Source organism: Gossypium arboreum, chromosome 5 (genome assembly GCF_025698485.1).
Source record: "Gossypium arboreum isolate Shixiya-1 chromosome 5, ASM2569848v2, whole genome shotgun sequence".
Classification (NCBI taxonomy): Eukaryota; Viridiplantae; Streptophyta; class Magnoliopsida; order Malvales; family Malvaceae; genus Gossypium; species Gossypium arboreum.
The window spans coordinates 21,936,158-21,987,238 of record NC_069074.1 but is presented as its reverse complement, the minus strand read 5'-3'; the positions used below and the strand labels follow the sequence as shown (position 1 = coordinate 21,987,238).

At 33.1% G+C, this 51,081-nt stretch overlaps 4 protein-coding genes and 1 non-coding gene across 6 annotated transcripts; 2 read left to right on the top strand and 3 right to left on the bottom strand.

Moving 5' to 3' along the window:
• The first annotated feature begins 671 nt into the window (after positions 1-671).
• LOC108489859 (histone acetyltransferase of the MYST family 1) lies at positions 672-5,334 on the top strand. Of its 2 annotated transcripts, none has more exons than XM_053028497.1 (9): positions 672-1,079; positions 1,233-1,321; positions 1,424-1,483; positions 1,609-1,818; positions 2,639-2,707; positions 3,103-3,264; positions 3,660-3,753; positions 3,979-4,121; positions 4,853-5,334. In XM_053028497.1, exons 1-9 carry the CDS (start codon positions 794-796, stop codon positions 5,054-5,056), a joined length of 1,317 nt encoding a protein of 438 aa, XP_052884457.1. In that variant the 5' UTR covers positions 672-793; the 3' UTR covers positions 5,057-5,334. The 2 variants fall into 2 exon arrangements, with proteins under 2 accessions (XP_052884457.1, XP_017650033.1); XM_017794544.2 differs by having other exon boundaries at positions 673-1,079; positions 1,424-1,486.
• Positions 5,335-6,298: 964 nt separating this feature from the next.
• On the bottom strand, positions 6,299-7,416 carry LOC108452069 (uncharacterized). The gene has a single exon (XM_017749805.2). It carries the CDS (start codon positions 7,094-7,096, stop codon positions 6,551-6,553), a length of 546 nt encoding a protein of 181 aa, XP_017605294.1. The 5' UTR covers positions 7,097-7,416; the 3' UTR covers positions 6,299-6,550.
• On the bottom strand, positions 7,103-13,284 carry LOC108451045 (beta-1,3-galactosyltransferase 7-like). Its single transcript, XM_053028745.1, has 15 exons — positions 12,931-13,284; positions 12,735-12,777; positions 12,576-12,634; positions 12,244-12,455; positions 12,101-12,164; positions 11,866-11,938; positions 11,651-11,771; positions 11,464-11,551; positions 11,223-11,348; positions 10,704-10,813; positions 10,242-10,536; positions 9,502-9,623; positions 7,696-9,072; positions 7,487-7,586; positions 7,103-7,134 (listed from the first exon to the last, which is right to left on the bottom strand). The coding sequence occupies exons 1-11, from the start codon at positions 13,020-13,022 to the stop codon at positions 10,388-10,390; spliced, it is 1,137 nt and encodes a 378-aa protein (XP_052884705.1). The 5' UTR covers positions 13,023-13,284; the 3' UTR covers positions 7,103-7,134; positions 7,487-7,586; positions 7,696-9,072; positions 9,502-9,623; positions 10,242-10,387.
• Positions 13,285-26,871: 13,587 nt separating this feature from the next.
• LOC128293526 (small nucleolar RNA R71) lies at positions 26,872-26,978 on the bottom strand. Its single transcript, XR_008283707.1, has one exon. It is a non-coding gene; the product is annotated as a small nucleolar RNA R71 (small nucleolar RNA).
• Positions 26,979-45,503: 18,525 nt separating this feature from the next.
• LOC108453551 (eukaryotic translation initiation factor 5) lies at positions 45,504-48,468 on the top strand. Its single transcript, XM_017751709.2, has 2 exons — positions 45,504-45,686; positions 46,547-48,468. The coding sequence occupies exon 2, from the start codon at positions 46,883-46,885 to the stop codon at positions 48,209-48,211; it is 1,329 nt and encodes a 442-aa protein (XP_017607198.1). The 5' UTR covers positions 45,504-45,686; positions 46,547-46,882; the 3' UTR covers positions 48,212-48,468.
• The last annotated feature ends 2,613 nt before the right edge of the window (positions 48,469-51,081 follow it).

The following is a 51,081-nucleotide window of genomic DNA, read 5'->3' as shown; positions in this document are numbered from 1 at the left end:
TAAACTCTACAAGTTATGTATGGTATGTAACTAACACAATTGTTATCATGAAAGTTAAGATTGAAATTTCAAGAATTGAAAAGGATAAATATAAAAAATGCGGATGAACTTTAATCCAATGTGCAATATCATACATAAACTCTGATTTTGTACGATTTTATGCATAAAAGTTTAATTTGATTCAAATTTCACAAATCACTAATAATATTATTGAATTAGAACCATTTCATGTTGGCATGTTGCATACTCAAACAATTATATTAATTTGATATGAAAATAATTGAATTTTTATTTCTTTAAATGTGTACAATTGAATCAAAATAAAAGTTTTATGTATACGTATAACCATAATTCAAGTTTCATGTATATAATTATATCAAATTAAAATTTATGTATCAAATTACATATTGAACCCAAAGTTCTTTGATATTTATTCCAATTTGAAAGTATAAAAATTAAAATGGATCAAATTAAACTACATGAACTTTTTTTATTTATTGAAAAATTAAAATGCTCAATGATATTATTATTATTTTTATAATTTAAAAAATTATTATTTCTTAAAATATAAAATTTATATAAAATATTATCAATATAAAATTTTATATATTAAATACTTTATAAAATATTTTTGTGGATGTGACTAAAGTTTGTAGGACCCAAAGACGTAGATATTAATTTACCCGAGAAGGAACTCGATGGGCTGAAGCCCCAAAAATATTTTCTTCTACCCCCTCTTTTGTATTGTTGAGCCCACTCGAAGTCTGAAACCCTCTCAGACCGACACCACCCCATGGGTTCCATAGACACGCCGACGATTACGGAGAATGGTTCAACACAATCCTACGCCGCCGCTGCTCCGGCCGACGACAACCAGAGGCCTTTGGCCTCCTCAAACGGAGCGCAGGAGTCTGAGGCTACGAAAAAGAGGAGGTCGGGTATACTCCCCCTAGAGGTGGGTACTCGCGTCATGTGCCGCTGGAGAGACGGCAAGTATCATCCTGTCAAAGTCATCGAACGCCGAAAGCTGCAGTCCGCTGAGCCCAGTGATTATGAATATTACGTTCATTACACCGAGTGTAAGATTTGTGTTCTTCCTAGGGTTTTTTACTTTAATTTAATTATTTCAGGTTCTTTTTTTGTGATTCAATTGATAATTTTAGAATTATTATGTTAGAAAATTTTGGAAATTGATGTATATTTTTTTTATAATAATGATATTGAAATGATAGTTAATAGGAGGCTTGATGAATGGGTGAAGCTTGAACAACTTGATCTTGATTCTGTCGAAACGGTTGTTGATGAAAAGGTCGAAGATAAGGTAAACATTCTTTTACAATGTAGAACCTTGCACTTATGTTTTCTCTTTGTTTATCATTTGAGGGTGTTCTGATTTGAACAAATTTGCTCATGGGGTTCTCAGGTAGCAAGCTTAAAAATGACACGCCACCAGAAACGTAAGATTGATGAGACACACGTTGAGGTTGTAAGTAAACGTAGACCTTTTGCTCGGTGATGTGTAAATATCAGAGGATCATTTGAAATTTCTGCATGTTGCTTTTGTGAGATTATATTATTTGTAATCGTCTATCATTTTATTTTCTTCAGGGTCATGAGGAGCTGGATGCTGCCAGCTTGCGTGAACATGAGGAATTCACGAAGGTGAAAAATATTGCGACTATAGAACTTGGAAGATATGAAATTGAGACATGGTACTTCTCCCCCTTTCCACCAGAATATAATGATTCGTTGAAGTTGTACTTTTGTGAGTTTTGCCTCAACTTCATGAAAAGGAAAGAGCAACTTCAAAGGCATATGGTGAGCTTTGCCTCAGTGTAGCAATAGTCTTTTCCCCTCTGCAATGCTTGGGGTTGCATTACTTTATAGTATTTTAAATGTTCTCTATGTACTAGTTTTTTTTTTTTCTAGCATTGTAAGAACCTTGTGTGAACCATAGCAACCTTGAACATTGTAATGCAAGTTTGCTTCATTTGTCATGAATATAAGTTTTGCTTGCCACATGTTTTCCTTCTGCATGCTTTGGTTGAAAGTAACTTAAGTGACCTTTGGTTTGTTAAGTGACACTTGACATTTTTTTTTTCCTTTGTGTAACCTTGGTTTGTTAAGAGTTATCTTTCTATTCATCATCTAGTACTATGCAGATTATGTAGATGTAGACCTGTAAGTTGAGGTTTAGGTTTTCCTCTTATCATTTTTTTCCCTTCATTCTTGACCTAATTGATTAAGATAAAACAATTATGAGATATGTAATTTGCTTGCCAAGCTGCAAGTATCTGTTATTATGCATGATTGATTATCAATGGTTTTATGGCCATTGTGTTTTAAGATCAAGGTATTGCAGCAGTAATATTTTCCCTTGATGTTAACTCATCTTAAATTGCATTCCCTAGTGTAATTTCCTATCTTATGCCTTCATTTATTTTGTTATGTACTTTCTTTATCATGCCAGGGATAGGATGGAATGTGGTACAGATGTAGGATATTGCTGCCTTAAAAAATTGCTTTTGGATTTTTGTAGTGAAAAATTGTCTTTGAGTTTTGCCTCTTAATCCGATTGCCTCAAGTTACAAATGGAGCAGAATCAATACTAACTTTCTGTTTTCATGCTACTCTGTAGAGGAAGTGTGATTTGAAGCATCCCCCTGGGGACGAAATATATCGAAGTGGTACCCTGTCAATGTTTGAGGTATATTCTTGAATAGCTTTTACTGCTACTACTTTCTGTGCCAAAGTTCACAAAAAGAAAAAAAGGAAATAGCCTTTCCTTGATCTAGTTAAGTAAAATCTATATTGTTGTGGCTTTCTTCGACCCTACCCTATTGTTTTTGCTTTTGTAAATTCAATTTTCACACATCTTTCTTTGTATGTAAAATCCAATAATCTTGAAATCTTTTTAAATGATACTTTGAAAAATGTTGTGTTGAGACAATTAATTTTCAACTTTGGCTTACTAGTGTAGAAATAATTTTCACCATTTTTCTTTTTTTCTAGCTCCTGCTACAAAATGTCATGTTGTAGAATGCTGCAGATCTTTAGCCTTTGTTGACATTCATCTTCCTATGTTCAAATATTTTGAGACAGGTTGATGGCAAAAAGAACAAAGTTTATGGGCAGAATCTTTGTTATTTGGCGAAGTTGTTCCTTGACCACAAGACCCTTTATTACGATGTTGACCTGTTTCTATTCTATGTTTTGTGTGAATGTGATGATCGTGGTTGCCACATGGTTGGATACTTTTCCAAGGTAATTAATTTCTACTGCATTTTTGTTGCTTATAATTTGACACTGTGTGGAGGTTATAACAGATCTTTTTATATCTAAGGCTGTTCTAATATTTTGTAGTTGTAATGTTCCAACTCTGGTGGCATGGAGTGCATACAACATTTTTTGACCTTATTGTCATCATATTAGAAGTTTTCAAGCAGTAAAATTTATTCTCTGTGTATTTTGGGACTTTAAGTTTCTTATTCAACCCCATAGCATGTTCGGTAAAAATTTCTGTAGTCGTTACACCTGGAATGCTTAGAATGTTGCCAATCCTTATTATTATTTCATTGTTATCTGCACCGTGTCTTAGTCTTTTAGACTGTCTTATCCGTCACAACAAATATCTTAGCATTTTGCATCTGATCATGCAGGAAAAGCATTCAGAGGAATCCTATAATTTGGCATGTATCCTCACCCTTCCTCCATATCAAAGGAAAGGCTATGGGAAGTTTTTAATTGCCTTTTGTAAGCTCTGTGCCTGCTACTTTATTTTATAATTTTTTTGCCTTACTTTATCAATGGTTCAGAAAAAAAGACTTCCCTTCTTATGTCTTAAAATAAATAGCTAGATGCTAGAGCCTTCTAGATATTGAATATAAATGCCTCTCTTTATATTGTCTTTTGCATTTCATCCTAGTTGTTATTTATTAATTGAGCTTTATTGCTTATTTTGTCATCGTTATGGACCAGCATATGAACTCTCAAAGAAAGAAGGTAAAGTTGGCACACCTGAAAGACCACTTTCCGACCTAGGGCTGTTGAGCTACAGAGGGTACTGGACAAGGGTTCTTTTAGACATCCTGAAAAAGCATAAAGGAAATATTTCCATCAAGGTATCATTACCTGAATATCTTAAGTCCTAGGGGGGGTTGTGATTTATGCAATTGCATCTGCTTGTGTGACCTGGTAAACCCGATATTGGACTTTAGAAACTTGGTTAGCAGTTGGAAAGGTAACCTTTCCATGAGAATTTGTGCCTGCATTTGAGGGTAATTTACTGGAGTCAAGCCTACATTGTGACAACGCTCAAGTTCAACTAAACTGGACCCATCTATCATAAAGTTATATTCAAATTTGATTAGCCAGACTTAATTACCTATTAAATAACAAATACAAAGAAAAGCTTTGAATGGGTTCTTGGGATATTGGAGTTGAAAATTAAAATTTTCTGAGATTACTTGAACCTCTTCAGCTTGTCCTGTGGGCAACAGATCTAATCTGGGTATCTTTGCAGTCAAGCTTGAGTAGCTTGCTAGTAGTCATGGTGGCTTTTATTTTAGAATGGTGAGCAAGAGTATCCTCGCCTAGGAAATATAAATGAGCATCCCAGAATAGTAAAATAACACTCGAGGTTCAGTTCATCTTCCCATTTTGAAAAAATGAAAACATGTTAAAAACATTCCTGAATTGATAGATTTTATGTAGCTTGTGTGATAAATTATTATTATTGTTTTTTAGTTAAGTAGGTATTGCTGAATAGCTGTATTTACCATTCTCTGAGAAATTTGGTTCAATGGTCACTGAATTGTTATTACTGTTTGGTACGTGAACCTATTCTGTCCAGGAGCTCAGTGACATGACAGCTATAAAGGCGGAGGATATATTGACCACTCTGCAGAGTCTAGAACTGATTCAATACAGGAAGGGGCAGCATGTTATATGTGCGGATCCCAAGGTGTTGGATCGTCATCTAAAAGCCGCTGGGCGTGGTGGGCTTGAGGTTGATGTTAGCAAGTTAATCTGGACACCATATAAAGAACAGAGTTAATGCTACATAGCTTCTTGTATAAAGAAGAGGTTTAACACTAACCAGTTTGTTTAGTTAGTAGCTGTTTTACTAGGAAATTGTAACTTGTGTTTGTATAAAAAATAGGAGAGAATAAGAAACTTAAAAAGATTGAATTAGATTCTCCTATCATCATTTCACAAGCTAACCTGTAAATTCCCTTATTTAACCATGAGATACAACGTAATGACACTCTTGGGCGACATCATACGCTTATTTAGGTTTTATAGAGAGGATATCTACCATGTTTCCATGTTTAAGTATGTTTCATATCCCGCGGATAGATATTATTTTGTAGATAATAAAATAACACGAATTAGTCTTTATGACCGCTTCTAGCTACAGGCAAATACTATGCTGAAACTGAATGACATCTCGAAGTGTGTGGTTTAGACGTTAAAAAAGAAGCAAAGTTTACCATTTTAAAAATCAGGTATTAAACTTATTGAAGAAATGGCATTGATTGAAATATTCACTGCGAGACTTTCACTTTCTTGTACCCACCCTTTAGATTTGGTTTGACATTCGAAACTCAAGTCTTTAAATTATATAAATCGTTGATGTCTTGTCCCTTAATTTTTTATGTTTGTCTGCCCCTTAATTTGACAATGGATGTGAAAGAAAGCAGTATATGTTTTTGGTGAATTATCAAATCTTATACAAAAGGCAACATTATTTGTCTAGAAAAAAAAATCATTTAGGGTTTAAGCAAACTTCAATATCCACCATCAATTATCGAAGTTAGGCATCCTAAACCTATCAAACTACCTAGATTCTGAATTGAAGACTAAACACTCCTTGCACTCGTAGGAGTTGAATGCTGAAATTATTTGACTTATTTAAACTTTAAAGTGGATCCTGTTTGCTGTGCTGCCGACCATAAATTTATTCATATCTTTTGGCATTTGGTCAATGTTTATTATTGTTTGTCCAGTTATAAGACTGGTGTAAATTAATTCATTCATCAAAAAACAAGAATAAAATTTTGAGTTCAAATATTGCAGACAAAAAAAAAAATTGGGCTTAAAGAAAGCTTGTCGTGAAAGGCAAAATTAAATTTCTTATCCCATCCTTTTTTATCTTATGACATGATCTGGTTAGTAGATATATAATATAATACAAGAAAAAATTACGTTTGTCATAAGTTTTAAACCCTTTATTTAGTTTAAAGTTCAACTGGAGCTTATCACAGATGTGAAATTTATTTGAAATAGACACTTGATCTAACACCACAATGCATACTCACTTGATTTCCACATTGACATAACAATCATCAAGAAAATATAATGATGGTGTTTCCATCAATAATTTTGAGAGATAAAAATTCCTAAATCTTTGATGAATAATTCATATACATCTCTTAACTAGCATCACCATAATTCGATGCCTCTCTTCAACACCACAATCATAAAAACATGGAAATTTTAAGAACAAATCATATACACGTATCTAACCTTGTAGTGTTCCCCCTAGTTATTAAACAGTGGTCGGTTCTCGACGTCTGTTAAGTTGAATCTGTTGAAGCTGTAAGCTTTCCAATGAAACCCCACGAGATCTCCTCTGCCAAAGAGTGCCTCCTTCTCCTTTATCACCTTGTTTCGGCACTCTCTTGATCACAGGCAAAGGGGGATCCATGTTTTCGATGTTGATTGAACGCGAACCACTGTTCTCTTTCCCACCATGTTCTACCAACCCTTGTTTTCTTTTGCCGGAAAACAACTTCTTGAGCTTGAAATACTTGATGCCATTATCATTGGTATTATTATTAGCATTGCAGCTGTTGTTGATCTTGGTGGTGATATCGAGTGCAGGGAAGCCAACAATCCTGTTGTTCCTCTTCACTTGTCCCATGCAACCGATCTTTGGAGACAAAGGGTCGTCATCCGATAACTTGTCTTTCCATTTGGGAAGCTTCATCACATCTTTATTAATGGATACCTTCGAACACAACATCGGCAAAAAGATGCTTCTCTTTGTATGATTCAAACGTAGATTCTGATGGCAATTATATCTATTTCCCATGCTGCGTTGGCCCCTCCTTTGCTTTTCTTTTAACAAATCTGAAAAGAAAACAAAGGAATAAAGGAAAGAAAGAGATTAGGAGTAAAGGAGGCAGATGAAGGCTTTTTCAAGGGGTACTATAAGTATAAAATATGCTTTTTATGTAAACAACGAGATCTGTCCAAAAATCGGATTATTCATATAATCAAATTGATTTGATTTCTTCAATCCAAGTCATGTCAAAGCATTAAATATAAGTATAAAACATATAAAATTAATACAAAATAATGTTATGTTTTAAATAATAAATTGAGTCGTTGGCCGGTCCAAGCACATGGAGAAGTCTAATTTAAAGAGTAGGATGGAGAAAGGATTAAATATAAGCAACTGTGTTAATTTTTATGTTAGTACCTGATCAGTGTCATCAATATTGCATTGCCAGAGATTGCCTAGAAAATCAAAGACATGCTTATCTGTCACTGTTGCCTCTTCTCTCTCCTTACCCTCCAACCTGTATACAATTATAAATAAAATACGGTCAAAATACCGAGAAAATTTTTGTCTAAATTTTAAATAAACTATTACTTGTTTTGTCATATCTATTTGGTTGTATCACTCACTTACTGGGAAAATCAGTTGCCTTCGTATTCTCCATCAAGTGATTGGAGCATGCCTTTCAGAGAAGATCTATGCATCTATTATTGAATCAAATTCCGGGTGCATTTAGCCTAAGATCTAAAAAGAAATATCAAGCAAATTCCAAGTTGTGGCCTCTTGATCGGATATTCACTTCCCCAAGGAAAAAAAGAAGAAATATCAGGCATAATACGATATTTTATTTGGACAAAATATCTATGGCATGACATAATGCACCATCTCTCAATCTTGGGGTTGGGATGATGATGCGTATGAAGGAACAAGAAAGCTACTCAATCCAAACAAAAACGTTTGAAAATAAATAAATCAATCCAATAATTCAATAATGATCAAGGTATCTACATGTTTAACCTGGCATGTCAATGTTGGTTTATGATCCAAAAGGTTGCCACATCTTACTTCAAAACAGAAGTTCCAAGTTTACAGCTTTCCTACCATTCGTAACGAACCACGATACTGTGTACGAGGATGAAGCAAAGAATTGTACCTATATGTGCTGAAATAAGGGCTTTGCCGAGTTGAACCCACAGTGTTACAGCAAAACTTGCATCTACAGGGCATTATGAATTTCCAAACCAAATCATTTCAAAGTTCAAATTAAGAACTTGGTCTTACATTGTCTTTTCATTTGCAGCTGCAGCAGTAGTCATTTGCTGCATAAAAGAGGGAAGAAAAAAGTCCTAGTGGCAAGGTTACCAGAACAATGAAAGGCCATGATATTCCAAAAAAATTAACATCAACCCAGTCAGCTATTGTTCAGAGGTGTCATCATGGTTGTCTCCTGGGGGTGCAACTGCCTCATCCTTGGGAAATTGGATACTGTATTTTCTTGTTTAGAGACTGAACTTGGGATATCATCCACCCTGTCAGTATCTTTTTGCAGTCCAATATTTAGTTCCATCACTCTATTATCTTCAGATTCCTTCACTGTTCCAACATGTTCTGGAGCTAGAGCTGGTGAACTGGAAGAAGGAATAGTTGCAGAAACGCTACCCAGTCCTTTCAAAAGCAAACATACTTGAAGACAAGTTGTTTATAGTTATTCAGGTCCTCAACATCATTGATTTTCAGGTCACTAAAATGAACAAACATATATGGGCACTCTCGAAACACTTTTCTTGTCTGATCCTCCTGCAGAAGCATGGTTGCCCCTTGATTCTCCAGCTTTGAGATTGATGGAACTTTAGTAATTGATGACAGATCTTCTCTACTTAAAGGTTTTATTTCAGAAGATTTGGTTCAGATCGCAAAGTTCTCTTTGTCTGGGTTCAATAACTTCTCAGTACAACAAAATATTAGCCATAACAACCTGCCGGAGCTGCGTACTGTCTCAAAGTAAGCTACATGATCAAATAGGTTTACTGTCATTAAGACTATCCTTCATCAGATATAGAGCTTATAGAACTGAAAATTAATAAGGCATCAAGCCCGCCAAAAGGGAATATATTATATAGCATGAAGCAAAATGGCTACATATATGCATCAATGGTCATGCTATTGTTTCTGTAAAATATCTAAAATCTAAATCAGAGTATGTTCAATAGAGCATAAAACAGATCAGTGGCCTTATGCGAAAAGATTGATGCAGCAATGTCTTTAATTTTACTGCATATAGCAAAAAGGAAATCACCAGAAACACAAATCCGACCACTTACCAGCCATGATGTCTCATTTTGAAAGGTCGGCTTAGTATCCAAATTGCTTAAAAATAATAAAAGCAAGTAATTTAGACCCAAATCCCATGATATATGCAAGTATCGATGGCTTACTTCACCAGCACTGTGGAGGTCCTCCTCTGAGCATCCTCCCCAAAGCGGATGAGCTCGAACAGCAGCTTCCATGTTGGTGAAGAACTCCTGCGCGGGATGAGGAGCATTGTTGGAGAACAAAACTACGAAGATGCAATATAGCGACGGTTAAAAACCCAGAAATGATTTTCTAGAATTAAACATCCCGATCCTTCTCATAGTGAAATTAAGTTCTGTTTGGCAACGGATTTACAAACAGAAGAGCTTGCGTGTCGAGAATTTTACTTGAATTCGAAGCAATAAACAATTAAAATCTAGTTCCTCCAAAATTTTGAATTTTAGCAGCCTCATTACCAAAAAGAAATTGTTGATTATTACCAAATAAACAATCATTAATCAATTCTGGTTAAGCACAAATCACGTTCTATCTTAAGCTCTTATATACACTTAAACATGAGAACTATAATGAAAAGAAAAAAGTAAATAATTGAAGATAGAGGGAAGATTTAACGAAATCAGTAGAGGAAGGCTGGCGCATTACGCTCTAGAAAATCTTGCAATCTTAAGAAAACGTCGGGATTATCCATTTCGGCTTATAGCCAACAGATTATTTGACAATTTTCTGGGCTTAGACTGAATATAGCTTGTAATTTGAGTTGAGTATTATACTTTTGAGAACCAATTAAAATTCCGCTCATTCTTGAATGAATATAATTTCTATGAGAAAAAAAAAACAAAATTTTGTGTGTATAAATACATACTATCTAACAACTCAACGCCGCCTTTTTTTTGTTTTCCATTTCTGAAAGTAAACGGTCGAGGATATGCATTGAAAGCAGAAGTTTCCTCCACCATTGATCAACCACGAAACCCCCCTTCCTCCCCCAAAAGAAAACCTTATATCGGTTTAAAATAAGGCACTCCAAACTACAGCATCCCCTTCCCCGCACCTTTGATGAACGATTTTGATCTTCTCCACTGATCTGCAGATTCCACTGCAACTCCAATCAAATGATGCGGCACACGCATTACCTGCTTTTGCCTTCAGCTCACAATCTGCACCATGCATTTCCAAAACAGAATCTCCATTAAGCAAACACTAATTTACCCACCTCATTCTAATTTAGAATGCCTATGGTTATGGTTTGCGTGCGTTTCACATGAATCCATCCTTGTTTCGACCTTCCTTTGATTAAACTACTTGTGTTCTTGAAGAACTTTACCTGGTGGAGTACCACAGCACATGCTCTTAATATTCAAGTGCTGAACCTCAAGGCCGATAAACCATGAACCGAGGGACACATCTTCATTAGCATACTTGTGCAATATATGCCTGCAATTCAGTCAGAATCACCCTGAATGTTATTAACCATGCCTATCTTTTTAAGGCAGAATATTATCAGTGCCGAGGATCAAAGGTGCAAAGTCACTACATCAAAACAAAATGCAAATTCAACAGTCTGAGACTGCCATTTAGCTCTACGATATAAAATATAACAGAATTTATGCAGGGTAATAACCGATCTTCAATGTTTTGATGACATGCTTTAAGTAAAAAGAAACTGCTACATGATCTAACTGGTAAAAAACAAAAAGAAAACCAAGGGGAAGGAAGGGGATGAAGGTGACACTGCCAAATGCACACACATACAAGGGCTATAAAGATGAAACCAAGATCCTCAATTAGGCAAAGCCAAAAAAAAAAAAAAAAGTGACTTTCATATAAAAATAGATGATCTCACTGGTTTGCGGCAACGTAGTTTGCGAGATCCTTTGAAATTGCATATATCTGACCAGTTGCATGTCGAAAGTACTTGTTCCCCTCTTCTCCGAATTTCCAGTACTCCGGTTCATGGTACTTGACAGACCTTAACGACATAGAGGAATTCAAGAAAAGGTATATAACAAACTTTGCAGGACAAAACAAAGCAAATTGGAGAGTAGTATTATCATTGAAAAAAAAAAAATACCAGAACTAATTACTTTTTAGAAAGAACCGGTCCGGATTTCATGCACCCTATATAGGCCATGGGCTTGGAACGGTAACGGCCAAGAAGTGCAGCTAGCTTACCTATCAGAAAAAAATATGCATAAACAAATTCACTAATGAAACAATCAAAAGCTTTTGTTAAGTTCTATATGTTTCTAACATTAGAGATGGCAAACCCACCAAGATTAACATGGACATCATCGTCCACCTTGACGTAGAACTCGGCATCCCAATTTGCAACTGCAGTACAAATATAAGTTTTTGTTTTTGCAGATAATTCATGATATCCTTCAACATGCTCCTGTATTAGAAGGTTGGTAACAGTTTAAAGGTATGAAATGGGGATAATATGTCAGTAAGAGTTTTCGACATTATCACGGGAAGACTTGTCTAACCAGTCTAAGGAAGTCCTTATGTTGAGCATCCTCTGAATCAATGGCTCTATCTAAAATGCTGTCGGATGTTGCACTGGAGTTAATAAATGCAGATATAAACGTACGTCAGTTTGAATTTCATACTGAAGCAAGTACATTTCTCCCATTTTCATCCCACTTTAAACATTACCATTCACGCTCAAGATTTGATCTCCATATGCATGCACTTGAAAAAGGAACTGAAAAATGATTTTACCTATGGCCGATTATGAAACGGATAATAATCCCCTTTTCACGCTCCAACCGAACAAGCTTTTCCCCTGCTCAAACATAAACATAAGAATTCATTTCGGATAATGAAATACAAAGAAGAAACGAATCAAATGCTCTATAAAAGACCTTGTGGCATCCAAGTTTCTCTGATGGAATCACGCCGTCTCCTACTACTAAAAGCAGTGTTAATCCCAATGACCATGAATGCTTTCTTCCTCGGCGAGTCGATACCAGCCAAGGTCGAGACAGCACCGGTGGCATCCGAGTTCTTCATTTTCTGAGAACTACCTGGGGGAGCTAACTTAATCTGGAGCATTGCAAATGACTTGTCTAGAGATCTAGTTAGGCCCTCATCAAAAATAAAAAATTGCAAAGAAATTAATAGTGAAAAGTGAAGACTTCCCAAAGCAAAAACATGAACTTTAGCTAAAAGAATAAGAACCAAGTTTCGCACTCACTCAATTGCTTCGTGGGTTTTCAAAACTTCACCCTTCTCATCATTATCTGTTGCAGGCTTCTGCAAAACACAATAAAGCTTTGTTTTTAAGAGAAAAAGTTGAAGAAAACCAAAAACTAAAGTTAAAAAAACTGTCATTGTGAACATAATAGGAACATACTTTCTTTGTGTCACAATCGTTGAATATAGTTGGAATCCATAGCCTGTAACCAAAATCCAATAATATAAATAAATAAATAACTCCACCCCAACAATCAAAGACCCAAACCCAAAAAAAGAGAAAAGAAAAAGCAAAAGGAAAGGCATTGACACCATTTCATAAATTAATAAAAGAAAGAACAAACAGAAAGGGAGACCTGTTAGAGAAGACAGTTCCGAGGATGAAGAAGGAGATGCAGAGAAATGGGATCCATTTAAGGGAGATTTTCGTCGAACTACGTTGCTTCATGGGCGAGAGAAGAGGAGGAGCGAAGCGGAGGTGGAGATTGTGAACAAAGAGTATTGGAATTGTTGTGGTAATTTTGGATGAAACATTAGGCGCGCAGGAGCGGGAGCGACGAAATAACAGAAAATGAGAACAGTTAGGCAACAAAGGAATTGCCGCATTAAATGTTTGGAGTTTTTCTGTCCTGATTTGGGATCGCTCTCACGCCCTCGCCACTTATGCCGCATGTCATGTCGTGACTCGTACCATGAACCAAATACCCTATACGGCCGGTTTGGTTACCCGACTTGGCTCTTTTATTTTGGATCAAATTCTAATTTTGATACCTCTTCTAATGTAATCCTTTTATTTTTACAATCTCATTGATTAATTAATTCAAATAATTAATACAATTAATTGATTTAGTTAAAGGGAAAAAATCAGCATAAAGTTTACTACAAGTCTTCTATCATATCAAAATTTGTTTTAATCCTCTATTATTCAAAATAATATTTTAACTTATGTACATTTGAAAAATTAACATTTTAGTTCTTACATTCTAATTTTATTGTTAATGGAATAACATGGCTTAACAATGGTTAACTTGGCATTAAGTTAATTTTTCAATAAAATTTAAAAAATTTATTGATCTAAAAATAGATAGAATGATGTGGTTTAATGGTGACTAATGTGAACCAAACTAAAAATAATTTAAACCAATAATTATGAAAAAAATTGAAAACAATTTTGGGTAAAAGCAAATTCAGTTTCTTATCTCTTCTCATTTTAAAATTATTTTTAACTTTTTAATTTAATTTAATATTTAACTTAATATCACAGTCAATCATCATTAAACATGTCATTCTATTAACATTAAAGTTAAATCTGCAAGAGCTAGAATGTTAGCTTTTCAAATATATAAGAATTAAAATATTCCTTTTAATAGTAGGGTATTCAAATGAACTTTATAATATGGTACAGTACTTGTAGTAAACTTTAACCTAAAAAGCTAACATCTCCATTTTAATCAAAATAATTACTAATGTAATTATTTGAATTAACTAATAATATTATAAAAATATATGATCAAAGTGTAAAAATTAAATATAAATTTGAACCTTGTAAAAGGACAAATACCAAAATTTGACCTTTATATTATTGTACGCTAATATATTAAAAAACCCTTAAATAAGCCCTCACATATGAGAACCTTTTTTTTATTAATGAAAACTCTTGACTTTAATTGAAATATTAATATTTCTAAGAAGATAAATCTCAAAATTATATATTATTTTTAGTTAAATGTGTAATATTATACATTAATTATAATTTTATATAATTTTATAAATGAGATTTTGATTTGATTTGATTTAATTTTTATGGAATTATTAAAATAATTATTCATATAACACTATTTTACATTTACATATTGCATATACAAATAATTATATTTATACAATATAAAAAGAAAGTGTTGTATTTATTTCTTTAAATGTGTATAGTTGATTCACAATCAAAGTTTCATATGTATAATTACACAAAACTAAAGTTAATATACTAAATTACACATTAAATCAAAGTTCACGATAATTCTAAGATTTGTCCCCATTTAAAACCACTTAACCTTGTATGTTAACGTGGAAATAACCTGCCAAAGTAACATGGATAAAATTTTAGAATTTTATATTTTAATGATCTAGTGAGTAAATATTATTTAATAATATATACAAGTCTATCGTAAAGTTATATTGAATTTTGATCTGATAAATTTGTTAATTAGACATTAGTTAAAGTACAAGTGGTTCGACCTTAAAGTCAGTGATTTTGGAAAATAAGGTGTCAGGATCTCGTTTTAGTAAACTTAGCTCGTAAATATATAAATATTTACGGAGATGTTATATAGATGAATTGAATTTTGATCTGAAAATTTTAGTGATTGGATGGTTAATTAAGGTATAAGGACTAAATTGTAAAAATAGTAAAAAAATTAATCACTATTAAATCTTAATAGCTAAATGGGTCAAATGGTATTATTGAATGGATTTAAATAGTAATTGGACCATAATAAGTTCGCTTGGACGGTTAGTGCATGAATTTGGTTTGGTTTTATTAATTTTCTTTTAATTAAAATTAATGAATTGTAAAATAAAACTTAGATGGAAAGAGAATTTTCATTCTCATCTTCCTCCACAGAATATAAACCATTGAAGAGGGCAGAAAAAGCTTCAAAATTCCTTCAAGAATCGTCCATTGCATTTAGGGTATTAAATGTCCATTTTTCGTAAATTGTATTTTTTTAGATCATTATAACTCAATTTAGCTAAAACATATCTCTGTTTTTAAAAGCGTTAAAGTTTGTAAAAGTTGTCATTAATGATTTTGAAATTTTTGGTGTTAATATCTTAGTTTATAAGTTTGGAAATGAAAGGTACTAGTTTGTAAAAGAAAATTTATAGTTTTGATTATAAGGACTAAAATGAAATTACGTCAAATTTGTTATATTTTTTTGTAAATATTGTTTCTTTAGGATTATTCAAGGGTGAAATTGAAAAAGGATTGAAAATTTGAGTTTAAATGTGAAAGATATGATAGTTTCGGTTTTAAGATCTAAATTGAATACAATGCAAAATTTTAGGGTAATTGTGAAAACTGAAAGTAAAAGGTAATATACATGAAATAAGATGTTATAGGGTATTTAGAATTGATAAATTAAAATGAATTACCGTATAGATCGAGATTCGGATCAATCGATAGGAAATCGAGAAAAAGGGAAAATGCAGATTAGTCTTGGACTTTTCGCTCATTGTAGATTTTGTCTGATAAGTTCATATGAAATTTACTTTATTAATTTATGATATGTATATGTTTGTATTTTATTTTCTTCTTTTAGTTTGGATTGTTGAGTTTGTATTTTATTTTCTTCTTTTAGTTTGGATTGTTGAGTATAATGTTTTTGGCAGCTAAAAGACTAAATTGAAATATATGAAATATATGCTAAATACGTATAGATATGCAAAATAGACTAGATGTGAAATTATTATATGAACGAATTATATGTACAGGATGATGCTATAATGTTTAAAAGGTATATGGATTGTTATTTGAAATATGAAAAATGTATACAGTTACAAAAATAGAAATGATAGAAATTCGATAACAAGCCGTATGAATTTAGTAAACTATTGAGATGCAAATGGCATGCTATTAAATTCCCAAAAATGAAAAAGTGCATTATGATTAGACCTGTTCATGGGTTAGGTTACCCGTCTAAACTCGAAGGTCCACCTGAAATTTTAGAAGATTTGGGCAAAAAAATTAGGCCCGTTTAAAATATGAGACGGACTCGAGCTTGAACATTTAAGGCCCGAGTTTGGCCCCACCCAACCCATTTTTAAGTTTATAATACTTTATATTATGTTATTCTTATATATAATGTAATTTAGAACACATTAAAAAAATAAACTTATACAAAATATATAATACTACTTTAATATAAACATTAAAATAATGTTAAGATGACTATATAAAACTTTCAATAAATAAAATATATAAAATTTTATTAAATATTAAAATAATATAATATAAATAATTTTTTAAATATTTAAAAAATAATATGGACAGGCATAAAATGGGCTTGGGTTAGTCTTTTGTAAATATGGATGGATTTGGACAAAATTTTAGGCCCATGTTTCGAGTCTAGCCACACTTATTAGGTAAGCATAAAGTATGTTAATATTATGCTTAGACCTGACCCGACCCATGAGCACATTTAATTATGATCAGGGGTCATTCGATGGCTTGAGATCTTGCATATGTTGCAGATTCTTTAAAGCTAGTGTTAGCAACATTGATATGAAGCTAGTGTTAGTAGCCCAAGTATATCAGTCTATATGAATAAATGGGTGTTGTAATTAGGAATTAATTTGATGGCTTCAGATCCAACATATGTTGTGAATTCTTTAAAGCTAGTGTTAGCAACATCGAACCAAGCTAGTGTTAGCAACCTTGATCTGAAGCTAAAGTTAGCGGCTCAAGTATATCAGTCTGTATGAATAAATGGGTGTTGTGATCAGGAATTAACTTGATGGCTTGAGATCCAACATATGTTGCAGATTCTCTAAAGCTAGTGTTAGCAACATCAAACCAAGCTAGTGTTAGCAATCTTGATCCGAAATTAGTGGTAGCAGGCCAAATACATCTATATATGTAAGTAAATCAATTCCGTGCAATTGAGTTTAATTTACTGTAGCCTTCGAGCGAAGGACAGAAAAGGAAATGACATTATGTGGTTGTAAATGATTGAAAGATTGGCATGAATGGAATTATACATGTTACGGTTAAAGTGTGATTGAATTGGTATATGCTATATGACAATCTGTTATGATCTGTATGGGTATGTTATAAGTTCATGGTAAGTAATGTACTAATCTCCAAATATTTGTTAATGTACATGTAAAAGTAACAGGATGTCAAAGGATTTTCGTGCTTAGTTTCAATATGTTTTAAATTGCTTAAATTATCTGAATGTCAAGGTAAGCTAAACAATTTCATATGAGCTTACTAAACTTATGAAATATTTGCCCTATTTTGTTTCTTGTTTCAGTTGTAGTCATTTTGCGGAATGCGTTGATCGAATTATCTCGGAGCTCACACTATCCAATTTTCAACTCGGTAATCCTTTATTTGTTCTGGGCTCGGTTTTGTGGCATGTATATAGAAGTTGTATTGTATTTATATATGAGTTTATTTTTAATGCATTATGAAATTGAACTTTAAATGATGTTTGAATCTTGGATGTTTATGTGTTATGCATATAAGTGTGCATTATGGCATGTAACTAGTTATAATTGAAGTGATGGAAATGTATAAGTTTAAATGTGAAAAATTGAATACTAAATAAGACAAGTTGGCATAATTGTTGAACTATATGTATGGTTTGGTATTAAAGGCACATTTGATGGTGGAATGTTTGAACGCGAATTGAGTTAGGTTTGTAAATTATTGATTGAGAAAGTGATTGGTTAGTGTTAAAATGGTATGCCGGTTGGGTTTTATGCAGGTTTACTTGTATGCCTTGTGTAATTAGTAGGCGTTGATGTAGTTTGGTATGAAATAGGCACCAAATGACATATATTTGTACCACACAGTTATGTTTTATATATGAGTTGATGACATGACCATGTGTCTATTAAAAAATAAAAAGAATTGAAGCACATGGTTCTCGATTGTCACATGGGCTGGCCACACGTACCGTGTGAATATTGTAGATTTGGTCAGTTAGTTTTTCACACGGTCTCAGTTTGTTACATGATCGTGTGACTTTTGATGAAATTTTACATTTTGGTCTATATGACTTCAAAAAGTTACACAACATATTGAACTAATTAAAATATTTATATTTTTTATTGTTCATTGTTTATAACTGTTCTGTTTTATACTGTAGCATCTTGTAACAAATTCAAGACATAATAATTTCAATCCAACAAACTAAAATTTCAATATCATTACTCAACCAACATTAACAAAAAAAAAAAACTAAAACATACATAACATAGAAACAACAACCCTAAGCCCTAAACCTACCTAATATTTCTAGCCATATAATCAGTCCACATAGTTTGTGCAATTTTATCTCTCTTAGCAGACCATTCTCTTACTTATTTTCTTTCTTCTCGCTCTGTAAGAGTTGATATTATCAAATTAGACTCAGGCTCCTCGTATAATCCTTGATTAAGTAAATTACTAGGATCAACTCCCATTATATGATTATGAATGATACAACAAGCCAAAACTATATCTACTTGAGTTTGAAAATTCCAAAATGGTTCAGCATCTAATACACGAAACCGTTTCTTCAAAATCCCAAAAACACGTTCAATAGTGATTCATAATGATGAATGTCGAAGATTAAAGAATTTTTTTGCATTTTCAGCCCCTTGAGCACTAAACTCTTTTAAATGATATCGAACACCACAATATGGGGTAATATATCCATTTCGGACGCCATATCCAGCATCAGCAAAATAATATTTACCTACAATTTTACAAAACATAATTATACTAATAAATTATGAGCTTACTAGAACTATTTGATATTGAATGATAATTATTACCTTCCGGAATTCTTAATCCTCTTGGGCGTGAAAGTGCATCACTTAAAATACGAGAGTCATGTGCACTACCTTCCCAACCAGCTAGAACATAGGAAAACTTCAAATTAAATGTAATGGCAGCCAATACATTTTGTGTCGTCCCCCCTTTACGGCTACGAAATCTTCTTTGAATGCTAAGTGGAACGGATGCACGAACATGAGTTCCATCTATTGCCCCAATACAATCTTTAAAATAAGGATAAAACCTTGGATTGTTTCTAATTTCACTAGGAGTTGACTCATCAGGTAATCTAATAACTAGTTTATACAATTTCAAAAAAGCTCTCAATACAACCCTAAAGTAACGGTGAATTGTCTCAGTTGATCTATAATATCTAGATCTAATCACTCGAAACCTTACATTATGACCAATTATATGTAAAAATATAACTACTTGCTCCATAATATTCACAGATTTAGTTGATTGTAACAAATTATTCCTACTAAGAATATCACACAAATTAAAAAAGGCAATCGGTCTCATCCTTATCACATTAATACAATGTTGGTCACCACTATATAAAATACTATTAATATAATTTTCTCTTTCATAATCTCGATTCACACGAGAGTGAGAAGCAATTTCTTTTCTAGTTTTTAATTTTTTAATCCAAAGAACCCCAAAAGCTAAAACTGAAGCCACGACTCCGACAATTGCATTTTGATCTTGACTACGATCCATCTACACAAAATAATGCCACACAAATATTTGATCACTACAAAAAAGATGCAAGTTGTTCATAAGATCACATATATGAATAAAGTTACCATGACTAAAGTGCATACATACATATATGAAAACTGATATTTGATACACTAGTAGCTCATGAAGATATCTGATATTCATTTATAATTTTTAATAAAACAACGATATAAGTATTTGCACTGACCGGGAAAGTTCAACATGTTTTCCATGCACTTCTCTTTTGCTTCCTTTTATTATTATTATTTATTTGTCTTTTTCAATATTAATTGATTCATTTATAGCGGTGATATTATATTATGTAAGGATTAATGATTATTGAAATATATATTATAAGGCATTGTTTAATAGTAAGTAAAATCATGTGGATTTTTAATAAACACCCTATAGAAACATAAACAATCATATTATTATTATTATCATAACGATACGTTAACTAACCTTAAAAGAGTGTGGTAAGTGTAATTTGCTACGAACACATTTACTATTACTTAAAGTAATCATCTTTATATATTCTTTATTGCAATAACATTTTATATGATACATTGCTTTTAGTGTAATTAATGGTTATTAATATTCATTTTGTCACTCTATATTTTTAATTATTTTTATATATACACAAATTGAACATTTCCTTTTGGCTGCTAAAGTTTTAATCCTAGAGGGAGATGTCCATGCATTATCTATTCTTTTCTTAGAAAAAAAAAAGAAATCATATACCATCACTTATTTATGATTGAACAAAAAATCATAATCTTTTGGATCTTATTATACCCATCATGAACATGCAATTAAAATAAACCCTTCAACATTCTTTATATATTCTTTCAAATATATTCTTTCAAGGAGTTGATTATCAGCATAATCATGACCCTCCAACTTAATAAAAGCAATATTTGTAATCCTACCAAAATAACAACTATTTCTAAAAGTATCAAAACCCCCCAAAATAGTTCTCATACTAAGCTTGAGATGATGTTAAAACTAAAATCGATCTGACTAATGTATGCTGCTGTTTCAAAAACAAGCCCTTCAGTTGTTTCATATTTTGCTTCTCATGGTCATTCTTCAGCTGCAAAAGATCACTCCTCAACTGATCAATCTTTTTTGCTTGATCCGTCAAGGTTTGGTTCATGGAAGCATTAGTCACTTTTAAGGATTGATTCTTTTTCTTTAGTGATTCGTCTTCTCCAGTAAGGCTCTCCAAATTTGATTTCATTAGCTCTTTGGGTAACTGTTTCCAAAGGAAAAAGACTTGTCACTCAAGACTCTACTACCCATCGATTGGAACAAAATTTTTATGTACATTGGGAATTCTGCTCTTAAATCTTCCTTTATAATTTCCCACTAACATCTCTAAACTCTAATGCTTCTTCATTGACGCACTTTGGAAAGAAAACAAGTTCTTGTTTAGTAATGCTTCAAGCTATCAAAATGTAACGGCCTAATTTTCAGTGGTGTCGGAAATGGTGATTTGAGATCACTAAATCCGACAAATAAGATTGAACAAGATAGTAATTTAATATTTATGAGTCAAGTAAGAATTTAGAAGAATTCGTGAAATAGTGAAATTAGTGAATTAAAAGAATTTATTAGGCCAAACGGGACAAAAACGAGGTATCGAGACCTCGAATTTGAAAATCAAGCTATAAATATTTTTATAAATATTTATGAAGTTTCATTTAGCTAGTATTAAAGTTTGGTTGAGAAATTTTAACGATTAGGTAGTCAATTAAATAAAAAGGACTAAATTGTAATAAAAATAAATTTTGCTAAAAGGATTAAATAGCTCAAGTGTTAAAAGAAGGAAGATTTAAAGGGAAATTAAGCCTAAAAGTGAATAGGCTGGACGGCAAAGGCAAGAAAATCAGCAGAAAAATAAGGGAAATAAGGGCAGAATTGGAAATTTTACAACTTTAACATATAAAATAAGAATAAAATTGAAGAATCTAGAGATCTCTTCATATTTTATCAGCTAAAACGCCATAGAAGGTCTGGAGAAAGCTGGTTTTTCATATTTTACATCAAGTGAGTTTAATTCTTGCTTTTTCTTGATAATTTTTATGTTTTTATGACTTTTACAATTAGGTCCACTTATAGAATTCATTAGTTTTTGATTTTATGGGTGAAATTGGAAGTTACCCTGGATGGATAAGGGAAGTTTATGATGAATTATTATGAAATTTAAGTTCTAATTTTATATTAAGGTGGTTTTATTAAGTGATTTTGATAGGAAATGATATTTAGGACCTAATTGTGAAAAAGTTGTGAATTGAAGGTTTCTGTTGAAATTCAGAATATAAAAGGTTTTGAAATAGTTTATAATGATAAAATAAAGTGTTAATTGAGAAAAATTAGTTCAATTGATGGGTGAATTGAGCGGGACTACATTGTGAAAACTGTAAATTTTGGGGTAAAAGTGTAATTTCAAAATTTGAACAGCATAAATTGTGAAGTGAAATAGAATTGAAATGGATGCTAATGAAGGAATGATTTTATAATTATAGATCAAGAAAACGAACTGAATCGTGGAAAGGAGAAAATTCAAGAATAGTCCCTAAATTTCTACGACTTTTGCAAATTAGGCCAAGTAAGTTCATATGGCAAAGTTCAATGTTTTGTTATGAAAATCTTATGATTGTTAAAGTATTTTATTGTTGATGAATACTATCAATTTGCATTAACTAATAAATAATGTGTAACTAAAAGTACAAATTAGTAGGAACAATGGATTTGAGTGTTTCTATTCGTGACCTCGATGAATTGACGAAAAATATGTGATAAGTGCGCCGTTTAAGACCATAGCTGGGCTATGGCATCGGTGCAATGTGATAATGTGACTCAGATAAGACCATAGTGGGCTATGGCATCGGTATAATGTGATAATGTGATTCCGTATAAGACCATGTCAGGATATGGCTTGGTATGATATGTGAACCATGTAAGACCATGGCAAGGCTATGGCTTCGTGTGTGATGCGTAACAATGTGAAAGTCCATAGTTTAGTATGGCAATGTGATAATGAAGCACTCAATTCCTTATTGTTCCCTAATTTGACAATGAAGTAAATGAGAAATGGGCCTAAGGGAGTTAAATTGTGAGTAGCCATATGGAAATTATTCCAATGAGTTATTAATGAAATTGTGATTTGGAGGATGAAATAGTTAAACTAATAGATATATGATTGTGTACAATATTTGATATGATTTGTGTTTTTATGCCTATGAGCTTACTGAGCTTCAATAAGCTTACTTGTGTGTGTTTGATAATTTCTTTTGTAGATTGAATTAAAGAGAAGTTGGTAGATTGGATCAACACAACAGGGCACACTATTCAGATCAATTCCGGTAGTTTTTCTTTTATGTTTAAAGATTTATATGGCATGTATAGAGTTTGAATGAATTGAAGTAAAGATGTTATAAATTAGTTAACAATATTTGTACTAAAACAGTTTTTGGTAAGTAGCAGTAGTTTGACTTTGAAAAATCACTAAAAATAGTAGAAATAGAATTAAATAATGAATAAGTTATGGAATCGAATCTTGATGAGTCTATTTTCATATGGAAGAAGCGAAACAGGTATATGAACTATATTTTATGAGATGTTTAAATTTTTGTGAAACAGGGCCAGAGCAATTTCTGGATCCCCTGTTCTGACTTTGGAAATTCACCATAAATTTTACAAAGATAATTAGAAGTCATAGTTTATATGTACAGATTCCTTATTGAGTCTAGTTTTATTAGAGACAAACGGCATAGTCATTGAAGCTCTGTACAGAGAGATATCTGATTCGTAATACACAAAGGTCAGAGTAGTCAAACCCTGAAACAGGGGAGATTTTAACTAATAAACTGTACTAATTGGCTTGACCAAAAATTCTAGAAAAAATTTTTTAAGTAGATATACGAGTATAAATTCAGGGAAAATTTACGGATTTGGATTTTGAGTTTTATAACTCGAGATATGAATTATTTAGCAACTATGACGCAGTTGGACAGCTTGTCTGAAAAGTATGATATAAATTATCTGAATTTGGTTAAGTGCTCAAATAAGTTTAGTAGTGCCTTGTGCTCGACTCCGGCAACGGTCTCGGGTAAGGGATGTTACACAAAAAGTACTTTTTGATGGTCAAATCATTGCTAAAATGATTTTAGTAACCAAAGCTTTTCGACAAAATACTTTTTGAACTAAACAAGGAAAATGCACTTTGATGGTTTTGCTGTTAGAAAATATGATTTTGAAAAAGAAAAATGCAAAAAAAACTCATTTGTCTCGCCTATCTTCTAAGATCATGTTTTTAAAATTGACATTTTAACTTTTCAAAGTAGTAGTTAACAGCAATGCTAAAAGATTAAAATTCCCAAACCATAATTTTTCAAAGCAACATTTTCCAAATGCACTTTTTTTTCAGACCAAACTTTTTACAACTGCAGCCATGATGCTAAACTAAGCAACAATAAAGGTTGGACTAAAATGATAGATATATTATGCAAGATTTGATTTTGCAATGACAAAAGCCAAAACTCAAAGAAATCAACTAGAATATTTACATGTTTGATTTAATTCACTTACTAATTACTTTTTTTTCTTATTTTAATAAAACAACACTTTCAAATTCGCGAACAAGTCATTAGACCTGCTTATTTGCAGCTGAAGAACGACCATGAGAAACAAAATATTCTTTTGGAAGCTTATCAAGCTTGAACCTTTCAAAAAAAACAAAAACCAACAGTTTCCTTTATTTTCTTTCACATTCTCAGCAACTAAACAGAAAACTACTATGTTAAATCAAAAACCAAGAGAAAAGAGATGGTTGGGAACCTAGAGATGAAAACAAAGAAGTAGAAACAGATGAAGAAGAAACAGAGAGTGAACGAGTAAGTAATGAAGAGATTCTAGCATTCCCAATAGATGGAACAAATTATGTTTATTTTGTTTAAATGATAAACCATAATTTATACATATTTTTATCTCATGCTTAACACATTTATGGATGGTTTCTCCTTAGAATTGGTGAATTTGATGCTCCTAATCCTTTAATTTCATATTTTATATTTAGGTGAGCATAGGAGAGTAAAAAGAGCGAGAAACGGGCCGAAAACAGAGAAAATGGGCCCACTCGGGAAATCAATACGACCTAGACTTTCTCATACGGACGTGTCCCATGGCCGTGTCCCTTTGGCAGGTTTGAAGCACGAGTTACACGAGTGGATCACACGCCTGTGCCCATTTAATAGCCTTGACCACGGCTTTAAGTAATCACACACGGACGTGTCACACTGGCGTGTCCCTACCGAGCCCAAGTTTAGTCCAATTCGAAAAAGGCCAATTTTGAGGGCTCTTAGGCATTCCAAAGCCTATTTAAACACCTGAAGACACATTTAGAAGGGGGAGGCAGAGTAGGAAGCAAGGAATTACTTAAGGGAAGTCGATTGATCCTTCTCAAAAGCCGGATTCATCATTAAGACTGTAGATCTCGCTTCAAGTTCCTTCAAGAGTTTTGGGTTTTCTTATGTTTTGTTATCTTTATGCTTTTGAGATGTTTGCTTTCATAAGTATGAACTAAACCTCCTTAAATACCTAAGGGGAATGAAACCTAAGAAAGATCTTGTTATTATTATCTGAATTGTATGATAAATATTTGACTTGTTCTTAATTATGTGTTCTTAATTCTTGTTTTGATATTCCAATATATTGATTCAAGTTAAGCTCTTATTCAGAGGAGGAATAGACCCTGCCTAAGAGTAAATTTGTCATAATTAAGCGGAGTTGATTGTATGCCTAGAGATAGGGTGATAAGATTTTGCCGGATTAGGGTGAAACCTAATAAAGGAATCCATAGATCGAGTTAATGCAATTCTAGGATGTTAATTAGAAAGAGATTTCAATTATTCAACCTAGGGTTAGACGTTGTTAGTCTCGAGAAAGATAATAATATAACTTAGGATTTCTATGAATCAAGTCAAATGAATAAATCGTCTGATTCAGAGTTAAATAACAAGTGAAGTCTAGGTGGATTTTTTCTTAGGTATTGTCTCAATCAATCGAATTTTCCCAAAAGTATTTTCCCAAGTTTTCTTTCTGTGCATTCTTAGTTAGTAATTAGTTTAGATAACCAAACCTCTTAATTTTTAGGCTAGATAATAAAAAAGAAGTAAATACTAGTACTCATAGTTCATTTGGGTTTGACAATCCGGTCTTGCTAAACTATACTACTGTTCGATAGGTACACTTGTCTTAATCATGATAATAAGTTAGTCTCAGGAACGAGTCATTTATAAATCTTTAAAACCTGTTACGAATATCACGCAACCAAGTTTTTGGCATTGTTGCCGAGGAACTAGGATATTAGGAATACTCGATTTTTATTACTTTAGCCATTTTACTTTTATTGCAATTTAAGTTTTTACTTTCTTTTCTAATTATTCATTCATTTTCTTCTGACAGATTTTTCTAGTTTACGGCCAGAACCACTACATTTTGACAGTGAGATCGATCGCACAGTTTGCAAAAACCGAAGAGAAATAAGGCGAAGCTTACGATACATAGAGGAAGAGCAAGAGGACAATACTTCAACCACAACCAAGGAGATGACTGAAAACCAAGAACATCCGCTACCTCCTACGATTGCTGTTAATCAGAATCCTACTCTGCGCATTATGTATGATTATGCTAAACCTTCTTTAACAGGAACTGAATCGAGCATAGTTAGACCTGCTGTAGCCGCAAATACTTTTGAACTGAAACCTAACACAATTCAAATGATACAGCAGTTTGTTCAGTTTGATGGTTTGCAGGACGAGGATCCCAATGCTCACTTGGCAAACTTTTTGGAACTATGTGATACATTTAAAATTATTGGCGTTTCTAATGACGCCATTTGCCTTCGGTTATTCCCCTTTTCATTGAAAAACAAAGCTAAACAGTGGTTGAACTCATTGCCACGGGGTCAATCACTACTTGGGAACAAATGACCGAAAAGTTTTTATTAAAATATTTTCCGCCAGTTAAAACGGCTAAATTACGTAATGATATCTCTTCTTTTGTATAAATAGATTTAGAAACACTCTACAATGCATGGGAGAGATACAAAGACCTCTTGAGAAGATGCCCTCACCATGGGTTACCACTCTGGCTACAATTTCAAACCTTTCATAATGGCCTGAATCATTCGACTCGACAAATGGTTGACGCAGCTACTGGCAGAACCATCAATAATAAGACAGATGAAGACTCCTATGAATTTATAGAGGAGATGTCACTGAATAACTATTAATGGCAAGTCATGAGGACAAAGCCAATGAAAATAACCGGCGTTTATAACATCAATATGGTCACCATGCTCTCTATTCAGGTAGAACTCTTGAATAAGAAAATTGATGGTTTCCTTAGTTTTTCATAGGTTCACCCAGTAATGCAGTGCGAAGCGAGCGAAGGTGGATCAAGCAGTTCAGAATACCCACCTTATGGCCACAACGTGGAGAACGAACAGTTAAATTACATGGGTAACAATCCTTGATCTCAAAACAATCCTTATAGCAATACTTACAATGCAGGTTGGAAGAACCACCCAAATTTTGCATGGGGAGGCCAAGGGAATCAGAGACCACCATCTCCAGGCTTTCAACAACCACCTTACCAACAAGAGAAAAAGCCGAACCTTGAGAAGAAGCTAACAAAATTCATCTCAGTGTCAGAAACTCATTTTTAGAATACCGAGACAGCACTCAAAAATCAACAAGCATCAATCCAGAGGCTTGAAACTCAGATTGGACAGCTCGCCAAGTTGATTTCTGAACGACCACAAGGCAGCCTGCCAAGCAACACTGAATCTAACCCAAGGGAGTAACTCAACGCGATTGCCATTCAAGATTAGGAAGGGCTAGTTGCAGAACTAAGGCCAAAAATGGTAGTAAGTAAAGGTAAAGATGAGGTAGGCCAAAATAAGGCAAAGCCAGTAATTACAGAATATAAACCTCGTGTGCCATACCCCAATGTGATAAAGAAAGACCGCTCAAACAAACAATTTGGTAAATTCCTTAAACTTTTAAAGAAACTACATATTAACTTACCGTTTATTGAAGCCCTTTCGTAGATGTCAAACGCAGTCAAGTTTTTAAAGGAGCTTCTAGCAAATAAACGGAAGTTAGATGAAGCATCACATGTAGAGCTAGATGCGGTCTGCTCAGCCATTCTATAGAATAAGCGGTCCAACAAACTAAAAGATCCAGAGAATTTTACAATTCCTTGTTTAATTGGTAGCTTAGATGTTAATAATGCGTTGGTTGATTTAGGGGCTAGTATCAATGTTATGCCTTACAAATTGTTTAAGCAACTAGGTTTAGGGAAACCTAAACAAACTAGGATGAGCATTCAATTAGCAGATAAAACTATCAGATTTCCTAGGGGTATTATTGAAGATGTACTCGTTAAAATCGATAAATTTATATTCCCAGTTGATTTCATTGTTCTAGACATAGAGGAGGATAACAACGTCCATTTAATTTTAGGAAGACCCTTTTTAGCAACTACCGGAACAATTATTGACGTTGGCACAGATGAACTCACACTTCGTGTAGGAGATGAAACAATCACCCTTCAAACCCGTAATTCGAATAACACATCAATAATTGAAGGTGACTTTACAAATCATTCGGCTAAAACTAACCATATGGTGTAACCTTCTTTGCAGGAAATAGGTTCAAAGAACATACATAAGCCAAGCAACAACAAAGAACCCATCCATGAAGAACGAAGGTTACAAATCGAGGAGCTAGATGAATGGCGGATACATAAACCGAGAAAACACGATAAACCAAAACCACGCCATGATAAGCTTAATTCTTCCGAAAATCAACTTCAAGTTCGAGACAAAGTACTACTAGATACAGCAAATCCTCGAATCACCACTCTGAACCGAATGAAAAAACCTCTCTTACGATAATTAGCATTTTTCCATACGATATGGTCGAGTTAAATCACCTCAAATTTGGCACGTTTAAGGTAAATAGTACTCGTCTTAAACCTTATGTTGATAAAATTGATAGCAGGGATGAGGAGTGTAAACTCCTTGATCCACCATGATCATATACCAGAGAGGTAAGTCGAGCTTAGACTATAAATAAGCGCTTCTCGGGAGGCAACCCGAGCACTAATAGTATTAATTTATTTAAATTTTAGTTTTTAACATCTAACGTACTAACCAAATCATAGAACGCAGGCTTTCTAAAACCCACACGGCCAGGCACCCGAGTGTGCCTTAGGCTGTGTGAAAACAGGGCAAAATTTTTCCAACACGGGAAGCGATAAATTGCTGCGGCCGTGCGACATAGCCGTGGGTGAACCTTTCAAAACAACACTGGCGTGAGACACGCCCGTGCCTCGAAACCGTGGGTGAACCTGTCAAATTAGCATGAACATGCCGCACGCCCGTGCCCAGCACCCGTGAGTGAACCTGCCAAACTAACACGGGCGTGGACCTTCATACAAGGGCGTGGAAGAAGCGAACGAAGCGACATATGGCCATGTGACAGGGTCGTGTGCACCCACATGCCCAAGGAACACAGGCGTGGGCCGAATGTCAGGCGTGCTCAAATTCAAAAAAATACGAAACACGCGGGTAAAAATTAGAGCACACGGGCGTGCCCCATGGCCGTATATCCCAAAATCTATATAAACCCCTCACTATTCATCATATCCCTCCCCAAAAATTTCTAACCCTAGCCGCTGCAACTTCACACGCCTTCCTCCCACGCTCGTGCGCCGCCTACAACACCAATTTCGACGCCCCAAGTCATTCTTTTTGCGTTTGTTTACTCTTTTCCCTCTATTTTCTCTAAATATGTTGCTTATTTTATAATCTCTCTGCTCTATTGAACTATTTTGAAAGAATATTCATAGTTAGAATATTAAAACACTCATGCTTGTTTATAAAAATTTTGTCATTTTAGTTACTCCATTATGCTCTACTTTTTCATTTTTCCTAGTTTCATGAAATTTATGCTTCCCACATGCATTCATTCATATTCTTGTTACATTATTCCCATAATACTATAACTTGATATATTTAGTAGTTTTGTTTACTTCATCCACTACGTAAGTCTCATGAAATTTCCTATTTAGTTTTGTGCTTCTGTGCTATTTTTGGAACGTATTGGCTAAACTTTAATTTTTCAACGCAGGTATAATGTCATCATCACGTGGTAAGAAGACTTTTGTTCCCGCCTCGAAGAAGCGAAAATGAGCAGCATTATCCTCGAGTCCTACCACAGAGATTAGGCACCCGTTCTTCTAGGTTCCTCCGGGACCCTAAGAGGAATTATATCAAATATTACGGGCCCGACCCCTAGGTGTAGGCCGCTGCATTGACTGGGTCGTACTCGAACAGATTCAATTGGCTGACGCTGTCCGAGCCCTCCTAATAACTGACCCGTGGGGGCTCTTCTTTGAGATCGTCAAGCCAACGTATCTCGAGTTTACATTGGAGCTCTGCTCGACGTTCCATCTTCAGACCGTCATGACCAACTTCGACGATCCTGGAACGGTCTAGTTCCGCCTTGGTGGTCTAGTACGCCAGTTGAGCGTACCGAAGTCCGGGATTGCACTAGGGCTATACACAGAGGAGTTCATGGACGACAATGAACTCAACACCCTCCACCGCCACATCCACTACTCCCCCTCAAAATGTTGGAGGAACTTCGTCCCTACCTTGGCCACCTACGAGCCCAGTCGCTCCAAGGCATCGGCTCTCCCTCCATCCTTGTGGTATCTACATGCCATCTTGGCTCACACTCTGATAGAGAGACGAGAGAGCACTGGCGTCATCACCACCCACGACGCCTATTTCTTATGGAGTATGGTGAATGGGCACGTCATCGACCTCGCCTACTTTATTGCCTTGGCCATTCGCCACCAGATGGAGTGACATAGGAGATGGGTCATCTCTATTGGGCCCTATGTGACTCGACTGGCTCGGCACTTCGGGCTCTTCAACACAGCAGCCCTGTAACGCCCCCAACCCGAATCCGTCAGCGGAATAGAGTTACAGAGCATTACCGGAGTTACCGATTTATTTATCAGATATTTTATTTCATCTAACGTTCATATTTGGAACCAATTAAAATCAAACATATTGTCCCTTAACGTACTTATTTTTCTTGATATGTTGTACTTGAATTTATTACTCGTCTTAATTTAATTAATTTCCTTGTATTAACGTATCAAAGATAATCGCCTAATTGCAAGTCACGATAAATATCATTCTCTTGCCATTTCTTCATAAACATAAATCAGGTAATTCATTAAATCAATATTTCATGCATTTAAAAATACAATTCAAGTTACACTAACTTACCTCGTTACTTGTTCATGTTTATAATTTCATTAATCTGATATCTTTTCTTTTCCACATTCAAGTCTCGTATTCTCGAGTCATCCAGATCTTTATAAAGAAATTTGATCGTCGTTTTCATTTATTTCATGTTCTAATACATTAAATTGATGCTCTAAACAAAATTACCATTTTACCCCTAAACTTTTTAATTAATGACGATTTCATCCTTAAGCTAAAAAAATAAAATTCTTACAATTTAATCCTTATTTCCAGCCGTTATTCTCAAAAAAATTGATAACAACCTATGAATTCTATAAAATATTAGAATTTTCCATAATTTCAACAATTTTCAATTTAATCCTTAAAACATGTTTTTCCCCAATCTTGAGCTAAATTAATAATTTCATTCAATTTTATAATTTTAAATAATAAAATGATCCATTTCATGCAAATTGGTCATTTCTAATATTTTTACAAAATTATCTATAAAGTTTTACTTTTATTCAATTTAGTCCCTGAGCCTAAAACATGCAAATTAGCCATGCTAGATGAGTATTCATACATATTTTCCTCCTCCTCCTCCTCCTCCTCTCCATTCCACATCCTCAATTTATATAACATGCTTCAAATAACAATATCAATAATTTCACTATTTACTTATATGTATATTCAAAACTGTCCATTTGCGTCATAGTCACTAAATTATTTATATCTTGAACTACAGAACTTGAAATTAAGATCTAATAATTTTCCATGAAACTAGACTTATGTATCGTCTTACCATAAAATTTTTAGAATTTTTGGTTTAGCCAATAAGTACAGTTTATTCTTTAAAGTCACCCTTATTCTGCTGTCTGACAATTCTGACCCTTCTTAACTAAAAGTTAATTATCTCATTGTACAGAATTCAAATGATGTTTCCGTTATCTCTCTTGAAAATAGACTCATTCAGAATTCTAATCATATAAATTTAAGCAAATAATTATTTTTCTAAAATTTTTTATGATTTTCCAAAGTCAGAATAGAGGAACCCGAAATCATTCTGACCTTATCTAACAAAATTTACTATATCTCACAATTTACAATTTTATTTCTTAGACCGTTTATTTTATAAGAAACTAAACTCAATAAGATTTAATTTCATATTTTATTTAACCTATAATTTGGTTCCCAACATTTTTGGTGATTTTTCAAATTTAGACTATTGTTGCTGTCTAAAACTATTTTAGTGCAAGGTATTATTTACCATGTTTATAACACCCTTATTTTCTTTCTCTACACTATTTTTCATTACTTTCTCTTATTTTCTCTTCACTAACATGACAAAGAACATAAGACCATATATAAGAAAACTCTGAATCAACATCAATTCCATGCTTTTTCAACAATATTAAACTTAAAAATATATTGAAATCTTGATGTTCTTACCTTTTCTTATTGACTTCAATCTTTAACTTGATTTTTCTCTCTCCTCCAGCTTCTATTTCTTGAATCCAATTTGATATTCTTGCTCCCCATCATCTCCTTGCTATCTTTCTCTCTTGATGGCTATGGAAATTCTTTCAATTTTTAGGTGAAAATAATGAATTTTTGGTGGAAGGACTAAATTGTAAAGAAAGAAAATTTCTTTTCTTCTTCCTCTCTCACGTTGGTTTGCATGGGAAAGAAAAGATGATGATTCTTCATCTTTCTTTCCTTATGTATACTAAATAAAATAATAAAATAATAATAAAATATCATTTAAAAATCAATTTAAAGTATTAATAAACTAATATTTATTTATTTATTTTATCTAAAATATCTCCAACATCATCATTGTCTCTAGATTTCTCTCTCTTCCAATTGACCATTTTGCCCTTAGTGATCTTTTAAAATTCTATTCTTGAGTTATCACTTAATTTGTTAAATTACAATTTAGTCCCTCATAATTCTTCACCTATTCAATTTGGTTCTAATTCATCAATTTTCCTTGGTTTCTAGATCATTCAACCCTTAAAATATTCGCACTATTAGTCCTTAAACTTTTCATATTTACACTTTAATCCCTCAAATTTTCAGTATTTACTCTTAGGCCACAAAACTTTTCTCACTTTTACAATTTAGTCCTTCTTTAATCAATATGTCATAATATACTTCCCAGTGACATAACTCAATTTTTCCTCTTCTTATCACTTTATTTCCTTATTTTACTATTTTAAGGATAATATCTTACTGTAGAAATTTTCAGGGTGTTACAAGCCCAATCATTCTCCCTCACTCTAATCGGCCAAATGTCCCCACAGGGCATCTCGAGCATGCTAAGTATGAGGATGATCGAGAAATGACGTGGCATATACCCTTCTCAATACTGCCTCGCCCAGTCCACCGATGAGGAGGACCAGAGGATATTACTGATGATGTCCCTCCACGTTACAAGGATCCACCGACTCAGCCACCACCTTCTCATCGTCCAGTTCATGCGGTAGCTTCATACGTTGACATCTCTGAGCGCCTTACTTGATTCGAGTAGCAGTGTTTTCGGCGCTTCGAAAACATTGATGCTACTCTACAGCAGATTTGTTAGCAATTCCACATCTCATTGCCACCCCCACCTCGCGAACCATCTAGCGATGAAGATGTTTAAAAACTTTTATTTATTATTTTCTGTTATTCCTTTTATTTTATTTTAAGACTACTTTTTATTTTTCTTTAAGCTTATTTTTATTAGGTTTTATAATTATTATTTTACAATTTTTATTTCTGGGTAATTCATTACGAGTAATTATTCTTCCTTATATATTTCCTAAAAAGTTTTTGATTCTATCACAGTTATAAAGAGCTCCAAATCTCACTATTACTCAGGAACTTGAAACTCTACTGGGAAAGGTTCTCCATGACTGCCATGCCCTGCTCGACCACGACCATAGCCAACTTGAGATATAATATTCTTTTGGCGCAGCATTTGTGGAACCCAACCTCTACCACCACCAGAGTATCCTCCTCCACCCTCATCATTGCTTTCGCCGTTCATTCTCCATGACTCCAATTCAAGGAGTCCATGCATCATTCAGGAAGTTTCACTTCTCTCCCTATCTTATGATTATATATCTATCTTTGTCAATATATCTATCTTTGTACATTGAAGGCAATGTACATCTTAAGTGTGGGGAGGTCTTTCATATCATCATTAGAAATCCCTGAATTTTATCTTATTCTCACGTGAATCACTCATACCACTATTAGAATGAATTTTGATTAATTTATGATTTTTATTGATATGTCTTGAATTAAAACATAGGTATTTATGCATTGATTGTTTAAACTTTAGGACATTAGGGAATCAAGCATAATAAGTTGATTTTTGAAGAATTAAAAAACATTTAGGTTGTTTCCCTAAGTTTAGGTATTGTCTTGAGTTGAAATTCACAAGTTTGAACATCAAAAAGCTATAATTTTTGTGAGATCTTGAGCCTTTAAGAGCATCTATTATTTCTTTCATGCTCACTTTCATTATGAGTGCGTCAGTATTGAATTGTTATTCTAGAACTTGCTTGATTATGCATGTCAAGACCACACCGTTTGATTTGATATGTCAAAATGATAAAGGCACTTAGGTTTAACCCACTCACTCCATAAAAGCCTACCTTCACAATTAACCCTTAGTGAACCCCCTTGAGCCTAACAAACCATTCATTGATTTACCCCTAATATTAACCCATAACTCATTTTTATTGAAATCCCCTAAATTAATTTGATCCCTATTTTTGTCGAGATTTGAGTTGGAATAGTTGCTTAACTATGTTTTATTCTATTTTGTATTTTGAGTTGTTTTTTTTTTAAAAAAACATTCATGCTTACATATTAGCAGTAATTCGGTATTATTGAGTCGCAGTATTTAAATTCCATCTTCTGAGAAGAAGCTCACTCGTAGTCAACTGATGACTAGTTATTTTTTCTAGCTAGGTAATTTTTTAATTCAATCTCGATTCTAACATCTTCTTTCAACTTGTGACCACACCCCTAACCAAAGCCACGATTACAACCCTCTAAAAGACCTTTTTGATTGATGTATCAACTCAATTTATAGTGGTGGAGATTTGATTTTCAAGCAAGCCTATGGTAATAACTTTTCATATTGACTAATGAGTGCTTTTATTGATGTCCTTAAACATCTTGAGTGATTTGAGTGAATCTTTAGTGAGGATGTTAAACTCTGTGATATTTTGATTAAAGGTAATCACTTAGATGAGGGGAGACACCTATGTTTTCATGATAAAATGCTCAACTTGGAATGTTTGAAACTTTGATGTACTTTTAGTTGAATTTTCAATATATGAGTACATATGGATTATTTTGAGATATTATTGATAGAGATTATAAAGTGAGAATAATTTATTTTGATTGTGAGTTGAGGATTTTGCTTAAGGACAAGCAAATGCTTAAGTGTGGGGGCATTTGATAAACCATAATTTATACATATTTTTATCCCATGCTTAGCGCATTTATGAATGGTTTCTCTTTAGAATTGGTGAATTCGATGCTCCTAATCCTTTAATTTCATATTTTATACTTAGGTGAGCATAGGAGAGTAAAAAAAGCGGGAAATGGGCCGAAAATGGAGAAAATGAACCCACTCAGGAAATCAACACGGCCTGGCCTTTCTCACACGGGCGTGTCCCACGGCCGTGTCCCTTTGGCAGGATTGAAGCATGACTTACACGGGTGGATCAAACGCCCGTGCCCATTTAACAGCCTTGACCACAGCCTTAAATAATCGTACACGAGCGTGTCCCTGCGGAGCCCAAGTTTAGTCCAATTCGGAAAAGGCCAATTTTGAGGGCTCATAGGCATTCCAAAGCCTATTTAAACACCTGAGGACGCACTTAGAAGGGGGACGCAAAATAGGAAGCAAGGAATTACTCAAGGGAAGCCGATTGATCCATCTCAGAAGCCGGATTCATCATCAAGATTGAAGATCTCCCTTCAAGTTCCTTCAGGAGTTTTGGGTTTTCTTATGTTTTGTTATCTTTATGCTTCTAAGAGGTTTTCTTTCATAAGTATGAACTAAACCCCCTTAAATACCTAAGGGGAATGAAACCTAAGACGAATCTTGTTATTATTATCTGAATTATATGGTAAATATTTGACTTGTTCTTAATTATGTGTTCTTAATTCTTGTTTTAATATTCCAAGATATTGATTCAAGTTAAGCTCTTATTCAGAGGAGGAATAAACCCTGTCTAAGAGTAAATTTGTTATAATTAAGCAGAGTTCATTGCACGCCTAGAGATAGGGTGATAAGATTTTGCCGGATTAGGGTGAAAACTAATAAGGGAATCCATAGATCGAGTTAATGCAATTCTAGAGTGTTAATTAGAAAAAGATTTCAATTATTCAACCTAGGGTTAGACGTTATTAGTCTCGAGAGAGATAATAATATAACTTAGGGATTTCTACGGATCAAGTCAAATGAATAAATCGTCTGATTCAAAGTTAAATAACAAGTGAAGTCTAGGTGGATTTTGTAACACCTCTAACCCCGTCCCGTCGCCGGAACAGGATTACGGAGTATTACCGGTCAATACAGTATATTTATACGTAAAACAAGAATAAATACAGAATTATACATTTCTTTATGTAGCTTTAGTCGGTCCACAATACTTAATAAGAATAATTAAACAAACTGGGGCTCGATCGGAAGCTTAGAAAATTTTTCGTACAATTTTAAATTTTCTTATTTTAGACAGTACCACACGCCCGTGTGGCTAAATTTAACATACCCGTGCGGCTTGGGACACGCCCGTGTCCTCAACCCGTGTACAACACTGACTTTTAAACACGGCCATGACACACGTCCGTGTGGCCTACCCGTGTACTAAACTGACTTTAAGACACGGCCGTGGCAACCAAGGCACACGCCTGTGTGACAAATCACGTGGTCTCAAAATGAACCTTGTATTTTAAAATTTACCAATCCTGCAAATTGTAGACAACAAGCATTTTAAAATTTCTCCATTCAATTAGTCCAAATATGGTTAAACACACTTAATACTCATTAAACCATCGTATCATAATTTAACACGTATACTTAATAATGTCTTAAATTAAACCATTTCAAACACATTTTATGTACTATCCAATACTTACTTTAAACACTTATCACGTATCATTATCAATTATCAATTTACTTATTTCACTATTACAATCACAATCCAATATGACACACTTAAGACATCCTAGGTACATGCCATTATCATCAATTAACATACTTTACCTTATTGAGTTCGGGATCGGCCTGGAATGCTGACTCAACAATCTGACTTTACCTTAACCTGCGCACGGAAACAAACTGTACGCTGAGTAGGAACTCAGTGGTATTTCTGTAACAGTCAAATTATTCAGTGGTGTCGGAAACAGTGATTTGAGATCACTAAATCCGATGAGTAATTTTAGAAATTTTAACAAATAATAATTATAGGCCAAGCGCGAACTTAAAAGAATTATTTTTTAATTAGTGAATTTTGCGACTTTAAAAGAATTAATCAAGAAATTAGGGTGAAAACGAGGTATCGAGACCTCGGATTCATAAACCGAGCCATAAATATTTTTATAAATATTTATGGAGTGTTATTAAGTTAGTATTAAAGTTTCGTTAGAAAATTTTAACGTTTGGTTAGTCAATTAATTAAAAAGGACTAAATTGAAAATAGTGCCAAATTTATTAAATTGTGATTAAATAGTTTAATTGATTAAAAAGGAGGGATTTAAAAGGTAATTGGACCCAAATTGTATGGGCTGGACGGTTGGGCAAGAAAATCAACAAAAAAGACAAGGAGAAACAAGGGCAAAATGGGAAATTTTGTAAATTAAACATATAAAACAAGACAAATTAGAAAAATCTAGAGATATCATCATTTTTCTTCAGCAAAAACGCCATGGGAGGTATGAAAGCTGCTGGTTTTTCATACTTTGACATATGTGAGTTCAATTCTTGCCCTTTTCTTTGATAATTTTATGTTTTTGTGACTTTTACAATTAGGTCCAAGTGTTTAATTCATTAGTTTTTGATTTTATGAATAAAATTAAAAGCTATCATTGATAAGTTTTGGCTGTTTATGATGATATAAAATGAATTTGAAGCTTTGATTTTGTTGTTTGATGATTTTGTCAAGTAATTTGAATAGAAATTGATTTTAGGACCTAATTGTAAAAAAGTTGTGAATTAAGGTTTAGTGTTAAAATTATGATTTTCAAAGGTTGTGTAATAATTTAGAATGATGGAATAAAATGTTAATTGAGAAAAATTAGCTTAATAGATGGGCTAATTGAGTAAGGACTGAATTGTATGAGCTGTGAAATTTAGAGGAAAAATGGTAATAAACATCTTGAACTAAAACAGTTTTGGACAGCAGCAGTAGGTTGAATTTGAAAAATCACCATAAATTGTATAAATTGAATTAGAGGATGAATAAAATATGTAATTAAAGCTTATTGAGTCTAGTTTCTTATAGAGAAACGGTGTAAGCAATTGAATTGTAAATTATGAGATATAATGAATTTTGTGAGACAAGGTTAGAACGAATTCGGGTTCCCCTGTTTTGACTTTGGAAAATCACCAAAAATTGGATAAAATTAATTAGAGGCTCAAATTTATATGCTTAGAATCCTTAATGAGTCTATTTTCAATAGAAATCAATGGGAACATTATCCAAGTTTTGTACTATGATATAATTAATTTTTAGTGAAGAGAGGTCAGAACCGTAGGATAGTGAAACAGGGGAAAATTAAATGAATAAACTGTACTAATTGGCTAAACCAAAAATTCTGAAAATTTTATGTGGAATGATATGTGAGTCTAGTTTCAGGGAAAATTTACGGATCTTAATTTCGAGCTCTGTAGCTCGAATTATAAATGATTGAGTGACTATGACTCGTGTAAACAGCTTGATGTAAGCATTAATAAGTAAATTGTGAAATTGTACTTACAAGAATGTTATATACATTAAGGATGTGGAATGGAGAGGAGGAGGAGGAAAACAAATGATATATGTTTATAAGAAAACAGTATGAGAATGATACATATCATGACATGTATATATATGACTAGTTTCAATATGATGCTTGTTGGGTATGAAGTTGGATTGAAATGTCTAAGGCAAGTATTTTATTCCGCGCATCTGAAATGTGGTATTTTATAAAGATATGATCTAGCTTTAAATATATATGCTTGATGATTAAGCTGAAAATATTTGGTAAGATGATAATCATGGTATAAAATTATAAGTGGTACCATAATAGACAAGGTAAAATGAGTATGAGAGACACGTGTATGATGACATACAAATGCTATGTTTGTAGTTTAATTGAGAATGTTTAATCATTAAATGAATACCATGTTATATGCTTTTGATTTTGTATAAGTGTGTAAGAGATTAAGGTCGACCAAGGCTTGGAAAATAGCTTAGATATTGACCACACAGGCAGAGACACGGCCGTGTGTCTCAGTCGTATATGGAACACGACTTTAGGACACGGGCGTGCGATGTGGCCGTGTGCCCCTAAATTGATGATGATGTCATAAACAGAAAGCTCCACGGACAAGGGACACGGGCGTGTCCCAAGCCACACAGGCGTGTGGAATCCACACGGCCTAATCACACGGGCGTGTGGGTACTGTTCACAAGTAAACTTTTTTAAAAAAAATTAATTAAGCGAAAAATTTTACGAGAAATCAGTTGAGCTCCGACTTGATTTTAATGTTCATGTTGGGCTTCAAGGGCCTAAATAAAGGTCGTTATATGTATATATGATCTCAGAAAGTGAATAGTAATGTTTCGATTAATCTGTAAATGTTCTGTATGTATTGGTAACACTTTGTAACCCTGTTTCGGCGATGGATACGGGTTAGGGGTATTACAATTTCTATAAACTAATACTTAAAATATAATATATACATAAAATCATATAATGATCATAATTATTTAATCATTCAATTCATAAATAAACTCTTCATAATTCACTTAATTTTTATCATTTATTAACTCGATTAGCTTTTCAAATGAATTCATAAATCATCTAAACATTAATACTTTCCATTCGCATGTTTTACTCATACTTCAGTCCTTGATTCAATATTAATAAACATTTATAGTATCAATCAATTTATCGGTTTTATACAGTAACATTCCGGCACTCTGTAGCAGTCAGTTATGCAGTAACAACTATTTATTCAATAACAGTCAATTATTCTGTAGCAGTCAACCTTTAATACTTTTAATTACCCTTATTAACATGACTTGGACCTAGACGGATACACGGATCCAACCCACACACCGGGGATAGTATACAGTGTTTCATTGGTTGAAGCCGAAATACATCGTAACGGTAATAGTAACAGTAACGTAACGGTACACAAAGTACCTCATCGGAACAAATCAAAAGCGATAAGAATGAGTTAGGTACAGAGTACCTCTTCGAATGAATCGAAGCATCACGAAGAGTCGACACATATAGTGTCTCATCGACACACAGTCGAAATATCCCTGAACACTTCCAATCCTATGGCATGCCAATTATTTCCGACTAGCCCGATACTGTTAATAGGGATTTTAGTAAACTTTCAAATTTTCAGTTTCATTTCAATACACTTTTCCATATCAATTCACATGCAATTCAATTTCAATACAATATACATATTTCAATTTTAATATAACATGCCTTTTAATTCATTTTCCAGTAATCACACATTCGAATATTTCATACTTTAATTACTTGTCACATATCAATCATGATACAACAATTAATAATCAAATTCAATAAATTATAAAACATTATAATTCTTACCTTAGCATTTCCATTCTCAAGCAATTCGAATATTAACATAACAATTAACTATTAAGTTCAGTTTATAGAAATACAAACCGTAGTTTCCGAGCTAAATCCCGTTGTCTTTGCCTTATCCTCGCTTAACGGAGATTTTTCGAGACATCATTAGCTACGGGAATTAATTAAATATTATTAATACACTATCATTAAATTTTTCACATTGAATATTTCAATTTCTATCCAACTTTTACCTTAATTCTAATTTAGTCCCTAAACCGAGACTAACTTTTATTTTTCATATTTAACTCAATATTTTCATTTAATTTTCACTTTAAACTTATTTCAGCTCTCTAATTTCACCATAAACTATGATTTCAAAATTCTTTAATTTAGTCCCTACTATTCAAAACTTATGAATTACTTTACAATTCAATCCTTATTTCATTTCTAACTTGAATTTCTATCAATTTAGCCCTTAATTCATCTTTTTGTTCAACAAGAACAATGTCTTATAATCAACTATCTTACAATATATCAACTTAACTTCATCAAAACCTTGTTCTAAAGTTTCTAAAACATCAAAATCAAGTAAAAATGGCTAAATTGACATACCTATTTAACTTTCAAGCCTTGAAATCCAATTTTCCCTTTTTCCTTCTTTCTTTCTTCCTTCCTTCTTTCTTTCCCCTCTCTCTGTTTCGTTTCATCCTTTCTTTCTTTTTCTATTCTTTTCTTTTTATTCCTTTTACTTTATATATATATATATATATATATATATATATATATATTATAATAACTTAATAATAGCTATAATAAAATATCTATTTAATATCCAATATCTATTTTACATTTGCATACACCTATATTATTACATTTGTCTTTCTTTAATCTATTTATTATATAAATATCTTTTACTTAATACTAATATATAATTTAATAATATACTTATATAATAAATAAATATACATGTATTTTACAATTGTATGTATATTAGTATTACACATGTCACCATATGCACCATACATTTGTCTTTTCTTAATTTATTTCATAATATAATAATATAATTAATTTAATTTGAAATACAATAACAATAATAACAATAATATATTTATAATTTAAACAACATAAAAATAAAAGATTTTTATGTTTTGTCATCTCATTCTTTAGAATAGGCTTAATTGCCTATTTAGTCCCCTCAATTTTCTTTGTTCTACAATTAAACTTTCACTCTTCATTCAATCTAGTCCTTTCACTGAATTAGCCTTAATTCAAGCTAATTCACTTAACCAAAATCTAATCAACTACACTACTAGCTTCATAAATATTCTAATAAATGTTTACGAATTTATTTTGCGAAAATAATGACTCGAAAATTTAATTTTTCGATGACCTTAAAATTTGGGTCGTTACAGATTTTTCCTTAGGTATTGTCTCAATCAATCAAATTTTCCCAAAAGTATTTTCCCAAGTTTTCTTTCTGTGCATTCTTCGTTAGTAAGTAGTTTAGATAACCAAACCTCTTAATTTTTAGGCTAGATAATAAAAAGGAAGTAAATACTAGTACTCGTATTTCCTTTGGGTTCAACAATCCGGTCTTGCTGAACTATACTACTGTTCGATAGGTACACTTGCCTTAATCGTGATAATAAGTTAGTCTTAAGAACGAGTCATTTATAAATCTGTAAAACCTGTTACGAATATCATGCAACCATTAAATTTGGATTAAGATATTATCATGTCTTATTTCTTTCTCTTAAATTTCTGATTACAATATATGGAATAAATTCTGTTTTAGAATGCCAATGTAATTATGGGGTAATCAATGGTTTCAAAAAAAGGTAATCCAACATGGAAGAAACTCCAATTCTAGCTGCTAGTTTATCAGATTTGTGAGCAAAATATTGAATCTTTTCTGTGATTTAGTCTACATTACTGTAAGCAAAATATTTTATGTTTGATATACAAAGGCAATTACAAAACAGATCACAAGCATTCATAACCGAAACAAGTACATTCATCCACAAAAATATCCAATAATTAAAATCTAGGTTACTTACTTCACTACTCCCTCTCTCTTAAGTTCCTCAAAAACTTTAATCTAGGTTTCTTGACGACCATTTCAAGATCCTTTGAGTCCTCTCAAACCAACCACACTGACTACTCATAATTGCTGCAACTCAGCTATGGCCTCTCAAACCCACATATCTCTCGATTTCAAGATTGGTGTTATTGGTTGGGGCTCCTAGGTACCAAACCAAACCTCCATAATTTTATTTTTATCAACAACTAAAAGAACAAAGATTAGAGATTTTTGAAACCGAACGATTTCAATTTCAAGCTTGTTTTCGGTATTTCTCTTTTTTAAAAATTTGAGTTTGGGAATCCCTAAATCATCCAAGTTTCTTCCCTAGCTAAAGAAACAAAGGAAAGCATAAAATTTTAGGCATAAAATCTATGGAGAAGTAAGGAACAATAAGAAAAAAAAGAGCTTTATGCCATACCTTAAGCCAAGACCTAGTGAAGAGGGATGGAATAATCCTGAGAAAGAGAGAAAGAGAGGAAATGAAATAGCAGCTTGAGAAAATGATATATGCGATGGACTAGAAAATGAAGAACAGAAGAAAGAAAAGAAATGAAGAAAGGAAGAAGGAGAGACTTTTACCTAGATGAAGGAGGGACTGGAAAATGTCTTACAGAAATGAAATTCGTAAGGTAATTTCCCTAAAACGTAAGACATTTTACCCGTGTCTTGGAAATCATTTTCCAAATGGAAAATGTTTTCAGGCAAACAAACACTGGAAAACCAGGAAAATATTTTCCGTAAAATATTTTCCTAGCAAACAAACGCACCATTAGAAATCAAAAGAATTTCCATAGCTACCAAAAGAGAAAAATGTTAAGGAGACTAAGGGGAGTTAGAATATCAAGTTGGATTCAAGAAATAGAAGCTGGAGGAGAGAGAAAAATCAGTTAAAGATTGAAATCAATAGGGCAAGGTAAGAACTTTAAGACTTCAATATATTTTAAGTAGAGTTTCTCATGTAAGCTAATATCAAAAGCATGAAAATGATGTTAAGGTAGAGTTTTCTTATATAAGGTTCTATGTTCTTGATATATTAGTGAAGGAAAATATATATGAATATTTAGTTAGCATGGGTTACATTAAAGTGGTTACTTTGCATATTTTAGGCTCGGAGACTAAATTGAATAAAAGTAAAACTTTAGGGCAATTTTATAAATATATCAAAAATGACCAAATTGAGTAAAATGAATTATTTTATTGTCTAAATTAATAAATTGAATTAAATTATTAATTTAGATCAAGATTGGTTGAAAAATCGAGGAAAATAGAAAATTACCGAAATACCCTTGAATCTTGGTATTTTTGCAATTCAACCAGATAAGTTCGTGAAACCTAATTATGTGATATAAGGAATATGAGTTGATGGTACATGAAATATTGATATAACGAATTAACTGATTTATGTTTATGAAGAAACGGTAAGAGAATGATATTTATCATGACATGTAAATATGTGATTATCTTTGATACGTTGATACAAGGAAATTAAGTATGTTTAGGCGGCAATATGTTTGATTTTGATTGGTCCCAAATATGAATGCTAGATGAAATAAAATGTCTGATAAATAAATTTGTAACACTGATAATGCTTCGTATCCTATTCCGGTGACGGATACGGGTAGGGGGTGTTACAAATAATATTAAAATTATTTTTCTTCCGGACTCAGATTTGTGGTCTCGAAACCACTGTTCCATTTTCACTGAAAACGGGCTATTACAACATGCGTCGCTTTACTATCAGTTGCTTGGACAATCTCCACGGAACTTCAAAACACCTAATCACCGCAATTAACCCCTTTGATCGATAAAAAATAATGTAAATGTCTTGTCTAACAACATGACTCCGCAAGTTCGTCAAAAAAATTGTCACAATTACATGTTCTCACTCTCCATAATGGTAATGGCTATTAGTAGTACGTTTCGATTATCATCTTCTACAACTGCAATAAGAAGGGTTTGTAAATATTTTCCACAGTCAGGTTCCATCAACCTGCATAAGTAGTTTATAATGAGGAAAGATTCTAATATGTGTCATTAGAATTGATAAACAACAACGATTTTTTTAGGCTGGGAATGGGATATAAATATAAATTTTGTTGCCACCACATTGTTAGGTGGCACTGTTTTAAAATATAATTTTTTTACTTGTACAATATTTATTTTGTGTTGCTCGATAAAGTGATAACACCATTTAAAAATATTTTTTCACCTGGAATGATTGTCAAATGAGAGTATATTTTTTAAGTTGGTACCACTTAACACAATAACGACACCTAATTTTATTATATAAGATAAATTATTCTGCTAAATAATCCGGCTAATTTCGTAATTAAAATTTTTTATTATCTACCCAAAAGAATCCTTAATAGAAAAGGGAATTAAGGGCAATATGGTAATAATAAAATAAGTTTATTCGAGAATAATCAATACTAGAAAATTCAAGATGCTGCGTTTGCCCTAGCGTTTCACATTTCCCTTCTTTGGCGTGTATAAAGTTGAGAGCTTCTCAATTCTTCTCCACAAGAAAAATCCCTAATATCTATTTTCCTTCCAAATTCTCCTGCCTCAGATTCGCAATTTATCTCCTACCATCATTTTCCTCATCTCATCAAAGGTTTGGTTCTTTTTGTTTCATATTTTTTTATTATTTTCATTTTCTATTGATCTGTTTGCTTTTTTTTTTTTCTTTTTATTTGTCTATCGTTCATTGTATCTCTCATTTTTTGACCGATAGCTAGATTTTTTTTTCCTTTTCTTTTGTTCGATCCTTGTTGAGCTGTTTATGTTGTAAGAGCTTATTGTTTAATTTAGCTTTGTATTTGTATTATTTTAGATGATCAGATCGAAACCAGAGGGTTTGTTTTCTGTTTCCTTTTTTTTTTCGAATTTAGATTATCGCAATGCAGATATTCTTTCATATATATATTTGCTTAATATTTCATTATTTAACGTTGGACGGAAGGCTTAGGTTTTTTTATACCAAGATCGTAGTACTTAAATTTTCGTTTTAATTACCTTATTTTCAGTATTTTCTAATAAGATATTTTTTGTATTATAGGAGATTTAGAACTGCGGATTTAGGTTTTTCTTTTAAGTCTTGATCTGTCTAGTTTCGTTGCTTCAATCAGTCCTTAATAAATCATTTTTTATTTTCTTTACAATCTAAACTTTTTATTGGTATAGAGAAACTTATGAAGAAATAATTTAATCTTGGTTTTGATAGATATCCCGAGTTTTGATGTTATAATACTGGAATATGCTATGCTTTATTGGATTACAAAAGTTGACGATGTTTAGTATGTGTATTTCTTCATGCATAACTATAGATGCAATTTTGAAAATTGTAGTGTTATGGTTTTGCTAGTAATGTTCAAGTTTCGCTGATGTAGCAATTTTCATGTTATGGTTTTATGCCAGTTATTGATATTCTATGCTCTGACCTTTGCCTGAATAAACTCCATCATTGTCTTTCAGGAAGTTGCCAGATTAATCTGCTCTGCTGCAGATTGCCAAAGTGGAGTCTGTTACTTGTGAGTCTTCTTTTATGTCTGAACGGGCCTCTTTCTTTTTGTCATCAATTGGATTGCTTGGAGAGTACTGTCCCACGTCCAGAAAAAAGAATAGAAGTTCCTGTTCTGGAATTAGCTGCATGCATATTGAGGCCAATCAGAGACACAGTTTGGGTTTCCGTTTTATGCAACATCTTCCAAGTGCAAGGAGGCAGCTTGGTAACAGATTTCTCCCCACGATTTTGATAACCAGTATCTGATATCTCCTTTCTGATTAACAGTCTCCCTCAGTTTGATCAAGATGGCTTTGCAAAATATTGGTGCTTCGAACAGTGATGATGCCTTTTATAGGTATAAGATGCCTAAAATGATAACCAAGATTGAAGGGAGAGGAAATGGCATCAAGACTAACGTGGTTAACATGGTAGAAATTGCAAAGGCCTTGGCTAGACCTGCTTCTTACACCACAAAATATTTTGGATGTGAACTGGGAGCCCAATCCAAGTTTGATGAGAAGACTGGAACTTCTCTTGTAAATGGGGCCCATGACACTGCCAAGCTTGCAGGGCTTCTTGAGAACTTCATTAAGAAGTATGTTCAGTGTTATGGCTGTGGGAACCCTGAAACTGAGATAGTTATTACTAAGACACAGATGCTTACCCTGAAATGTGCCGCGTGTGGGTTTGTTTCTGATGTTGACATGAGAGATAAGCTTACAACTTTCATTCTTAAAAACCCACCTGAGGCTAAGAAGTCTTCAAAAGACAAGAAGGCAATGAGGAGGGCTGAGAAGGAAAGACTCAAGGAGGGTGAGGCCGCTGATGAAGAGCTTAAGAAGATTAAAAAAGAGGCAAAAAAGAAAGGTTCCTCTACCACTACTACTTCAAAGGCTACTGCTGCCAAAGGTGCAGTAACCAAGAAGAAAAGCAAACATTCTGATGAGGATCACTCCCCAACTCACAGCCAGGCTGATGAGAACGAAGAGGTGGATGATGATGATGATGATAATGTGCAGTGGCAAACGGATACTTCACTGGAGGCTGCTCAACAGCGTATACAAGAGCAGTTGAGTGCTGTTACAGCTGATATGGTAATGCTTTCTACTGAAGAAGAAAAGAAGTCAGTGAAGAAGTCGCCAGAGCGTGAGGTTAAGGCACAAGAGAATGGTGTCATTGCCCATGAGAAACTTGTTGATGAGATAAAGAAATACCTCAATAAGGGGTCATCTGCAGCTCAGCTTAAATCCTTCCTGGGTTCACTCCCTGGAACGTCCCAAGAAATCATGGACGCCCTTTTTACTGCACTCTTTCATAATGTTGGGAAGGGGTTTGCGGAGGAAGTAACTAAAAAGAAGAACTACCTTGTAGCAGCAGCCAGAGAAGAGGGATGGCAGATGATGCTCCTCAATTCTATCGAGTCTTTCTGTGGCAAGGCAAACCTCGAGGCAGCTAAGGAGGTGGCTTTGGTTCTTAAAGCGCTATATGACAATGACATCTTGGAAGAAGAGTTCATCATGGAATGGTATCAGAAGGGTGTAGCCGGTGGTAATAAGAGTTCTCAGATATGGAAGAACTCCAAGCCCTTCATCGAATGGCTCCAGAATGCCGAGTCTGAGACAGAAGAGGAGTGATTCTGAAGCTCTTGGTATAGTCGTTTATTGTGCCTTTTATGGCAGACGTGCTATTTATAGTGCAATAATTTTCTCTACCGTGGCTATAGTTTTCAGTGTGTGGGACTTGGTCGTGTTCTTTAAATAAAATAGTGAGCTACGCCTGGCGTACATGCTCGCTGTTGTGTTGTGCTTTCTATGGTTTTTGTTGTCTGTATTGAGTTCGGTTTCCGGGGTTGGAATTTTTTCTGGTTGTGCTTAACGATGATTTGAATTCACTTTGTTATGTGCGCTTCTTTTGTTTTCCTCGAATTAAAAGCAAAGCTCCTATTTGGGTTGGCCTGGCTTTACCTGACTATTAAACAAGTATAATGGGAAGTATTAAATTTGAACAAAACAACATTTAGGTATGTTTGATTTGATGAAAATTGACTGTCCAAAATATTTTTTTTTTGAAAACATTCTGTTTTTTAAGTGTAATTCAAGTTTAGGGCTTTTAGCTCAATCTTTGTTTTTAATAAATAAAAATATCAAGTTCTTCAAAAAATATGATTTTCAACTCCATAAAAACCTTGAGCTTTGATAATATATACAAGAAAATATCAACATCACATGCGGTGCTAATCTAAAAACATTCACAAGATCGCAGTTTACAAGAGAAGTCGTTTTTGGCTGTAGTTTTTCAGACAAATCAACAACATGATATCGTTAGTGCTCTTCTTAGAAAGGTATCTAATTGCTGGATGAGTATTTTATTGAGTCGATTTTAGGAAAGTATCTAGTTGTAGGGGTGAGTATTTTATCGAGTTTAGTAAAAAGTTTTCGAGTTAGTTAAGTTGACGAATCTTATTTTAGCAACGGAACTCAATTTGAATTTTTTTCCAATTGAATTGGATCGAGTAAAATTTTTTTGAGTCAAATCAAGTCAAGTTAACGAATCTTATCATTTATACTCAATGTTGTGTTTACATGAACTGATTATTTAACTAGTAGATGAAGTATAAGATTATTTAACTACATACATAATATAATGATTTTGTCTTTAAATTTAGTAAACATTTATCAAAACGACGTAATTTTAACTTTTATCTTAATAGTTTTGAATTTTAACTAAACATTTATTATAACGACGTAGTTTTATCTTTTTTATTTGGATTTTTAGATATTCATAATTCAAGTTAAACCGAAAAATTAATATTTTATCCGATTAATCCGAATAACTTGATTAACTCAAATAACTCAAACTATTTAATTCAAAATTTAAAATTTAGTTTTTTGAATTGAATCAGATTTTATTCACCCTTCCTTCTTAATTGTATACTGATGATTATAAAAGATTGAAATCCCATTTTGAAATCGTTGTTGACAGCTAAAACATAACATGATGAAGTAAGAAATACAAATTGCAACACATTCTAAATAATCCTCGTGGAGATGCTAGAAGTCGCAATTTTCATCAACGAGTGCTCCATGATATATGTAAACACCTGTACCACCAAAAATGGATTCATCAAAAAAATCTTCGTATTTGGATACAGACCTTAGGCATTACATTTGAATAGATAGAAATTAACAAAATTTGGAAAATGTCAGAGAGACAATGTATGCATTAATTATGAAACCACCTTAATGTTTTGAGCATTTGTAAAATCTTGTCCCACAAGTTATTTGGGGTATTCTCGGATATGTTTCCCACCAACGGCCTCCATAAAAGTGTTTATTGCAGCTTGGCTTGAAAAGGTTGCAGCCTTGCTCCGTTTTTCTCTTCTCATATGATATGATCATTGAAGCAGCGTCCATTGAGTTTAATTCACAACAAATACAAATCAATATATATCTAAAACAGTGCAAAAAAGAGTAAAGAACAGAAAAATGAGTAACCCCAGGCCGGTGAAAGAAAGTTGTACAAGTGCATTTCGCAAGAATTCATTTCTATGATTAACATTTGAAGGGCAAAGCACGATGATGTGATTTTAACACGTAAAAGTTGGAATAGCATCGTGCTTGTCATTCGATTTTTGTTTATTTAGGTAGCGTAAGTCAATAAATCTCATGACATCAATAAAAAATAATATAATGAACTAGTACGGTATTTACAAGCAAGAAACAAGCTATTAGTAACCATTCACATAAATTTGAGAATTTTGAGTAAATATATATGATTTAAAGTTACAATTATCACCTTATTAAAACATTCTTCAACATCATATCACTTATGCTTTCGGTTGAGAAGTGAGATTTTGACCACTACTTAGTATCAATCCAATAGAACCATTTGTAAGAATATTGTGTTCTCAAACTCCTTCACATAGGTTGCTCTTGTAGACTTCCACAAAATATCTTTCAATACTTTTCTTTGGTGGAATGGTTTAGACTTAAAATTTGTATGTATACACCTGACACAATTTATGTGCTCAGCATTAAGGAATATCTCTGAAATTCTTTCCATAAGCCTTTATTAGCCGCAAAACCATAAATATATATCAAGCTAATACTTATATATAAAATGTATTTTACAACTAATAATATTTGTATAAAAATATATGCATCGTGAGAGCCAAGTACAGCCTTTACAGATATTAATACAAGAATATTTTTATAAATTATTATTGTAGGAGGATTTGAACTTAATACTCTCGGTTTGACTTTTATATAATGATTTTATAAATATATTCTTTACATAATGTTTTATTCACCCATTTGCGTCATAATCTTGTAAACGTGATACAACTACAGAAATGTGCCAATATATGTATAAAGAAGGAATAATAATTTATTTAACTGTCTAATCTCATAAAAAATTATTTTAGTTATTTATTTAATTTTTCGTTTTTTATCCCTTAAACTTACGTTATTTTTCAAATCACCCAAAATAGATGAAAAAAGTCAAT

What these genes read in the sequence shown, in the direction of transcription:
- LOC108453551 (XM_017751709.2), top strand. Translation starts at nt 46,883, where the DNA reads ATGGCTTTGCAAAATATTGGTGCTTCGAACAGTGATGATGCCTTTTAT.
- LOC108489859 (XM_017794544.2), top strand. Translation starts at nt 794, where the DNA reads ATGGGTTCCATAGACACGCCGACGATTACGGAGAATGGTTCAACACAA. An exon ending in ATGAGACACACGTTGAGGTT is followed by an intron (nt 1,487 to 1,608) that starts GTAAGTAAACGT and finishes TATTTTCTTCAG; the next exon opens with GGTCATGAGGAGCTGGATGC. An exon ending in GTACCCTGTCAATGTTTGAG is followed by an intron (nt 2,708 to 3,102) that starts GTATATTCTTGA and finishes ATTTTGAGACAG; the next exon opens with GTTGATGGCAAAAAGAACAA.
- LOC108451045 (XM_053028745.1), bottom strand. Translation starts at nt 13,022, where the DNA reads ATGAAGCAACGTAGTTCGACGAAAATCTCCCTTAAATGGATCCCATTT. An exon ending in ACGATTGTGACACAAAGAAA is followed by an intron (nt 12,635 to 12,734) that starts GTATGTTCCTAT and finishes TGTGTTTTGCAG; the next exon opens with AAGCCTGCAACAGATAATGA. An exon ending in ATAAGGACTTCCTTAGACTG is followed by an intron (nt 11,772 to 11,865) that starts GTTAGACAAGTC and finishes CTTCTAATACAG; the next exon opens with GAGCATGTTGAAGGATATCA.
- LOC108452069 (XM_017749805.2), bottom strand. Translation starts at nt 7,096, where the DNA reads ATGGGAAATAGATATAATTGCCATCAGAATCTACGTTTGAATCATACA.